Source organism: Cenococcum geophilum, assembly GCF_001692895.1.
Source record: "Cenococcum geophilum 1.58 unplaced genomic scaffold K441scaffold_12, whole genome shotgun sequence".
Lineage (NCBI taxonomy): Eukaryota > Fungi > Ascomycota > Dothideomycetes > Gloniales > Gloniaceae > Cenococcum > Cenococcum geophilum.
The window spans coordinates 2,145,437-2,217,525 of NW_027137570.1; the positions used below are offsets into that span (position 1 = coordinate 2,145,437).

Sequence of the window (72,089 nt, forward strand, 5' to 3'; positions counted from 1 at the left end):
TTAAAGACGGGAATATGTCACGAAGTTCGTGTAGGGCTATTCATTAATGAAATGGGTTAATTAATTGATGATCTTAATATTGTCTTTGTCGTTTGATTGACCTAGGGTCCCTAGGCTTAGACGAAGATATTTACAATACACGTAACCCATATACGTGACCCATGTACGTCCTACACCACAGAGAATATAGATTATCTAATACACCCCCTTAGCTTTAACCTAGTCGAGGACGAAGCTAACTACCTTCTCATGTCCGTTAGTGCGTCAATTAAACTATAATCTCATCTAAATCCTTCCGTCTCGCTCTAATATTTTCCCTTAGGTCCTCTAATTGCTTCTCCTCATTTAGCCGCTCCTTAATATCCACCATTCCAATTATATTAACGAAGCTCTTAAACCTCTGCTTAGGCAGGGCCTTTATAAGTCTATTAGTAATCATCTCCTTTATCGCTTTTTATTAAAATAGCACTCGTCTTATTGTGTATTCTTAACGCAACCAGTATTAATAGATGTTAACATATTAGAGCTTCGTAATTAGCTTTGCCGTATCTTCTGTAATTAGTTAGAGTGTCTAGGTGTTACCACAGTTAATAATTAAGGGCTTATTTAGCCTTAATATTATTACTTTAAGCAGCCTACTAATAAAGATAGCTTCCTTTACTGTCTATAATAGGGCTAATAGCTTAGCTTCTATACTCAACGTTATAACTATACCTTACTTATTTACTCTCTAGGCGATCGGCCCCCCAAATAGCTTTATAATGTATCCTTATAAGCTCTTTCTGTTGACGGAGTTGTCTGTAAATAATGCGTCGCTAGCATAGATAAATGATTGCGCTTCACTTCTACCGTCTCCATCATCTTGTCCTTAGTCGCGTATTCCTTTATCTCTCCCTCTACTGTTTATTCCTTCCTTATCTTCTCTATAGTAGATTACTCTACTCCTTATACTATATAGATACTAAATAACTCTATCTGCCACTTAATAGTACTCTTAGCTTAGGTCCTAATTAAACCTTACCAGCTATAATACTACAAAGGCAATATCCGGACGCGTTGTAGTAGCTATATAGAGTACTAAACCTAGTTTTCTCTAATATAGCATTATAGGAGCTGGTAGGGATATAGGACGGACTAATAGGTCTATATTAGGGGATAGACGCGTTAAACGGATCATATAGTAATCAGTAGGGAGGAGTTCCGATTCTGCCATAGGAGTGTCTAGAAGACGCCCTCTAAGATCTATCTTATACTAGTTAGCTATCTTCTTAATATAGGCTTCCTAAGATAGCTATAGGAGCCTCTAGCTATAATTATATAATACGTAGATTCCTAGAAACTATTTTAGCTCGCCAAGGGTACTTATCTAGTATTCCTTACTTAGCTCCTTAATTACTTCTTAAGCTTTCTTCTTATCTATCTTTTAGTAGCAGAAGACAATATTATTAACGTAGAAGAAGACGACTATTCTACCTTTTAGTATAACACATAGCTCCTAGGGTACTTCTTTAAAACCCAATTCATTTAATAAGCTCATAAGATTCTTCTACTATAATAGTAATGATCGTCGTAGTCCGTATAGGGCTTTTCTTAAGCGCAGTACTTTGTCTATCTTTCCTTTATTAAACCCTAGCGGTAGCTTTATATAGACAACCTCGTCGAGATCGCAATAGATAAACGCATTAACTATATCTATCTATATCGTCTCTAGGTTAAATTTTATAGTAATCGCTATAAGGGTTTGGAAGGTCGTACTAGCTAATATAGTAGCTCTTATAGGTAGGTCTCCTAGGACCTATTAATTTCCGCAAATTACTAAGCGTGCCTTATATTTCTAGAGAAATCTATACTTATCCGTCTTATAGATAAATACCTATATTAAGCTAAAGATCTACTATCCCTTTACGTACTTCTTATCTATTTCTTAAAACAACCTTATTTAATAATAAGATTAGAGATAGGCTTATTAAGCCTCTTAAAACTAATCTTAAAGAGGATGCGTATTAAGGTCCTAAATTAACTAGGGTAGCAGAGGTAGGTTCTTTCTATGTAATCTAACATTGCGTATTCTGCCTAATTTCAGCTTACTATTATTAAGTCAACTATTAAGGTTAAACTTCCTTCCTGCTAAAAAGGCGCCGTAATAGGCTAATATAATCCTTTTAGTAACAAAGTCTTTAAACCTATTATCGCTAGCTTCCTTAAATAAGTCTTTAACTAAGTCATTAGACACCCCCTAAGTATTAAACGCATCTCCTACTTAATAAGCGACGTTTTAATTAGTACCTTATATATCTAACTTCATAGGATACTTAACGTAAAAGGCATATAGAGATTCTTTATCTTCTTCTATTAGAGGTAATATATAGTACGCATCTTTAAGAGCTCTTATAAGCTTAAGATCTACTAACTTATTAAAGGTTTACACTAGCTTATTAACGTTATCATCATCTTCCTCTTAAATTAACGGTTTAAATATTTCTTTATCGTCTTCCAGAAGGACCTTATTCTTAGTTAAGGTATTAAGGAGTTAAATTTTCTTAATTAGCGTATCTAACTTAGCGTATAGGTCCTTTAAGATATCCGATTACTTACCGTTAAAGAACATCTTCTTATTAAAGATAACGTCCCTAGTAGAAATAACTATACCTTTATATAGGATCCAGATCCTATAAATATTAGTAGAGTTATAGCTAACAAGGTAGCCGATATGGGCTCGCGGATCTAGCTTACTTAGCCTTTTCTTCTTTAGCTAGGCGTCTAACGTTATTGCATACGCCCTACAGCCGTAGGCTTTTAGGTGCGCCAGTTGCGGCTTTTTTAATCTCCTATTAGCTAGGAAGGTATAGAACCTCTTATATAGCAATATCTAACCGTTACTTTCCCGTGGCGTTTAATCTTAAAGGTAAACTATATAGTCGACTATCTCGTTCTATAGGTTATATGGTAAATTAGCTGCAATTCTTATTGCTCGTACTCTCTTAATAATTACACCCCCTAAGCGTTTAGCGGTACTGTTCTAAGCTTAGGTATATAGCGCCAAAGGCTTAAATATAATCCCTTAAGTTTATAGCTATTTAAAGGTTCTCCTTCTCCCTAGCTTATTATCTAATCTAATAGTGTTAACTTTAAGGTTATACCTTAGATAAATCTATTAGATAAAATCTTTAAGTACTTATAGTGTCTTCTTTTCTTTACTATACGTCGTTATAAAATACGGGAAGGTTTTTCTTAAAAAGGTGTTATAGATAAATATAACTTATATGAAACCAGTATATGCTTCCTTAAGGTTAGTTTAGTTAATATAGAGGTCAAAATAAGGTTTATTAATGTTCTATTTTAAAAACCTTCTTAAAACCTAACGCTTAATTTTAGCGAGACTGCAATATTAATATTCCGTTATCTTTAGGCCTTAAAGCTTAACTCTTAAGGCGTTAAGACCTAAATAATAAAGGCTTATAGGTCCTGGATAATCTAGACGCAGATACTATAGACGTGTATCTCCTTTTAAATCTAGACGAGCGTCTCTTAATAATACTCTACGCTTCCGTTGGCGTAGTAGTTAGCTTATATTAAACGCTAATAGACTTCCTAATTAGGCGTATTTAATAGTTTATTGTTTATAACATTCTTCCATTTAATATAGGATTATATCGTCCTTCTAAACTAGAAGATTGTTATCTCCTTTATTATCCTAGTAGTACCCTTATTTTTAAAGTAAACGGAATAATATAAGGTTTGTATTAAAGTCCGTATAAAAGGCAACATCCTTAAAACATAGGATTCCCTTACTCTTATCTAGTTTTATAACTTAGACAGTAATATCGCCATAGCCTAGTATAGGTACTTCTAAGCTGCCAGCGATAATATATTTGTGTTTTAGAGCTTTTCTAAAGTTATAAAAATAAGAGAGGTTATTAAAGATATAGAAAGTAGTTCCTAAGTTAAGAATAGTTAATAGCTTTAGTGGATGGAGTTAACCGGTATAATACAATTCTAGGAATATCGCATTAGCTTCTCCCTTAATCTTAACTATCTCCTAGCTCTCATCCTATTGTTATTAAGCCTCGTCTTCCTATTCTTTAAGTCTGATCTTCGTAACTTAGTTAGTAAGATTCTTATTCTTTTCTACCTTCTTTAGTGCCCTATTAATGCACGCATCTCCTATTATAACTCCTATAGGTCTCTTATCTTTAAATAAACACTAATAGTCCCGTAGGGAGTGTCCTTATATTCCACACACTAAGCACTTAGGCGTTAGCTTCTTATAGAACATCTCCTTATCTACTAGTATCCCGGCTCTCTTTAAGCGTCTATTATATACTAAGGCTCTTCCTCTTTATAAACCTTTAATAGTATTAAAGTAATCCTTAATGGCTTACTCTACGAAGTCTGCATTAAAGGTACTCCCTCTTATAGTAGTATTAGCTTTCTTTAAGGGTATTCTAAGTCCTTTTTATAGCTCCTTTACTACTCTATAGTATTTAAAAGATCTTAACTTCTACAGGTTATTTAACTCGGTAGTATACTTTATATAGTAGGCGTTACTAAAAGGTTAAATAACTTCTACTAAATCTTAAAGCCAGATTCTATCGGACATTTAAGGGATCTTATACTTCTCTCCTAGTACTATTATATATTCCCATTAATCTAACCACTAATTTAATTTTAACAAGTGTTTAAACCCCTTAAGGGCTTCTATATACTAATGCTATACCTTCTTCCTAACGAATAATAAGGTAGGTTCTGTATTCTCCTTTAATCGGGATAGCCATTCTTTAACTATTAAGGAAGGGTTAAGCAGTAGCTTCTTCTGAATTAATACTGTGGTTGTGATCTAGGTGCGTATCTATTACAGATACTCTTCCTATTTTAGGAAGTACTTTATATCCTAGTCATAGTATCGTCTACTGTTCTTGTACGCTTTCTATTAATTTGACGAGAGCTATACATATAAGGTTGCATTCTCATTGAAATCTATAACCTTTAGATGAGGTGGTTTTTCAAGTAGACCTTCTTAAGGTGCTTCTGTAGCTGGGTTAACGTAGGCCCAAATTTGCTGATCCACGAGGGCTCGGAGTTGCCATAGCCATTGCTCCCAGTCTTCTGGCTTATTGAGGATGATCGTGGTAGACGACCTCAACCTCGGTGGAGTCATTTGACTAATAGGCAGATGGGAATTGAGATGGAATTTGTCGTCAGGATCGTCCTCGTCGTCAGGATCGTCCTTATCATCAGGATCGTCCTGTGACGATTGAGGTGGAATCTCGTGGAATCTCGTGGTATCTCGTGGAATCTCGTGGTATCTCGTCCTGTGACAATTGAGGTAGGATTTCGATCAGGGTCGTCTTGTGACGATGAGGTGTCAGAGTCTGACGATGAGGTAGAATTTCTTTAAATGATTGAGTAATAGCTGAATAGCTTCTTGTGTCGGCGGACCGGGCTCATAACTGTCACGAAGTTCGTGTAGGGCTATTCATTGATGAAATGGGTTGATTGATTGATGATCTTGATGTTGTCTTTGTCGTTTGATTGACCTAGGGTCCCTGGGCTTAGACGAAGATATTTACAATGCACGTGACCCGTGCACGTCCTACGCCACAGAGAATATAGATTATCTGACAGAATGCCATACCTTTAGTAAATGACTTAGAGATAAGAGATATCTTTAAGAATAAAGATAAAGAGGAGGGGGATAGTATTACGGACCTTATATTAATAGTAGTGCGACTATTAAGAATAGATATAAATAGGTTAGTTAAAATAGTATAGAAGGCGCTAGAACTAATTAAGCTATAGGATAAGGGGTAGCCGAGTTATATAGCTAGTTATGTTATAAGTTCGGAATATAAGAATATAGGAATATAGGAACGTAATATACCGATATACTAATGTACTAACGTACTAAACCCTTTACTATAGGGAGGAGTTATATATTTAAGGACACACGGTCTCTATAAATAGATTCTCTTTTTTATAGTAAATCTTAGAATATAATTAGAGTTAATCTATTAGGCAACTACTCCACCAGTTATTATTATATTGTTAACTTCTTATTTATCTATATACCTAGCCTATTAATAAGTTTACCGTAGTTCCTACTATAAGGCTTCATTATAGCCTTATTAAGACCTATTATAAAGATATTAGTTTTACTTACCGCCCTAACTAAGCTAATAGCGATTTTCTATTCTGGGGATAGAAAATCCTAATTAGCCTATTTAATAATAGAATTAGTAAAACCCTATACCGCTACCTAATGTAAAAAATAATACGCGATAAGTTATAAGTCTTAACTAAAATTAAATTATTTAAACCTTTAGCTAAAAGGGGGGGTACTATAACGGGACTAGCCTAGTTATAATAGGAATATCCTAGTAAAATACTTAATAGATAAATTCCGACGCTTTAACCAAATTCTACTAGATTAATTAAATTTTACTAAAGTTTATTAAAGACTGCGTGTATATATACGCACGTATTAACCACTAAGCCCCTAACTATTTAATTATATAATTCTCTTATTGTATAATTATAGCACCTATTATACTAACCGCGTGCTTACGCGTTCGGTACACTAGGTACGCGTTTACGCGTTTAGTGTACCAACCACTTACTTACGCGTTTAGTGCACTTATAAAGCACTAACTAATTAGGGGGGAGGTGCATCAGTATATAGACCACGTAGTCTACTTTATACAATCAATAGTCACCATTATCTAAAAGAGTATACGATACTATACGTATTTCGTGCCCCTGGATCTGACTTACTTATACTATTAAGTTAGTACAAACACTAATTAGTAAGCGCGCACAGATTAGCAATTACTTAACACCTCCCCCAAGCGATACATGATAGCAACTACCCGTTTAGACTCCTAGTACGACCTACTAGAAGGTTAGAAGTTAAGGATTACGGACTTATCTCTAACTCTATATACTTGTTTAAGTCTTAGTATAGTTTACTAAAAGTTTATAAACGCGAATATAGAACTTTATAGAACCCCCTACCCTCCTACAAACCGTTACGGACCTATTAACCGCCTTTACGGACTACTATAAGACCTTTCCCACCCGCTATATACTACACTATATAGCATAGCAGACACAAGTAAGCAGATTAAGGAAGGTTAAGAGAAATGGAGCTAAGGAGTTAACCTTACGTCTATAACTAATGTTAACAACTATATTAAATATAAAATCCTTAAATACGGATATTTTAAGCTTATAAATGACGACCTATAGGAGTAATATAAGGAAGACTTTGCGGACTTTACGGAAACTATTTTTAAGGCTTATAACCCTACCGCTATCTGTAACCTATAAACCCTTTTACGTTACTAAGGTGTATGGGTTAAAAAGGACAAATAAGTTACTATTATACGGTCTCTATATAATATACTACGTAAGGAGGATTAAACAGAATGGACTAAAGAGTAGATCTTAGATTATATTAAAACCAGCAACCTCTTTACCTCCTTTAAACTTAATAGACTTTCTGGCCTTATAACTAACCTATTTAACTAAATTTGTTCCATAAACCTAAGTGGTATTAGAATTAATCTTACTGGCTAAAGTATACCCAATACTTAAGTTACGGACTGTAATACCCCTATAAACTAAAATATAGACCTTATAAACTAAAATATAGACCCCATAAACTAAAATACGGACCCCGCAAATTAAAATACGGACTAAAACCACCCTATCGCTTAAGTTATAAATCCGCAGACTACCTAAGTAAAGACCTACGGCAAGGAGCTAGCTAACCTAGCTAAGCTCTATACTAACGAATCTAAGTACAGCGGTGAAAATAATAACTTTAACTTTAAACTAACCATCTTTACGGACCTCTGCTAGAAGGCTAATATTCCTAAATAGGAGCTTAGCCAAGCCTACTCTACTATGCTACGCGGCCTAGCACTTAACTACTACTACACTAACCTTAAGAGTAACCCCCTTAGTATTCCCTTTAATAAGCTATATAAAGCCATACGTAACTACTTTAAAGGACCGGAATATAGGCGTAATATCCTTACCTAATAGAATGCGACTAAGTTATGGACCGTAATGGATAAGAACACTAAAAAATCGACTATAGAGTGCCTGCAAATCCTTATTAAAGACCTCCGCTACCTATAGCACGGTCTTAATATTAAGCTTTAAACGGACGACTTCCTGCATAATAAACTTATTACGGCTTACTAGGAAATGGAACCCTATAAATACGCCTATTATAAGCCCGTAGACACTATAGCTGGCCTTATTAACGATTTATAGTCCTCTATTACAATGTATAAAGCCTTAAACCCGCTAGGCAGTACTTAAACCTTTACTACAGACCTATAAAATCCGCAAACTAACTTAGATGCCTACTTTACGGACCGCCGCTACTACTAGCAGCACCCACATCGACCAAGTCCTACTCGTAACCCCTATAGCAACTCCCGTATAAAAGTATACCCCTACAGACAAACTAATTAGAGGTGCTTTATATATAGTAAGAAAGGATGTTAGTCTATAAGGCATATCTAGGAAGAATACAACAAGTCTAAGAAGAGATTTAACAGACGGATTAACTAGTTTATCTTAGACTATAAAGGAAAGGAAGCAGAAGAGTCTCTTAACGAGTTAATAGAAGCCCTTATAATTAACTTTAACTTAAACGCTTAGGAATAAGAGACCTTAAAGATATTCCTAACTACTTTTAGACCTTTTATAGACAGCTAAGCCTTTAATATTACAACCGTATTAGCTGACCGTTCCTTTATACACTTAGTTGCACCTAAAAACCATTTTATAAGCACCTCTGTTATAAACGTTATAGATTATAAGCAGGACCTATTTGCATATATTACTATAGAACGCTATACCCCTAAGAAATTCTACGGTATTATAATCGATATAGGTACCTCTAAGAAGTCTACTATAGGCTACGGACAATACCTTATATATAGGACTACCATAAATAACAATACGGATATTAATATTACGCAAACTAGGGCCGTAAACGTCTAATTCGGCATTAGCTTAACCGCATTAATTAAATTAGTTAAAGTTAAGACTCTAATTAGCCTAGTTAACTTCTATATAGTAAAAGCGGACACCCCTTTCCTACTTTGCCTTATAGACATAGATAGGCTATAGGTCTACTATAACAATGTTATAGACACCCTAATCAGCCCTATAACTGCCCTAGGAAGTAAGTATATTACCCTACTAATTACACAACGATTTAGACACCCGTTCCTTATATAGGGAGAGACTTTACAAACCTATATTTAGGAATCTTTTAACTATAACCCGTGCTACCTTACTAGTACGGAAATCTACCACCTATACCGCTGTTTCGGCTACCTATTAGCCAAAAAGCTATATAGAGTCTTTAAACGCTCTGGACATAACAACGTTAATAGGAAGGCAGTTAACTACCTAACTAAATACTACTCCTTCTACTAGAAATATAAACGTTTCCTAGGCCAATTTAAGTTTACTCTTTATAAAGACCTTAATTTTAACTACTTAGTATATATAGACATTATGTATATTAACGGCAGCCTAGTATTATATATAATTAACAAGGCAACCCGCTATTAAGCCACCCGTTAGTTGTAAAATATATCTATAAAATATACTTAGAATATTTTACGGACCTACTAGATTAACATATACGTTAGACCCCCTAAGTATATCACCTATAACGCCAGTAGGAACTTTATTAGTAAGGAATTCTAGTAGTATACTATAGCTATAGCTATATTAACAAAAGCTGTCCTAGTTAAGGCGTATTAGTCCGTTAGGCTTATTAAGCGAGCTTACCTAGCCTTAACGTGTTCGGCGGGCAAGCTGCCTATACGGGCATCCTGCTCACCTTAAAACTCACCAAAAATTAATAAATTCATACTTTAATATCTTAACAACCACTTAATAATAAATTCTAATAATTTAGATTTAGACTTTTATATACGCCTTATAGCTTCTATTAAAGTTGCATAGTAATTAGTTTAGTAGTTTTTAAAATATAGTATTTTAGCTTTATTTTAGCCCCCAAATTATAGTATCTTAGAAACCCCTAAATTAATTACTATATAACTTTAATAGAAGCTATAAAGTGTATATAAAAGTCTAAATCTAAATTATTAGAATTTATTATTAAGTGGTTGTTAAGATATTAAAGTATGAATTTATTAATTTTTGGTGGTGGGCAGGATGCCCGCATGGGCAGCTTGCCCGCCGAACACGTTATAGAGAGCTTACTAGATTATTATGGACAAATATAAGGATATTTAAAAGGAACTAGCTCTATAGATAGCTGTAAAAGCTATTAATAATACCGCTAGCCCTAACGGACTAGTACCTACCCTCTTAGTTTATAGAGTCTACCTAAGAATAAGCAACTTAGGCCCTCCTACCCCGTTTATTACGGAACGAGCAGCTATAATATAGAAGGCAATAGCCGAAATAGTTAAATTACGGGCCAAATAAGCCGTTAATAGCGCCCTATATTACTGTAACGGACCTAATACAACCTTAGTTTATAACCTCCTGCTTAATTCTAAAGTCCTTATATAGCGTAAGAGCGGCAACTAAACTGGACCTTATTATTTACTGGCTGTAGAAGATGAAACGTGCTATATATAACTTCCTAGCGGACCAACTAACTTTAGAAGCACGTCCATAAAACCCTACTTTTGGTCCAAAAATACCTGTACCGTCAAACTAGACGAACTAGAAGCACCTACTAAACTAGATAAACTGGAAGTACCCCTACCTACTTTAAAAGTCCCCTAGAAACCTATTAAACCAGCTATAAAGCGCAGTTAAGGACACCCCCGAAAGCACCCCGTAACTAAGAACCCCATAATAAAGAATTACCTAACTTCTATAGGAATATCCGTAAGGCAATCTCCGCCTATAGATATATTAGTTCTAGTATAGGAAACCCCTTTTATAGACTTACGACGTAAAGAGATTAACGGACTACTTAAAAAGGGCGTCTTTACGGTTATAACGGAGAGAGACGTTCCGCAAGGCGTCCGTATATTTAACTTACGCTTTACTAACGAAATTAAGCACCTTAGTACTAATAAAGCTTTTAAAAAATTAAGGCTTGTTATATAAGCCTATAACAACTAAGGAAAGGACTTAGTCCTTATATAATCGCCTATAATTTAATGAGTTAGCTAACGGATTATACTTATACTTACGCCGGGGCTATAATAAACTAAACCCGTAGCCCTTTACTTACGGGACATCTTATAAGCCTATATACAGTCTAATACCTACCTAAGTAGGGACATCTTTATATAACTACCCTACGAGCTTAACCTATAACTAGGAACAATTTTATAGGTTATAAAACCTCTTTACAGAGTACCAGAAGCCGGAAACTATTGGTTTAAGATATACTACTAGCACTACGTTAGTAAACTTAAAATGAAATAGTTAACTTATAACCCCTACCTCCTATACAGCCTATTAAACGGCCTTAATATTATTAGACTTTAAATAGACGATACCCTATTCCTAGCAGACCAGACCTTTATAAATGCTAAAGAAACTAAACTATAAAAGGCCAAGTTCTTAGTAAAGCCGCAAGAGCAGTTAACTAAGCAAAATCTAATTAAGTTTAATAGAGGCCTAATTATATAAAAGGGCAACCTAATTAAGCTAACTTAGAAACGCCAGGCTTAAAACCTAAAGCCTGTTATAGTAAAGCCTACGGACCTTACTAGCTCCTACAAAGAGACCTATAAGACTATAAATATAAAGGACTAATACGTTATATAGCGTGCAAGAGGCGCCTATATTGCTATAGTCTACCAACCCAAATCTGCCTACGATTTATCCTTTGCGGCCCAGGCAGTAGATCCGCAAAAAGAAAATATTAAGCAGCCTAATAAGCGTATTTAATGGCAAATTAACAATGTAGTAAGGGGACTTACTTTTGTGCCACTAGACCTAAGTTCCCTTAGCTTACTGGTATTTATAAACGCCTCCTTTACTAATAATAAAGACCTATTATTATAAATCGGCTTTATAATTGTACTTACGGACTATAATTAGGACGTAAATATACTATACTAGTCTTTAATTAAGTATAAATAAGTAACCTACAGTATACTAGCTTCTAAACTATATATACTAGCTTATAGCTTTAATATAGCAGCCGCAATTAAATTAACAGTCTAGAAGATTCTACAACTAGAGTAGTTACCCCTAGTTTTATACACCGATTTAAAGTCCCTCTATAACTGCCTAGTTAAACTAGGTACAATATAAGAGAAGAGGCTTATAGTCGACCCAATGTGCTTATATTAGGCCTATAAATAACGTAAAATTGCGGGGTTAAATAGATTAGCGGCAGAAATAACCTAGTAGACGCCATAACTAAGGCAAAGCCGTGTTAAGCCCTTAAAACCCTAATTAACACAAATAGGCTTAACCTAAAAGTTATAGAATAGGTAGAATAGAACTAATGGAGTACCTATGGTACGCCTATAGCCCGTTAAAAGGCCGTACGGCTTATTATATGGCCTATTCTACGGACCGTAAGCTATTAGGTAGAAAACAATAGAAAGCTATAATGGAACTTAGTGGACTTATGTAACCTGCCAAATTCTAATATATTCTGCTAGGGTAGTTAAATTAACCAATTATAATTTTCTATCCCCAAGATAGAAAATCGCTATTAGCTCGCTTAGCACTAGCGCCTTAGCGGCCCTTAAGATCTAACTTATAGCTCGTCTACGGCCCGTTAAGGGGCCGTATAGTTTATTTTACGGACCGTAAGCAGGACTTATGGCCAGCTTAAAGCACCGTTTAGAAGGCAGCCTAGACGGCACCTTAGGGGAGATTTCCTATGTATTTTCCTTTGTGTTTTATAGTTTTATTAAAGCAATTACGGAGGCTGCATATAGGTAGTTTCATTTTTCAAGTACCGCTAGTGTATAATTACAGCACCTATTGTACCAACCGCGTGCTTACGCGTTTGGTACACCAGGTACGCGTTTACGCGTTCAGTGCACCAACCACTTGCTTACGCGTTTGGTGCACTTATAAAGCACTAACTAATTAGGGGGGAGGTGCATCAGTATATAGACTACGTAGTCTGCTTTATACAATCAATAGTTACTATTATCCAAAAGAGCATACAATACTATACGTATTTCGTGCCCCTAGATCTGACTCACTTATACCATTAAGTTGGTACAAACACTTATTATTCCTTTCTCTTCTTTATATAACGTCTTATTTTTAGCAAGAGCTATATACCCTTAGATTTAGATAGAATTTATATTATTCCTTTAAATCTTCCCTAAAGTCTCTCTACGCCCTTATAGGTATGGGAGTATTAAAAGAAAACGGGTTAGGTAATATTAAAAAGGAGCTAAAGATAAAAGAATTAGTTAAAGGTAATAAACGAGCCGGATTATTTAAGGGATCTACTACTAGCGTATAAGCTGTTTCCGCCTCTTCTTAATTAGAATCCCTTTTAGCCTCCTAAGCCTTAAGTTTAAATAAACCTTACTCCACTAAGTAAAGCTCTTTTAAGCGTACCTTTTTATAAATCTTTACTAGATAGCTTAGATAAGTATAAATATTTAATTAAGCTTTTAGAGCCTAAGACGCCTTATTAAAACAACGCTATACCTTAGTAAGGGTCTTAGCCAGCTTACTCTTTAATCTTTTAGCCGCTACTAATACGCGTAACCCTAAAGAAGATTAAATAAGGAACTAGACGGTTATAAATAATAATAAAACGCGTATACTTAGCGCTAGAGATAGATTAAACATTATAGAATAATCGTATATTCGCTCGCGTATACTTAGTATAAAAAGAAGGTTAGCAACTAGATAGAGACGCAATTATAATATATACTAACTTCTTCTCTATATAATAAGAATAGCATAGTATAACTTCACTAAGTAATAGAATAAACGTTACCAGCCGGTTACGATAATTAGACGTAGAAGATTTAATAGGAGGCATTAAGAATAATAAAGGTTATTAAATTAAAGATAGAAATGCTATGCCTTTAATAAATAACTTAAAGATAGGAGATATCTTTAAGGACAAAGATAAAGAGGAAAGAGATAGTGTTATAGACCTTATATCGGCAGTAGTATAACTACTAAATATAAATATAAATGGGTTAGTTAAGATAGTATAGGAGGCGCTGGAACTAATTAAGCTATGGGATAAAAGGTAGCTAAGTTATATAGCTAGTTATATTATAAGTTTAAAACGTAGGAATGTAGGAATATAGAAACGTAACGTACTAATATACTAACGTACTAATATACTAAACCCTTTACTATAGGGAGGAGTTATATATTTAAGGACACACAGTCTCTATAAATAGTCTCTCTTCTTTATAGTAAATCTTAGAATATAATTAGAGTTAATATATTAGGTAACTACTCCACTAGTTATTATTATATTATTAACTTCTTATTTACCTATATACCTAGCCTATTAATACATTTACTATAGTTTCTGCTATAAGGCTTCGTTACAACTTTATTAACTTAATTAATAATATATAATAGAAAATATAATTTAAATAATTTAAACTCCTTATTAAGTAGAAAGGATATAAAATATAAACTTAGAAAACTTATAACTAGATTAAAACCTATTGGGAATAAGGCAAGTGGTCATCACGTGTTATCACGTGTCGCCGCGGCACTAGCGTAGTAAGGAACCTTAAGTTCCTCGCCCTTCCCCTTTTCTTAACAACAAGCTTTATTAACCAACATTCACTATATCTACTCGAGTAGCATTAATAAGTTACCCTATAACACCAACACTAATTAGTAGTTAAATACACAGTCAACTACAAAGCAGCTAGGTTATTAATAGAAGAGACAGTCTCGTATAGGGGTGCCATATACGCTTATATGGAATAGATCCCAGCGATACTATACTACCTTAAACTTACGGAAAACTAATAACAAAAGTGTTACTAAGTACTAGGAGATACCAAGTTGCGTCTATTACATAGAACAATTACATTTACGAAGATTTAGTTAAGTACTTTAGGTTAGAAGTGTCACTAAACCTAAGGTCCTAAGTCAACGTCCGAAACGCGTCGAACAACATCTTAAATTGCCTACCCTTGGACAGCAAACCTACGAGATCCTACAAAACCGAAAATCCTACCTACCTTTGACGTATAACACCTCGTTAATTCTACCTATTATAGCGTTAACCTATCTAAAGAAGTATAAGAAAGATATTAACCCGGAGATATAGAATAGAGCCATAACTAACTTTATAACCGCTAAGCAACAGAACCTAAATAGATTCTTAGTATACTATATAAAACACTATAAAGACAGCAAATATAATAATACCGCGCTATAGTATTATATAAAGGAGGACTTTATTAGATAGATAAAGGAAATATAGGTTCCTATAAATAAAGATATTATATAGGACTTCCGTAACTTCCTTTGGGAGTATAAAGTATTTGTCCCTATAGATAGGGGTAGTATTAGGGACAATATTTAGGAACACGTTATTAATATAAAGGAAAAGCATAAATAGACTCTATAAGAGATTAAGCACTAACTACGCACTATAAAGAAGCTTAAATTATAATGGAACCTAAGTAATACACCACTAGAGACGCGTTCTAACTCTATTACTCTAGGCATAAGTTCTAACGTTCTATATCTACTGCCTCCACCTCTGTCTTTAACTCCCCTATATTAACCAGCTTAACCTATAGCCTTAATTAACAACCCCTAATAAGCGTAAGATCCCCTTACTTCGCGGTCTAACAACCTTTAAACTCCGCTAACTAGATCTATATTACCATTATAGCCTATAATATAATACAGCCAAATACCAATTAAAGGCATCTTAAAAATGCTTATAGAGCTTATAAAGCTCTATTTAGAATAGGAGAAGAAGTTTAGCGGAGAACTATATAATATCCTTAATTTAAAGTTATGTATCTTCTATAACTATTACTAGAAGGTTAAACTAGAACCTAATTAATACTATATTACTTATTTAGTTATACTTAAGGGCCAAGCTAGTACCTTCTATTATAATTGTTTGGTAGGAAAAGGGTATAATTTTAACCAAATAATATATAAAATAAGATGCTACTTTAAAATAGAGAAGAATAAGCAGCAGTATATATTGGAGTAGAGAGAGACTACCTTCCTAAGAATTATTACTATAAGCCCAGGTACCTCTTAACTCGATTATCTTTAAAAGCTCTTTAATTAACTCTAAATAATTTAGCGTGGTTTATCTAAATTATATTAAGAGGACTTTAGCCTACGCGATTAAGTTATTAGCGTATACTAAGGTGTTAAAGAATATAACCTTACTCTCTTTAACCCTGTAAGTACTTATAAAGGAGTGTATACTTAATTAAAATCCTCTATTAGTACCGCCCTACGCTCTTAAGAAGTATAGTAATTTAATGCCTAACTCTAACCTACTTTAATTAACCTGGTTAACTAATACGATTATAACTAGACTAATTAAATATATGGTGGTTGTGGTAGGGGATATGGTAGAGGGTATAATTAATATTAACCATAAAGTAATCGTGGAGGTCCTCGTGGAGGTTTATTTCGCAATAATTAGTAAAAGAAATGCTACGTTTATAAGAAGCCAAATTACTAGTTAACTAGACACCCCCTTAATAGATAAAAGGATGTATATAATAAGTTTCGCCAGAGCGCACAAAACGTCAGAAACTAAGAAGTTACTATAGCCTACTTCTAAAGCTTCCTAGTTTAATATAAAGGCGAAGAAGATCTTAAGGGTAAGATTAACGAGGCTAAATAGCTCCTTATAGATATAGAAATTAAGGACTACTCTCCTAACCAATACTTTACTAAGTATAGTAAGGTAAATAGCATACAAACCGTTGCTATTCTTAATAATTAATCTACGCTCTATTCTATTATAAGGTTAGATATCTTTAATAAGCTAAAGGAAAGTTCTGTATTCTCCTTTAACGACAGATACTTAGTAAACGTCTTTTATAGTATTATACCAGATACTAGAGCTATAGGAGTATCTATAGTAGGAGAACCTTAAGTCCGAGCTCTTTAGCAGCTTAATAGTTCTGTTTAGATTAACTAATTAACAGTAGGCTAATATACAATTCGCTTTAGTAAGGGTACTATAATCTCTCTTAGCATAATTAAGGTCCAAACCCCGTTAGAATATATCATTTTCCATATTATTCCCGCGAATACCCCGTTTTTATTCTACATTTAAGATATAAATAAATTAGGTGTTAAGCTTAATAACCTTAAGAATATACTTATTTAGGGAGATAATTAGGTACCCGTTATACGCAAGTGGGGTCACCCTTAGTTACTCCTTTAACAGCTAGAAAGGAGTGTTGCTTAAAGTTACTTAACTAAGTTAGAGCTACGTTAACTATATCGTCGTTTTAGCTACCTATCCGTTTACTAACTACTTAGGGTTCTTTAACGAGTAGGTTATAAAGTTAAAGTTAAGGCAATTAAACATCTTATAAAGTACTGCTATTACTGCTAAATAAACTAAAAGTCCCCCGGCCGATTTAAGTTTACCCTTAAAAATAACTATAACTTTAACTTCTATATTATTATAAATGTTATATATTTTAGCAGCAAGCCAGTACTCTAAGTTATTAACTTCTTAACCTCCTTCCAAGCCGCACGCTTTTTAAAAGATATATTAGCTAGGAACGTATAGGATACTCTTTAATTATACTAGATTAATATCTACCTAGAACCCCCTAATTAAATCGTTTATAACGTAGGAAAAAACTTCTTATCTGCGGAGTTTTAATAATAGGTAAAGGTAATAACAATTAAGGTTAAGGAAGTCCCCGTTAAGGCATATAATAGTATTAAAAAGGTAGAACAATACTATACGCTATTACGCCGCGTATATAAAATTATTTCTTTAGAACTAGAGGGTGCTAGCGAAGAGCTTATTCTACAGATAGCTATTAAGGCTGTTAACGATACCGCTGGCCCAGATGGGCTCGTACCTACGTTACTAGTCTTTAGCACCTACCCTTAAATAACTAATAATTCTCTACCATCTCCCTCTATTATATAACGAGCTGAGGCGATTTATAAGGCAACGAAGGAGGTGCGACGTCTCTACGCTACGTGCTAGGTTAATGACGCATTAGAAATAAGAAATAGCCTAAACACCTTAACTACGCTTAATTTGCCTCTCCAATCTAAAGTATGGGTATGGCGTAAAAAGGGAGGATAGTTAGGTCTATATAAACTCATTGTAAGCGATAGTTAAACTTGCACTCTTTAAATGCCCTATAGACCCACTTAATTCCGTTCAACTGTTATTAAGCCCTATTATAGGAATAGCAGTTACAAGCCTTTATAGGATACCCTAGAGGATGCCCTAGAGGATACCCTAGAAGATACCCTAGAGGAGAACTATAATTAACGTGCTCTAGAAGGAGACCATAGTTCTAATATAATTGCAGCAGATATGCCGTAACTATGACGCGGTAGAGGTCACCCGAAAGGATTATGAAATCGCCAACACCTTATTAATTTTAAAGAGCAATTTATTACCGCTATCAAGAGTAAAGGCAAGTTATTAATGGCCTTTATAACAGCCAAAGAGAAGGCTGACTTTGAGCTCGTAAAATAGCTCCGAAAGGAAGGCCGTATTACAACCCTAGGAGCTCCTTTTTAAGCATCTAATAAACAAGAGATTGACGGTCTCATTTCAAGAGGAGTCTTTAAATTCGAGAAGTACGACCCTACTAAGTTTAATAGAGTTCGCATCTTTAAGTCAAAAATAGTTAATAAGATTAAGGGTAAAGCTACTAACGCCCTATTTAAGAAATTAAGGCTTATTATCTAAGGTTACAATAATAATAGCAAGGAGGTAATCCTTACGCAATCCCCTACGATTTAACGAGCTAGTTAGAGAGTTATTATTACACTAGCTCCCTCCTTAATAAAGAACGGAATAGTAGTTTATTTATAAGATATCACTTAAGCCTATACCTAATTAGAGACGCACCTTTAGCGCTTAATATTAGCATATCTTCTAGAACAAATTCGCTACTAATATCCCAAAGATATAATTATGGTTATCCTTAAGCCATTATACAGAATCGCAGAGGCAGGAACTTATTAGTAGGCTACCTACAGCAAGCACTATAAGGAGAAGCTTTTAATAACTACTTCTATATTTAACCCCTACTTCCTTATTATAACTACAGGAACCCTATTCGGAATTATCGGTATATAAACTAATAACACAATTATCTTAGGAGACGACTAATTCTTAGCTACTAAAGAAGATAAGCTAGTAAAGGCAAATCTTATAGCAAAGCTAAAGGAAAGACTTAATTTAATAACACCATTACTCTTTAATAAATGCATCCTCTCCCTAAATAAGGATTCTATTGCTTTGCGCCAGAAGGGTTAAGGCAAGAAGATTAATGTTATTAACGTTAATTCTCTAAAGTAAGGATATGTAGAGCAACGCGCCTATAAAGCTTATATTGCTTCTATCTGTTAACCTAAGGCTTCCTTTAATCTCTCTGTTACCGCTTAATACTAGGAACCAACTAAGGAGGACGCTCTTGCCCTAAATAAGCGCCTTTCCTGGCAAATAAACCATTTTAATTAAGGACTGCTCTACGTGCCTATTAACCTTCCTACTACTAAGCTCTTTATATTTATTAATAGATCGTTCGCAAATAATAAAGATTTTAGCTCCTAGCTAGGATATAAGATTATTATTATAAATAAATCTACTAGAGAGAATAACTTTATAATCTACGGTAATTTTATTTATTAGAGCTTAACTAAGAGTAAGCGTATTACTTAAAGCGTCCTAGTATTAGAGATATATAGAATGGTTAGCGGAGTTAATATAGCAATTGCAATCGGAACTACCTTAAAGATAATTATAGATCGACTTAAACTTCCTATTATCCCTATAATCGTATACACCGACTTATATTCCCTCTACAAGTATTTAGTTAAGCTTAGTACTATAAAGAAGAAGCGCCTTATAATTAATATTATGGTACTATAGCAATCTTATAAGTGTTAAGAACTCTTTAAGATTTAATAGATTAATGGCTAAAATAACCTAGCAGATATAATAATGAAGGCAAACCCAAACAAGGCACTAGAGACATTTATTAACATAAATACTCTATATATATAAGTTAAAGGTTGGGTTAAAAGGGAGTAGGAAGATATAATAAGGGCCGCTAAGGCGCTAATATAGCTGGCAGAATTTGGCAGAATATAGCTAGTAGAACTTAGCAGAATGTGGCTAGTAGAACTTAGCAGAACAAAGCTGGTAGAATTTAGCAGAATATAGCTGGCAGAATTTAGCAGAATATTATTAGCAGAACTTGGCAGAATATAGCTAACAGGATTTGGTAGAATATTATAGCTAGCAGAATACGGCAGAATACGGCAACGTACGATAACGTATGGCAATAAACGGCAATATACGACAATGTACGGCAATATATAGCAATATATAGCAATATAGTAGGCCTTAGCACCATCATAAGTTTCCTAGATAGTCTACCCAGGATTTCCTAGCAAGAAAGTATTACGTATTAGGAGGCAGACTTTAGAATAGCAAGACTTATATTATAGTAGCAATAGTAAATAAAAAGGATTAATATTTCTTATACTTAATTGCGTTATTTATATATAGATAGCAACCATAAAAGAAGAGTTGCCAGTGTTGGGAATAAGGCAAGTAGTCGTCACGTGTTATTACGTATTGCCGCAGCACTAGCATGGTAAGGAACCTTAAGTTCCTCACCCTTCCCCTTTTCTTAACAACAAGCTTTATTAACCAACATTCACTATGTCTACTCGAGTAGCATTGGTAAGTTACCCTATAACACCAACAAAACCAATACGCCTTCCCTAGTAAAAAAATTCTATAAAAACTATCCTTTATGGCCTACTTTAGCTAAATAGATATAATATAAAGGTAAATAACTACTACTTAATATAAATATATAAAATATAATAGCAGAAAGCTTGAAATTAAAAAGAACTTAAAATATATTATAATGTTTATAATATAATTACATAATACGCAAGATATTAAGAAACTTTAAACGCTAGTTAAAGTTATCTAATTAGTTAAATTTGCCTTACTAAGACCTACTATAAAGATATTAGTTCTGCTTACCGCCTTAATTAAGCCAATAGCGATTTTCTATCCTAGGGATAGAAAGTCCTAATTGGCCTATTTAACGATTAGATTTGTAAAACTTTATACTACTACTTAACGCAACTATTCCTTAGCACGTCAATTAGGGTCTAATTGTTATCGATAAGATCTAGCCAATCAATTGAACTGCATTTAACGCCCGTACTTAGGAATACGAAGCTTTTAATAGAGGCCAAACTCCATAGTATTTTAATATATAAGCTTATTCTTTAAAGTTAAGTCGCTCAATATAAGGTTACTAGCACTTATCCTTTCTATAGAAATTCTAGCACGAGTAGAAGGCATTGCGGTAGGTATTTATGCGTTTTTAAAAACGGTGTTCCCGCACGGACCACTTACTCGTTAAACCCTGACGTGCTAAGGGATATAAACGCGATAAGTAATAAGTCTTAACTAAATTAAATTATTTTAAACCTTTAGCTAAAAGGGGGGGTATTATAACAGAACTAGCCTAGTTATAGTAGGAACGTCTTAGTAAAACACTTAATAGATAAATTTTAATACTTTATCTAAATTCTGCTGAATTTTGCTAGCTTAATTAACTTCTACTAAATTCTGCTAGATCTAACGTAGGTAACGGGGTTTTGACCAATCCCTGGGTTTTAACCGATTTGAAAATCAAAATTCGCTAAAATGCTAATTTGGTGGTAAATAACTAGTAAAAGCCATTATAAGTTATCGCATTGTTAGTAAGAAGTCTTAAAGCTATAAATATATAATAGAGTCTATATAAAGTCGATTTTTAGTATTTTAGGGTTTAATTGGCTACTAAGTTAACCCCTAAATATTATTAACTAACTTAGACTCCTTATCTAAGGACTCTTCGTCGCTTAAATTACTTATATTATCGTCCTCCTGCCCTTCCTATAGGTCCTTTAATAGAGTAGCTTCTTTTACTAGCTTCTTGGCGGCCTCCCAAAGTTATTTAATAAGAGCTATAGCCGTAACGGCGGCAGTAGAGAACTCTTCTGCCCGCTTTTGGAGCTTATCTGCAGTTAATTGTTTTAGTGTTATATAATTAGCTGCTATAGTAGCTGCTAATTAAGCTTCTTTAGTATGCTTTCTGTGAGCTATACTAGCGGTAGTAAGGGAGTCCTTTTGCGCCTTCTTTGCTACCTTTCCTGCCTCCTCTACCTCCCTATAGTGAACCTTAGTTAGCTCCTTTATATTAGCAACCCTTTTTTAGGCTACCTTTCTGGCCTTAACCTACTCCTTAGCAAGCTCTACTACCGCCTAATAATCTTTTTTAAGCTGTTTCCTAGTAAGCTTAGCTTACTCTTTAGCCTTCTAAGCGGCCTTTCTGGTAGTAGTAAGCTCCTTTATTGCTTCTAGAGTAAGAACTAATTTGGTAAAGAGTATATTCCGTTTACACTTCTTTTTAGCCTTTCTCTCCTTTGTATATTGCCGAAGATTATTATTTTTAACTTATATAAGCTTAAGGCCCTCTTCTAGAGATTATAAGTGTTGTATTTATTTTAAGACAACTGCCTTTATTACCTCTAGCGTAGTTTCTAGATAAAGGATTGTATATATATACTAAGCTTAAGCGTACTTACTGTTAGGTAAAGGAGGATTATCGCCTCTGTATGGCTAGGTGGAGGCGTTAATAGCTTAATAGATATAGGCTGCTTGGAGTAGCGCGTAAGGGCTTAATTTGGGTTAAAAGGAAGGAGGCCTGTAGCCTTAAAAGCGCTTATAATTAACTATCTGGTATATACCTGCGGCCAAATCTTACCTAGTATCCGTATAAAATAGTCTTTATTAATACTAGTAATACCACACGCTATATATTTATTAACTTTAGATAAATAGAGCCGCTTAAAAACTGAAAAAATAACCAGATCTAAGGGCTGGAGGAGGTATATTAAATGCGGTAGTAGGCAAATTGGTATAATCTTTTTTAACTAGTAGAACTTAATAAACTTAATATTAATATAGCTACTATAGCTGTCCATAACTAGGAGTTGATAGCCGTTATATTTACCATTATTTCTATCTTTTACTGCCCTTTGCTATACCTTAGTTTATTAGGTATAACGTTTAAAATACTCTAGCTACCGTACTCTAAGCTCTTAATTTAACTATTTATTTTTACTTATCGCAATCATATACTTGCCTATAGCTTCCTCCACTTCCTACTATAGATTCTCTATATATTAGCGTCCTTTAAAAATGATAAATGGTGGAATTATCTGCCTATATATACCAATTATATTAATCTATAAGACCTACTCCCTAGAGCCGTCGATTGTCTTAAAATTAATAATATTACCTCTTAATATAACTACTTTGGCACTATAAGCAAAGCCCATAGCATAGCTAGTTTTATCTATATTCTATATATTAGCGTTATTAATATTATACTAAGTTTTAGCCCTAGAGTAATTAGTAAAAAACCCCTTAACTAGAGTAGGATTATTGCTAGTAATAGCGCGTTCTAAGCCAATTAATTATATATAGTAAGTCCGAAGCTCTTCCTAGCGTTTTAGGAAAGATTATATCTAATTTTTACCTAGTAGCGCAATTTCGTAATAGCAAGGGACGCTGGAGTTTTCTCGCCGAAGGATAAGGGTGGCAATCGTCCGAATTATATAGAATTGATATAGAAACCTAGCTTTGGCAAGATATATACAGTATTAAACAATTGCTGCCTCGCTAGTAGGGGTTATACGGTATTGGTTGGTGTAGGTGACTTGGTGAGATTGGTGTTTACCGTGGAGTCGTTTTTGAAAGGTAGTGGGAGAAACTCTATAGGTATTCGCGTAGGCTTTAGGGCTGCGATACAAGCCGCCTACTCGCTAGGTAGTTAGAGCAGCTTATATACAATCTTCCGCATTTAGTGCTCGAGGCCAGTAAGGCATAGGTGTAGATTGGTGGTGTATTTCGTGGAGTTGAGGCGCGGAAAGTAGCTGAGAAAGTTAATGTTGGCCCCTAGAGCGGCAGTATACTTTTTTAGGTAATAAGCTAGCTAGAAAGAGCAAGCGGTCTGCTAGTTCGGTCAAAACCCAGGGACCGGTTAAAACCCCGTTACCTACGTTATTAAATTCTACTAAAGTCTGTTAAAGACCGCGTGCATATATACACACGTATTGACTACTAAGTGTAACGGAACCTTGTAGCAAGTACTACGGTGGGTTCGTTATTGGGCTAGGTATGTAGGTAAAGTAAATTAAGTTAACAACGTAATAATAACTAGTGGAGTGGTTGCCTAATAGATTAACTTTAATTGTATTCTAAGAATTACTACGAGGAAGGAACTATCTAGGTAGGGACTAAAGGTCCTTAAATACACAACCGTACTCCTAAGAAAGTTATTACTTTGTCTGCTCTGTCTACTCTGTTTGCTCTATTATAGATCTTATAGATTATACAGATTACACAGATTACATTACGTGACCTTGCTTACTATTCCTTGTTACATAGTTCCACGGGTTTTATTCTAGACTATACCTATATTAACTAACTAGCTTCTTCTAACCCTTCTCTAAGTAGTTATAATATTGTACTTAAAGCGTCCGTAATACTATTTCCCTCCTCTCTATCTTTATCCTTAAAGATTCCAAATATCTCTAAGTTATTTATTAGAGGTGTAATATCCATCTAATTAATTTGGTTAATATTGTTACTTATTATGCCTAAAGCATCTTCTTTTTCTTTAACTCTTTATTATGCGCGTACAGTTTCGTCTATACTATTACTTAGTAAGATAATGCCGTCTCTATATTCTTATTATGCGAAAAAGGGGTTAGTCTGTATTACGTTGGTAAGTCCTTTATCCTAGCAACCGTCCTCTTATTCGGAGTGCACTAAAGTAAACGTTTAATCGCTCTGCGACGTTCGTTCTATTTCTAACGCTAAGTATACGCGTCCTATTACTCTTAATAGCCGTTAAGTTCCCTAAATAATTTGTCATAGGGTTTTATATTTAATTTACTGCTGTAAAGCTTAATAATAAACTATCTATTGCTCTAGCGGAACATTGTTATTCTTATAACGCTAAGAAGGAGGCTACTAATGCTTAACAACGTGCCCTTAATTCTCGTCTTACTGCGTCCGCTTGGTTAATCTGTCTTAAGAAGGTCCGTAAGAAGGTTTATTCTAAGAAGTAGAAACTTATAGAGTAAGGTTTATAGGAACTGGGTAATAAAAAAACGGATTCTCTTCTAACAGAGAAGGGAATAACTTTAAGTAGTTCGGCAATCGTTCCTCCTGGGTCCCCCTTAGATAACTTATTTTTTAGCAATTCTTCTTTATTAATGCTTCCTAACCTATTCTCTTCTAATACTCCTATACCTTTCTTATAGCGTTCTTTAGGTTCTCTAGTAGCTCCTAGGTAGTCTTATTATAGCCTATCCACTTTACTTTATACTATATTTTATCGTCGACGTCCTCGTAACTAACGATCTTTAAAACTTACTATTTATCTTCTTTCTATCCTCTATACGTGTCTGCTTTGTAGACTAGTGGTTTAATATTCCCGTGTGCTGGCTTTAGTATTATGATATACTATATAGGGTAGATCTTTATTTTGGCTGGTAGGTTTAACTTAAATATAACCGATAAAATTTTCTGTATAATTTCGAAAGGTTCTAGTCTAACATAGTCTAATTTTTTGCTTAGTCATTGACTCTTAAAATTTTTGCATAGTAGCTACACTTTATCTCCCTCTTTAAGATCTAGTCCCTTAGATCTCTTAGCGTCGTAGTACCTTTTCATTCTTTGTTATACCACCTTAGCTGTTTCTATAAGGTTTGCATAAAGGTTTATTAAACTCTCCATTCTTTACTTAGCTGTGCTACTTATCTTTTTAGCTTAACGTAGCAATAATAAAGTCCTTGGTTTATATCCGTAATTCGCCTTAAATAGTAATATACCCATTCCTTCTTGCGGTGTTATATTGTATATAAACTATATAACTAGTAATAGTAATACCCAATTGTTCTATGCGTGATTAATATAGTGCCTTAAATACCGCTCTAGTGTCTAGTTTAATCTTTCCGTTTAACCGTCTGTCTGTAGATAATATGCGGTAGAAGTTACTGCTTAAACTCCTTACTCCGCTAAGAACACTTCCTAGAATACTACTACGAATTTTAGATCTCTATCTAATATAATCTTACTTAGTACTCTATATCTTATAAACACTTCCTTAATATAGATTCTAGCGATATCTTCCGCTGAGATTTCTTCTATATATGCTATAAAGTATCCCCACTTCGTAAGCTTATCTACTATTACTAAGATTGCGTTGTAACCTTATCTAGTAATAGGGTCTCTTAATTTTGGCAACTTAATAATAAAGTCCTATAATATAACCTCCTATGGCCTCTCTGGTATTTTAATAGGTTGTAGCCCTCTATATAGCTTATGCCTTGTTAGTTTATTTCTTTAGCAATCTAGATACTCCTTAGTGACCTTCCTAGCTATCCTCTAGATTCCGTCAATAATGTACTCTTCCTGGAGTCTTAACACTAAGCCTATAGCTCTGTTGTGTCCTTAAGTTAGTCCTTTATAGAAATCTTCTATAAATTATTCTGCTATGCTTCTTGGGATATACTTAGCTTCTTAGTTTTCGTATATATCCGACTATAGATCTTCTAGTTATGCTTCTAGAATTCTTTATACCTAAAAGCTTTCTAGTATCTTATAGACTTTTTCTAACTTATCCTCTTAAGTTGCTGCGATCTTTGGATAATTATACCTAATTAATCTATCTATATCTTTTCGTAGTAAAGCCCCTAATGGCTTTTCGTTATTCTGTAATTTAGTCTTTCTACTTAGAGCATCTACTCGTGTATTCTCTGTTCCCTTAGTATACTAAATTTTAAAATAGTATTCTGTAAGCATCTCTACCTATCTAACCTGTCTTTAATTAAGTTCTTTTATTGTTAGGAACCCTATTAGGTTTTTATAATCCGTTTTAACTATAAAGGGTTTTTTTATGCCTTGTAAGAATGCTCTCTATTTCTTTAGTGCTGTAACTATACCTAATAACTCCTTGTTATAGATGTCATAGTTTAATTCTAGTGGTGTTATTTTCTAACTATAGTATGCTACTAGGTGCCATCCGTTTAAATACTTTTATATAAAGTAAGCCCCTAGTGTAAAGTCTAATACATTTATTTCTATAACCGTTTCTAGTCCTAGTTAATAGATCTTAAGAACTGGCTTCTAGGTAAATAACCTTTTGACTTCTTAGAATAGTTCTTATTATTCCTTTCCCTATACCTATAGTTCTTCTTTCTTTATTAACCGCGTAAATAGTTTAATATTTTTTAACTATTGCGCTATAAACCTTCTATAGTAATTATAAAACCCTAAGAACGATTTTAACTACGTAACGTTCTCTAGTTCTTACTAATTCACTATAGCCTTAATCTTCTTTAGATCTATACTAAGTTGGCCTAGTTTAATGATAAATCCGACGAAATTAGTCTTCCTAGTAAAGAACTCGTATTTCTTAATTACTACTAGCATCTGTTCTTCTTATAGTCTCCTTAAGACCTATTTAACGTGTTCTTTATATTCTTTCTCGTCTATTAAGTAGATAATAATATTATTAAGGTATACTATAATAAATTTATCTAAGTGTTCTCTTAATATATTATTAATATGCTTTTAGAACGTTACTAGTGCGTTTATAAGCCTAAATTATATAACTAATGGTTTATATAGTTCTTCCTTTAACCTAAAAGCTGCCTTCTATTCGTTGCCTTCTTTAATTTTAATCTAATGGTATGCCTATCTTAGATCTATCTTTATAAAGATTTACGCATTACTAATCCTGTCTTAGATTTCGCTAATTAAGGGTAAAGGATACCTATCCTTCCTAGTGATGCTATTTAACTGTTTATAGTTAATATATAATCTAAGTTTTCTATTCTTCTTTAGTACGAACAATACTGGATAACCCGCTAATAACTGCGATGGTCTAATATATCCCTTTTATAAGTTCTTCTAGATAAACTCTTTAAGCGCTCTACCTTCTTCTTTAGTAAGCTTATAGATTAGAAAAAACCTTAGACTTATTTCTAGTTCTAATTCTATCTTATAGTCCTATACTATATACTCTAACAGCTTTTTACTTTCTAGTAACTATAGTTTCTTGCTATACTTATAGTATTTCTTTAGTATATAACTTAATCCTTAGTTAGTCTCTTTATATATCGCTCTAACTTAGTACTATACTATCTTAGTTTATTATCACGTCTTATGTTATTAAGTATCTCTAATATTAACCTAACCCGTAATCCAATTAATCTTTAGATTGTATTCCTATAACTAAGGTATTTCTAATACTGCCTTATTATTCCCTAATAGTAATATATTAAAAGACATCTTAACTAGTTTTCCTTTAATGGTTAGCTAAATAGGTCCTATTTTAAGATTAATAATGCCTCCTCTATAGGCTATTAGATCTCCTAAAATTGTTATTAATAGGTAAGGGTATTCCTTTTATCTATATAGTAACCCTATTTTTTTAACTACTATTAGTAAGATATGGTTCCTTATTGCTCCACTATCTATTAATGCCTTAAACTGCTAATCTTACCACTTAATTTGTAAATTTAAGTGTTGTCCTTAAATTCCTTTAAGGGTCTAAGGCTCTACCACTAGTTCCCTCTGGTCCCGTAGGCCTCTACTTTTCCTAACTATTGGCTGCTTAATCCTGTTTATACTTAGTCTAACTTAGGCTAATACTTAGTTCGCTTTTTATCTTTAATATACTATAGATAGGTGTTCTCTAGATATTCCCACTATTATTGTTTATCTAGGCATTCTTCCGTAAGGAATCTTCCTAGTTAAAGTATTAAGTCCCCTTATTCTTAGACTTCTACTAGGTGCCAACCATATATATACTTAGCGTTTTGGTATTTCGCCTCGTCTGTTATCTAATACATTCTTATTAAATACTTTTGGTTTTTGTTCTTAGGTGCTTTATGCATATTATATATATTATCCACGTATACTATCTATAATAGTGTATAATAAGCTTAATATTTTAGGTTAACTCTCGGCTTATCTTTATCCTTAAGTTTAAACCTTTCTTATGTTAATCTAAGCGTCGTAACTTTGTTTGCAGGTACTAAGATTTATTTCTCGCTTCTCTAGTCCTCTAATTACTCCTTTAGATCCTTTAATGTTATAATTAAGGCTCCCTTAATATAAGTTATAGCCTTCTCTATAATCGGGTGGTCTTAGATAACTTTTTCGTCTAACTATATATAGAAATCTTCCTATTCGTTATTGTGCCTTTACCTATACCACTTTTAGTACAGCTGCTTAAGTATATACGGTTTGTCCGTAAGGAAGTATCTCCTTATTACTATGTTGTAACAACCTTTAATATGTTATTCTTTAAACCTAGTTAAAATTCCTAGATCCTCTTCTTATTCTAGTTTAGTAAGCTACTTAGCTCTTAGTATACCTACTCTTAGCCTATTAGTAATTCTTTATACTAGCGCTTTATTCTTTATACGTCCTAATATACTAGATCTCTTATCTAGTTTCTATTCTTGCTATAAAGTAATTCTCACTCTAAATCCCTTTATAGTTTCTTTTCTTTTACGTCTTATAAGTGGATCCTTAAAGTTTTCTTACTTCTTAATTACGGTATTAAACTTTTAATCTTTAGGCTGAACACTGCGTTCTCCTGGTAAGTCCTCTAGGTCTATATATTAGTCTCCTAGTCTAACTGCTGTTTGTATTACAGATTCTCTAATCTATAAAGAAGCTTCTTACCTCTTACCTATAGGTGTCCTTATTTATACTCCAAAATCTTAGTCCCTTAGATTTTTTAATCCTAAGCTCGCTTCTAACTTAAGCTTAGCTCCCACCTTAGTCTAACTAGGTGTTTATAGTGTTCTTATCTTATTTTAAGAGTCTTAAATCTTACTTATCTCGTCTTAAGAGTCTTATGCTTATAGGAAACTTTGTCCTAAGCTTATTTGTATATTCTTAAACTAAGCTACTGCCCTGCTCTATCGGGTTTTGTCTATTATAGGTCCTTAGGTATATTTTATCTCGTCTTAAGAATCTTAGTTATCTTTTATCTCGTCTTAAGAATCTTAAGTCTTTAGCCTTTTACCTTTATTAAGTGGTAAGCTAGCACTAGCAGTCGTCTGCTTACTTAATTATCTTTAAATATTACTCCTTCCGTCTTATAAAGCGATGGATGCCGTATCTAATGGTGTTATAATACCTGTTACTAAACCTTACTCTATAGCGGTCTTAGTCTCTACTTTTATTGCGTTATTAAGGTTTAAATACCCCTAGTTAGTTCCTTTACTATCCTTATTACTGTTAATTAATAAGTACTCTAACTCCATTATTATTATTACTAATTATTATCTATATGTTATTGTGATATTTTAATCTAGCTTATAGAGTCGATCTTATTCTTTATCTAACTCTTAAGTCTCTTTAAGTTCTTTTAACTCTGGTTCTTGTAGCTAATAGCTTACGCCATACTTAGCGTCTTTATAAATTTGGTATGCGTTATTGTAATAAAACGCGAAACTTTTAATTAAATATTTTTTTGTTTCTTGCAGTATACTATTATCCCTCTATACGTATATATTACCTACTATTAGTCTAGTTCCCTTTATTGCGTAGTAACTCTAACTATCTTTATAATCCCTTATAAAATAACCTTGTTTCCCGTAATTTATATAAGCTCCATCTTTAAACTACTAACTCTGTTATGGAGTCCGCCTAAACGTCTTCTGCTAATAAGATCCCTAGTTTAGCCTATGCTCCTTAGTCCTATAATTACTAAATCCTTAACCTCTAGGTTTTTATAGTTTCTTACTCCATCTCTTATAGGCTTTTTTAGTACTACTTAGGTCTATTAGCTCTGCACTATACTATAGTTTCTAACTTGGCTTTTATTGTTGCGTATTTTGCGTCTTATATAACTATAGAACTTTATTCTAACCTTTCTTGGTTTGTTCCCTTTAGAAGATCCTATTATTAATCTTAATTGCTTAATCTATTAATTCCCTTAGGGTATTCGCATTTTCTATTAGAATAATTGCGTTCTGGACTTTAGCCTTAAGTCCCTGTTTATACTATGCTATAAGCGCCTTATTATTCCACTTAACTTATATTGTTAACGTTTAGAACTATATTATGTATTTAATGGCTAAGGTTCGTTATATAATGTCTTAGAGTTTCCTTTCCACTATAGTCGTTGCCTTTAGATCTCCGAATATTTATATAAGTCGCTTTACGAATCTATTCTAGCTTAAGAACATAAACCATACTTCCTGGTTCGTTATTATCATTCCATTTACTTATATCTCTATAAGGTAAAACTTAAACTATTTAAGTGCTCTTCCTAATAAGAATAATCCTGCATATGCTATTTAATCTATAGGTATTACTAGCTTTATTCCTTTTTATATAACCTTAAAGTATATTTATGTAAGGAATCCTTTAAGCTTTGATTTCTCTCCTAAGAATCTTTTAATTAATGGTAACTTAACCTTTGCTGCTCTTATCCCGTTAATCCGTTGTTTAAGTGCCGTATTATTTTCCGTTAGTTAATTAACTATCTTTTATAGTTGTCCGACCGTTACAGGTTGCTATAAGTTAGTATCTGCTATACTAGTATTACCTCCTAACCTTAAAGTAGTTGCTGCCGTTAATAGCGTTATAGTAGCTGCTTTTGGTGGCATGTTGTTTAACTTCTATATTTATTACTATAACTAGGTAGTAATTATATAACGGAACCTTATAGTAAGTACTACGGTGGGTTCGTTATTAGGCTAGGTATATAGGTAAAGTAAATTAAGTTAACAACGTAATAATAACTAGTAGAGTGGTTGCCTAATAGATTAACTCTAATTGTATTCTAAGAATTACTATAAGGAAGGAACTATCTAGGTAGGGATTGAGGGTCCTTAAATACATAACCGTACTCCTAAGAAAGTCGTTGCTCTGTCTGCTCTGTCTGCTCTATTCGCTCTATTATAGATCTTGCAGATTACACAGATTATATAGATCACATTACGTGACCTTGCTTACTATTCCTCGTTACATGGTTCCACGGGTTCCATCCTGGACCGTGCCTGTATTAACCAACTAGCTTCTTCCGACCCTTCTCCAAGTAGTCATAACATTGTACTTAAAGCGTCCGTAACACTAAGCCCCTAACTATTTAATTATATAATTCTCTTATTATTCCTTTCTCTTCTTTATATAACGTCTTGTACTCTATAAGAGCTATATACCCTTAGATTTAGATAGAATTTATATTATTCCTTTAAATCTTCCTTAAAGCCTCTTAGCGCCCTTATAGTATGTTGTTTAAACTCCTAATAGGTATACTTTAGATTCTCCCTTACAATAGATAGTATATATCATTTGTCACGTATAGTATACTTTTTTAGTGCGCCAGATTGAGGAGCCGACTCATAGTTATTGCGTTGTAGAGCTTGCTTAAGAGTTACTCGAATTGTTAATTCTAGTACATTATAATGCCTTGCGATTTCGGGTATAGATCTACCCCAATTGTATACTATATAGATTTCTGCGCGTTGTATGGGAGTAAGCTCCTTTCTGTAAGCTATATTACTAGAGACTGGGGTAAGAGGAGCACGTAGTAGCATAGTAGTGGTGGTAGTTCTTAAACGTGTCTAAGTGTAAGGGTACTTTTGGTCCCTTACTCAGCTACATCCCGGAAGCTCTTAGGGGCTGCCAAGGCTAGCCTTCGGCTAGGCCTTGGCCACCCCTTATAAGCTCCTCGGGCTTACAGCCTCCTTCCTCCCCTATCGGTTCGTCTCTTTCCGTACGAGGCTATTGCCTACTCTTTACCATATCGTCCTCTTCCATCGACTCCCTATGTGACTCATGCTCGGCTTGCCTGCTCCCTACCGTACACCCTAGCAATACTGCCTTACACTAAGACGCGCATACGAATTTTAGTGAGGATCTCGCTTAGGCGCAAAGACTTTTGTCCACTAACTATAGTGCGCGCCATGCAACGCCACAAATTCCTCAGAGAAGCGGCTGGAGTCTGGAGCTCGGCCTGTGTTGCCGAAAGCTCCGGGAGTACTGGCCAAGGCCCTAAAACCTCGGCTAGTGTAGATATTTTGGCTCCGGCCCAACTTCACTAAGTACACAATCTAACTTTTACTACGCTATATTAAGACGCTATAATTTAATTGTTTTTTAATTTTAACGTTTTTAAAGGTGGTTTTAATAATTTATTATGTTTCTATGTCGGTTTCACAGGGGGGTGACCTATTAAGAGTATACTCTTGTTCTGATGGTTTGCAAATAGGTTTCGAAAGCAGAGGATCGTAAGGATCGCAGTGCTTAAGTAGGGGGCTGATGAGTCACCATAAGGGTGACTAATCAGATACACGCGACCGCGCAATATACATTCCAACACTGGCAGTTCTTTCTTTGTGCGTAGAACAGCCATCCTAAGACATACAACCACGTAACCCTTGTACATACACTCCAACATAACCTCTGTCCATACATTCCGACACTAGCAGTTCTTTCTTTATGCAAAGGCATGTCCAGGCAAAGCTGCGACATCCATTTATATGCAAAATCCTTATGCAACCTATGCTCCCCTATATTTTGGGCACTGCTAAGCATCATCTCCTCCTATCGTGACATTTGGCTCATTCGTAGTCGTCATCGCCATAATCATCGCTATAGTCATCGTCATCCCAATCCTCGCCTTCTGATTGGCCATCGTCCTCGTCGTTAACTTCGTAGCTAAAATCAGGCTGTTCGCAGCTCTTAGAAGTCTCTTGTTGCTCTTGTTTGTTTAAGGGCCAAGACCAGTTATCGTCGTCGTCGTATTGAACTGATTGTTGAGAGGCTTGAGGCTGAACTCGAGGCTGAACTTGAGGCTAAATTTGAGGCTGAACTTGAGGCTGAACTTGAGGCTGAATAAAGGGAGGTTGAATCGAGTATTGAGATTGCGGGGAAACTCGATATTGCGGTTGAAGTTGTAAGTATTAAGGTTGTTGCAAAGGTCGGCCGTATACGTCTGTATTCGGAGGTCGCAGAGAAGGTGGGACAGGCAGACCCATACGCATCCAATCTTCTAGCGTTCCTAGAGGATTTGGGGGTTGAGGCCGTGGCTGAACGTATTGAGATTGTAGGGAAGCTTGATAAGAATTTAGAAGTGCTTGATTTGGAGGCTGAGGCTTTGGAGGTAAGGTAAGTTCCTCTGGCAGTTTCTTCTCTAGGCAAGCTTGTAAAGCATCTGCGCAAGAGAGACCTCTCCTTGGTGTATCGACAGGTACTCTATAGCTAACCAGAAGGTTGCGGAGATCTCGTAGAGTGACTCGGTGAGCTAACTTGAACGTATCAACAGTATATCCCTTAAATCCTTCTTGAAATCTCTTCCAAATATTATCTCGTAAAGCACCCTTAAGCGCTTGTATCTGCCGCTTGATATAATTGTCGACTTCGGAGGCTTGTATCTTGTGTAAGGTTCGTAGGTCGCGGGTAAGGGGGGGGGGACGCTGGCGTTTGGGGCGCGCTATTGACGTAGTTTTCGATAGGTTTAGTAAAGAAGTCGAAGTTTGACGTTACGCAAGAGTAAGGAGGTAGTTGCGCAGGAAGTAAGGGGTAGTCGAGGAACGCGTGGTCTTCTTCGTGTTCGTGTAAGGAAGTAAAGGTGGCAAGCTTGCGGTGGGCGTAATGGACGTAGAATTAAGGGCGGGTGAGGCTGTTAATTCCTTAAATATCTTTTATATTCTTTGCTCGTATAAGGAGGAAAGAAAATATCTGATATTCCTTAGCATAAGGTAGTTCCGTAAGTTCGTGTAAGGAAGTCGCAGAGGCCTTATCTCTTCTGAAAAGACCTTATCAATCTATGGTATAACCTGTGAGGTTAACCATTGATCAATGTCGGTTTTCACAGGGGGGTAACCTATTAAGAGTATACTCTTGTTCTGATGGTTTGCAAATAGGTTCGAAAGCAGAGGATCGTAAGGATCGCAGTGCTTAGTAGGGGGCTGATGAGTCACCATAAGGGTGACTAATTAGATACACGCGACCGCGCAATATACATTCCAACATTCTATAATAGAAGAATAGCTTATAGATAAGTAAGTTGTAGTAGGTTATATTTAGGTTATATTAAGGTATATTAAGGTTATATTAAGGATCTAATATAGTATAATTCTAGAGAAGTAGAGGCAAATTAGAGTAGAAAAGGTATTTATTAATATTCTATCTATATTATTATTTAAATTAATTAGACTATATTAGTTCCTACTAAATCCCTTTTAGCCTCTATAGAATAATAACGATAGTATAAGGTAATAGGCTCTATATTACCTAGACTACTATAAAAGGTAAGTAAGTAACTAGCTTAATGCTAAGTATAGGCTATATAGAACAATATAATAAAGTAAGGCGACTTCGTTACCTAACGGATAGCTCTATTATAAAGCAGCGTAAGTATATATTTAGGTATATTTATAATTTAATATAGAAATAGATACCGCCTAATAGTAAATCTTTTTATAAGGATAGTATAAGTATAAGATATAAATTATATTTTAGATAAAACTATATTATATCTATAATCTAACCTTAATATATTATTAATAAGGTTNTTTATAGCCCTATNTAAGGTCTAAATATTAGTATAATAGCTATACGTAGTACTTTAGAGTAACTTTTAGGTTATATCTTAAAGAACTTATTTCCTAGGATAATCTAAGCTCTTTAAACTTAGATAATAGTAGGAGTGAGGGTTNTAGTACTCCTAATACTACTTTATAGCTAAATACTATAATAAGGCGTATTTCTAGCGCCCTAGCTCTATATACTAAGGTATAGTATATTAGACTTAGTAAGCGCCTAATATAGGTACTATTCTTCTATATTAAGGTAATATNTAGTATATATCTGGCTTATATCTAGGATCTAACTTTAATATAGTACTATAGTAAACATCCCTTTATCTATATTCTGCTAGAGGATATTTTCTCTAAATAGGATTATATTATTAGGAAGATTATAGTTATAAGTGCTATATATCTCTATTTTATCCTAAATCTAACTATAATAAGATCTAAATACTAAGTATAATATTTATACTTAGGGAATAAAATTTACTAATTATCGGGAATGAGGCAAGTTGCCGTCGCATGAAGCATATTGCCGTCACGTGTCGACGTGGCCCTAGCGTGGTGAGGAACCTTAAGTTCCTCACCCCTTTCCTCATTCCTATNAANAAGAATNAACCAACATCACTGTAACCCTACTCGAGTAGTCGTTATTAGTGAGTCACCCTATATTTCCAACACTAATTAGTAATTGAATACACAGTTAACCACAGAGCAGCTAGGTTTTTAAATAGAAGAGATAGTCTCGTATAGGGGTGCTATATGCGCTTATATAGAATGGATCCCAGCGATACTGTACTACCTTAGACTTGTGGAAAACTAGTAATAGAAGTGTTACTAAGTACTAGGAGATACTAAGTTACGTTTATTACGTAGAACAACCACGTTTATAAAGATTTAGTCAAGTACTTTAGGTTAGAAGTGTCACTAAACCTATAGTCCTAAAATTAACGTCTAAAACGCGTTAAATAACTACACATATAAAGATTTGGTTAAGTACTTTAGGTCAGAAGTATTACTGAACCTATGGTCCTAAAGTTAATGTCCAAAACGCATTAACAACATCTTAATTGCCTACCTTTTAATAGCAAACCTATAAGATTCTACAAAGCCAAAAACCCTACCTACCTTCGACGTACGACACCCCGTCAATTCTATACCTACTATGGCGTTAACCTACCTAAAGAAGTACGAGAAAAGCATTAACCTAAAGACGTAGGACATAGATATTAACCCTGTAAACGCTAAGAAATAGGACCTAAATGGATTCTTAGTATACCGTATAGTATACTATATAGACAGCAAATACAACGATACTAAGCTATAGTGTTATATAAAGGAGGACTTTATTAGATGGATAAAGGAAATATAGGCTCTTATAAAGAAGGACGTTGTATAAGACTTCTATAACTTCCTTCGGGAGAATAGAGTATTTGTCCCTATGGATGGGGGTGCCATTAGAGACAATATCTAGGAGCAAGTTATTAATGTAAAAGAAGAGCATAAATGGACTCTATAAGAGGTTAAGCACTAACTACACACTAAGAGGAAGCTTAACTTATAATGGAATCCAAACGATACGCCAATAGAGACGCGCTCTAATTCCATTGCTCTAGGTATAAGTTCTTACATTCCGTATCTATCGCTTCTACCTCTATCTCTAGCTCCCTAGGATCTATTAATTCAACTAGTAATATTAACCACTACCCCTTAAGAGCAAGCGCAAGATCCCCTTACTTTGCGATTTAATAACCTTTAAACTCTACTATAGAAAGATTAGGTACTACGCCGTGTTCCACTAAGCCCTATATCTCCACTACAGCCTATAAAGCAATCCCCACCTTAATCTTTAATGCAATTTTAACGTGGTTTAATACTACTTAGAGGTATTTTAAAAATGCTTATAGAGCTTATAAAGCTCTATACGGACTAGGAGAAGAAGTTTAGCAGGGAACTATATAATATCCTTAATTCGAAGCTGTGTATCTTCTATAACTATTACTAGAAGGTTAGACTAGAACCTAACTAATATTATAACGCCTATTCCGTTATACTTAAAGGCCGCGCTAGTACCTTCTATTATAATCGTTTGGTAGAAAAAGGATATAATTTTAACCAAATAATATATAAGATAAGATGCCACTTTAAAATAGAAGAGAATAAGTAGCAATATATATCGGAGTAGAGAGAGACTATCTTTTTAAGAATTATTGCTACAAACCTAGGTATCTCTCGGCTTAATTATCTTTAAAAGCTCTTTAATTAACTTCAGATAATTTAGTATGGTTTATCCAAATTATATTAAAAGGACCTTAGCCTACGCAATTAAGTCATTAGCGTATACTAAGGTATTAAAGAATACAATCTTACTCTCTTTAACCCTGTAAGTACTTATAAAGGAGTATATACTTAATTAAGATCCTCTATTAGCACCGCTCTACACTCTTAAGAAGTATAGCAATTTAACGCCTAACTCTAACCTACCTTAATTAACCCGGCCGACTAATATAATTATAACTAGACTGATTAAATATATAGTGGACGTAGTAGGGGATATAGTAAAGGGTATAATTAATATCAACTATAAGGCAATTATAGAGGTCCTTATAGAGGTTCACTTTAGAGCAATTATTAAAAGAAGTGCTACATTTGTAAGAAGCCAAATTGCTAGTTAACTAGATACCCTCTTAATAGACAAAAGGAGGTATATAATAGGTTTCGCCAGAGCGCACAAAATATTAGAAACTAAGAGGTTACTATAGCCTACTTCTAAAACTTCCTAGTTTAATATAAAGGCGAAGAAGATCTTAAGGGTAAGGTTAATAAGGCCAAATAGCTCCTTATAGATATAGAAATTAAGGACTACTCTTTTAACCAATACTTTACTAAGTATGGTGAGGTAAATGGCATATAAACCGTCGCTATCCTTAATAACTAATCTACGCTCTATTCTATTATAAAGTTAAATATCTTTAACGAGCTAAAGGAAAGTTCCGCGTTCTCCTTTAACGATAGATACTTAGTAAATGTCTTCTATGGTATTATACTAGATACTAAAGCCGTAGGAGTATTTACAGTAGGAGAGCCTTAAGTTTAAGCTCTTTAGTAGCTTAATAGCTCTGTTTAGATTAACCAATTAATAGCAGGCTAATATACAATTTGCTTTAGTAAGGGTACTATAATTTCTCTTAGCATAATTAAGGTCTAAACCCCGTTAGAATATATTACTTTCTATATTATCCCCACGAATACCCTATTCCTATTCTGCATCTAAGATATAGATAAATTAGGTATTAAGCTTGATAACCTTAAGAATATGCTTATCTAGGGAGATAATTAGGTACCCGTTATACGCAAGTGGGGTCACCCTTAGTTACTCCTTTAATAGCCAGAAAGGAGCGTTGCTTAGAGCCACCTAACTAAGTTAGAGTTACGTTAACTACACCATCGTTTTGGCCACCTATCTATTTACTAATTGCTTAGGGTCCTTTAGCGAGTAGGTTATAAAGTTAAGGTTAAGGTAATTAAACATCTTATAAAGTACTATTACCACTGCTAAATAAACCAGAAGTCCCTTAGCCGATTTAAGTTTACTTTTAAAGATAACTATAACTTCAACTTCTGTATTATTATGGATGTTATATATCTTAGCGGCAAGCCAGTACTCTAAGTTATTAACTTCTTAACCTCCTTCTAAGCTATATGCTTTTTAAAAGATATATTAGCTAGGAACGCATAGGATACTCTTTAATTATGCTAGATTAATGTCTACCTAGGACCCCCTAATTAAATCGTTTATAATGTAGGAAAGAACTTCTTATCTATGGAGTTTTAATAATAGGTAAAGGCAATAATAATTAAGGTTAAGGAAGTCCCCGTTAAGGCATATAATAGTATTAGAAAAGTAAAATAATATTATATGCCATTACGCCATATATATGAGATTATTTCTTTAGAACTAGAGGGTGCTAGCAAAGAGCTTATCCTATAGATGGCTATTAAGGCTATTAACGATACCGCTGGCCTAGATAGGCTCATACCTATATTGCTAGTCTTTAGNGCCTACCCTTAAATAACTAACAATTCTCTACTATCTCCCTCTATTACGTAACAAGCTGAGGCTATTCGCAAGGCAATAAAGGAGGTGCGACGTCTCTACGCTACGCGCCAGGTTAATAATGCACTAGGAATAAGAAATGGCCTAAATACCTTAATTATGCTTAATCTACTACTCTAATTAGAGGTACGCGTATAGCGTAAAAAGGGAGGATAGTTAGGCCTATATAAACTCATTATAATTAATAGTTAAACTTGCACTCTTTAGATACCCTATAGACCCACTTAATTCTGCTTAACTGTTGTTAAGCCTTACTATAGGGATGATAGCTCCGAGCCTTTATAGAATGCCCTAGAGGATACCCTAGAGGAGAACTATAATTAACGTACTTTAGAAGGCGAAGGCGATTCTAATATAATTATAGTAGATATACTGTAACTATGACGCGGTAGAGGTCGCCCAAAGGGATTATAAAATTGCTAATATCTTATTAATTTCGAAGAGTAATTCGTTACTACTATTAAGAATGGAGATAAACTATTAATGGCCTTTATAACAGTTAAAGAGAAGGCTAACTTTAAACTCGCAAAACAGCTCTAAAAGGAAGGCCGTATTATAACTCTAGGAGCTCCTTTCTAAGCATCTAATAAGTAGGAGATTAACGGTCTCATTACAAGAGGAGTCTTTAAATTTAAGAAATATGACCCTACTAAGTTTGATAGAGTCCGTATATTTAAGTTAAGAATAGTTAATAAGATTAAAGGCAAAGCTACTGATACCCTATTTAAGAAGTTAAGGCTAGTTATTTAAGGTTATAATAATAATAGTAAGGAAGTAATTCTTACGCAATCCCTTATAATTTAACGAGCTAGTTAACAAGTTATTATTACGCTAGCTCCCTCCTTAATAAAGAATAGGATGGCGGTTTACCTGTAAGATATTACTTAGGCCTATACCTAATTAGAGACGCGCCTTTAGCGCTTAATATTAGTATACCTTCTAGAGCAAATTCGCCACTAATATCCTAAGGATACGATTATAGTTATACTTAAGCCATTATATAGAATCGCAGAGGTAGGAACTTATTAGTGGGCTACCTATAGCAAGTACTATAAGGAGAAGCTTTTAATAACTACTTCTATATTTAATCCCTGCTTCCTTATTATAACTACGGGAACTTTATTTAGAATTATCGGTATATAAACGGATAATATAATTATCTTAGGAAATAACCAATTCTTAGCTCTTAAAGAAGATAAGCTAGTAAAGGCAAATCTTATAGTAAAGCTAAAGGAAAGACTTAACTTAGTAATACTATTACTCTTTAACGGATATATCCTCTCCCTAAATAAGGGCTCCATTGCTCTACGCTAGAAGGGTTAAGGTAAGAAGATTAATATTATTAACGTTAATTCTCTAAAGTAAGGATATATAGAGTAACGCGCTTATAGAGCTTATATGGCTTCTATCTGTTAACCTAAGGCTTTCTTTAATCTCTTTATTGCCGCTTAACACCAGAAACTAACTAAGGATAACGTTCTTGCCCTAAATAAGTGTCTTTCTTAGCAAATAAACCATCTTAATAGGGGATTACTCTACGTGCCTATTAACCTTCCTACCGCTAAGCTCTTTATATTTGTTAATAGATCGTTTATAAATAATAAAGATTTTAGCTCCTAGCTAGGATATAAGATTATTATTACAAATAAATCTACTAGAGAGAATAACTTTATAATCTACGGCAACCTTATCTATTGGAGCTTAACTAAGAGTAAGCGCGTTACTTAAAGCGTTTTAGTATTAGAGATATATGGAATAGTTGGCGGAGTTAATATAGTAATTGTAATTAAAACTACCCTTAAGATAATTATAGACCGGCTTAAACTTCCCGCTATCCCTATAATTGTATATACCAACTTATATTCCCTCTATAAGTATTTAGTTAAGCTTAGTACTATAAAGGAGAAGCGTCTTATAATCGATATTATGGCACTTTAGTAGTCCTATAAGCGTTAAGAACTCTTTAAGATCCGATAAATTAATGGCTAAGATAACCCAGTAGATACGATGATAAAGGTAAACCTAAATAAGGCACTAGAGACGTTTATTAATATAAATACTCTATATATATAAGTTAAAGGTTAGGTTAAAAGGGAAATTTAGAGAAGTTAAGATCTTATAGAACTTTAACCGCCGGTTAAAGTTATCTAATTAGTTAAATCCTTGCTAAGAGCGCCGCGCCTAATTAATTTAGGTGGCGGTGTAGACTTCTGCTAACTAATTAGGATTTTCTATGCCCGGTATAGAAAATCGCCATTAGCTTGCTTACTACTAGCGTCTTAGCGGCCTACCCGTCTTCGCGTTATCTACCAAATTCTGCCAACTGCCGCATTGTCGTATATTGTCTGGTTTTGTTGTATATTGTCTGGTATTGTTATATACTGTCTATTTGTATATATATATATGGCAACCATAAAAAGAAGAGTTGCTAGTATTGGGAATGAGGTAAGTTGCTGTCGCATGAAGCATATTACTGTCACGTGTTAACGTGGCCCTAGTATGGTAAGGAACCTTAAGTTCCTTACCCCTTTCCTTATTCCTATTAAAAAGAATTAACCAACATCACTGTAACCCTACTTAAGTAGTCGTTATTGGTGAGTCACTTTGTGTTTTTAACACTAATAGTTATAGAGGATTAATTAAGTATATTAAATTATATTTCTAGGTAAAAACCTAAATATATCTATATTATAACTAGCTTTTAACCTAAAAAATAAAGAAAAATATAGGCTATATAATTTATAGTATAAAGCCTAGAGGTTAAAAAGAACTATAATTTAGTAATTTAGCTAGTATATTTATCTATATATCTATATTATATCCTAGATCTAACCTACTATAGTAGCTTAGTAGACCCTTTATAAAGCTATCTAGATAAAGGTAGAACTAAATATTATATACCCTATTAGTAAGGCAGTTAAAAAGGCTAGAATTTATAATAATATAAATTATTACTCTTCTATTTAGAATATATTAATAATATATTAATAGTCTAATTAGAAATAGAACTTAATTTTACTAAATATAANGCTATTAGATATTATAGATAACCTTAAGGGTAATAAGCCTTTTAATATAGTTAAGATCTATACTAAGTATTTAGGATAGGTTGGATTTTAAATATAGTATAGTTCTATCTTAGTTCTATCCTAGTTCTATCCTAGTTTTATTCTTTACTACTAAGTATTAAGTATAGAGTATAGAATATAGAGTATAGTAGGAGTATTTAAAATCGGCATTTTCTTAGATATTATAATATCTTTATATTTAGGTAATTACCTTAATATAACCTATACAATATAAACGTAAAAAGGAGCTCTTGCTGCACCTGGCCTAAAAAGACCAAAACTAACCAAAAGAACCCTGAAAAACACCCAGAGAATCCCCCTAAGATGCATGCATCGCAGGGGAGGCATATGTTAAATGACGGTGGCTCGCACTTGCGCGCGACCGCTAGAACTATGCCTAGCAATAGCCCTTTATAATAAAGACGGGTGAATACCATACTATAAAGCGGAAATACCTCTATTAAGAAGGCATCTGATAAAATATAAAGCCTATTAGACGCGTCTAGTATCTAAAATTGTGGGGGAGTAACCGTTAGCTATAACGAACTAATATAGCTAGTAGAATGGCTCCGCTAGTCTAGTGAACCTTAGGCGCCCCTCTAGTAAACCCTTAATTAAATCCTCTAATGGCTAAATAAAATTAAAAATAAGTATAACCCCCCCTTACCGGCGAACTGTACCTGGGCCGCCATAGCTACGCTTTTATAGCATAGGGAACCTACCCCCCTTAAGTTAATAACTGGGTATATAATTATAATATAACTAAATATAGAATAAGCAGAGGGGCTTAGGGGATAATTAGAAATAGAAGTCCTTATAGAGATACGCAAAGAGGTTTATAACGCTGTTATAGTCTAATACCTTAAGAGCGGAGATATTAGAGTTACCTTAAAGGACTAATAGGTAAAGGAATAAGCTGTAAGGGTAGGGGATAGGCTAGGAGAACGTATTGGCATAAAAGTACTCCGTGAGGATTACTTAGTTAAAGTCCTAGTGGTTCCTATAAGCCTTAGGGTAGAAAAGGGACGCTAGGCGGATAATATAGTAATTATATAGGAGATAGTAAGATAAATGGAATATCTTATACTAGGACTTGAAATCACCTAAATCTAATAGCTTTAATAGGAAAATGTAAATTAAGTATATAATGAGAATAATAAGAGGATATGAGGGTCGCTAAAGACTTGCTAGGGAGACGCTGGATGAACGCATAGCTCCCTTATTGTTAGTATATATATACTAGGAATGCAAAAACTCCTTATCTAAAAAGGAATAATTATAAATGGCTTTATATATAATATAAGGCTCTATAACTATAGACTACGCCTAGAATGATACTATTGCTATGTATAATGGGGATATACCTAATCTATATGCGTAGCACAGGTGTGCTGCGGCTACTGTGTAGGCCCCTATAATATAAGATATTGCTTAAATTAAGACTAAATAAAATGTGTGAACTGCTACTAAAGTATATATAAGGCGTGGGAGAGAGAAGACTGTATTGAATATAGGAGACGGAAGGCAAGGGCTTAATAGCTGTGGGAATAACTGTACGCTAGGTTATATGAATGGAAATAATAAGCAATAAGCTAAGGGGACGCAGGCGCCTTCCTAGCGTTTCCTACCTTTAATACTAGAGGGTTAGGCTAGCTATCCTAAGCCTTAATGGGCTAGAAGTGATGCCGTGTGATATTACCAGACTGATTAGGGATATAAGGGTTATAGGGGATATAAGGGAGAGGACGCCCTGTAGGAAGACCCCTATGGACAGTGATAGTAGGCTTAAGACTAGGATAATTAAGAATTAGACTTAATGCGGCAAATATAATATTTGTAGCCGACCTATAAAGGGTATATAGCCGACTAGTAAGAATAGGGGAAGAACTAGTAATAATAATAGATTTAGATATAAAAGCGCTAATAGGAATATAAGATATGGGAATGGAAAGCTCTATATAAAATAAGTAGTAACTAGGGTGTAGATATAAGAGACAGAAGCTTTAAATATCCTAGAGAAAGTAGAAATAGAAGAAGCGAGGAATAAAGGAGAGTTGAAGGACCCTCGCTGGGGGTCCGCTACCTATCTATTATATAGTATAACTGCGGTAATATAAACTACCGCCTTACAAGGCCCCTACTAGACAGTCTAGACCTAGAGAAATACTATATTCTTGCTATATAAGAACTGTATTATAATACCTTTATATAATTGATATACTACCCCTAAGGATTCTAGCTCCTATATGAACTAAAAGCAGCTACACGCGTGTGCTTTATAATTAGCAAGGCTATTAGCCTATTCTTATAGTTATAGTAGGCAGTTAACCTAGATATTGTAGTTATAATAATCCAAATATATAGGGGACCGGTATAAATTATTAATGTGTATAACTTTAGGGTTAAAGGGGTCCTATAAATAGAGAATATTATATTGGTAATAAGCTTACTAGAAACCGAAGGTATAGAGTTTATTCTACTAGGAGATATAAACCTCTACCACCCGCGGTGGGAGGGTATCTATATTGCTGTAGATTAATAGTTAGAGTGCCTATTAAGAGCTATAGATATCTGGGGCCTTAAGCTAGCTACCCCCCTAGGAGTAATTATATGGTAATGAGGCACTGCTAGAAGTATAATTGACCTTATATTTATGGATGAAGGCCTATACTAGAGACTTGAAAGGTATAACCCTGAAGAAGAATAGGCACTTACCTTAGACTATATCCCTATTTAGATATAGCTAGACCTAAATACTAAAGCGTAACTAAATAGAAAAAGATATGTAATAAGGAAGCTTAAGATAGATAGTTTCCTTAATGCAGTTAAATAACAACTCTAAAACCTAGAAGAAATCCACCTAATACCAAATAAGTGAAGCTTATTGGCCACCCTTAAGGAAATTAACTGAAGACTAGAAAGGATTTAGGCAGCGATTAAAAATGGGCTGAAAGAGCACTGCCTGATCTTAAAACTAGGCCCCTATGTGTGATACGCATGGTCTATATAATGTGTAGTTTTGGTTACTAGCTAATGATGAGCAAGAAGGAAATATATAAGTAGTTATAACCCTAAAGATAAGAGATGATATAAAGACATAAGAAACTAGCTAAAGAATACCCTAAAAAAAGAAGTAAGGAATAACTGGAGACGGTTTATAAATAAGTATACTTCTAACCCGAGCCTCCCCTATAATAAGGGCCTTTGGGCTATAGTAAAATGGGTAAAGAAAAAGGTAGGGCGCCTAGTAGAAGACCTATACCTACTACCCCTATGAAGAGTAGGAGAATTATAGGCTATAAACGATAATGATAAGAAGGTAAAGATCCTTATAGAAAGGTTCTTCCCCTAACTAGCTCTAGTAGACCTTAGTAATATTACAGGCGAAATACCGGTGACTTGCCTACGGGTTGATAGCGATATAATAATAGAGGAAATGGCTAGAACTATTAGCCGCCTTTTAAATAATATAGTACTAGGACTAGATGGGATTCTAAATAAGGCCCTAAAAACCTATGGGCTACTTATAGCACCTTAGCTTGTAGATGTAGCTAGAGTATACTTTACTATAGGCTACTACCCGTAACTTGGAAGATCTATAACGACGGTTATCCTATAAAAAGAAGGTAAAGCAGATTACTTAATTCTAGGAAGCTACCGCCCTATTGCCTTAGAAAACACCCTTAGTAAGATTTTAGAAAGGGTAATAGCGGAATGTATAGTAGATACGGTAGAGGAATACGCCCTACTACTATAAAGCTAAATAGGGGTAAGAAAGAACCGCTTAACACTATTAGCACTTACGCTACTTGCTGCCACTATTAAATCTGTATAGGCGATGTGAAAGGACTTTGTAGTATTAATGCTTAGCCTAGATATTAGTGGTGCCTATAATAATGTACCCTATGAGCGTCTCCTGTATATCCTTAGGGTAAAGGGCTTTCTAGAATGGATTATATAATTTGTTTAAGGGTTTACAGGCCAGAAAGAAATATTACTGGTCTTTAGTGGATACTAGAGCCCCCTTATTGTAGTTGTAATAGGAATACTATAAGAATTACCCCTCTCGCCTATACTCTTCCTTTTCTTTATAAGTAACCTACTTGACTTCTTTAAGGAAGGGGTGATCTAGGGGATAGGCTTCGTTAACAACACAAACCTAATTATATATGGGCTAACAGCCGCAGAGAATTGTAGAATACTAGAGAAAGCCTATAATACTTATATAGAATGGGTAAAATGTTATAGAGTCCAATTCTTACTAGAGAAATACTAGCTAATCTATTTTATAAGAAAACGCAACTAATCTGCAGATCTCTAGCATATAATTCGTATCTAAGGCTTTAGGGGTTAACCAGTTTAGGGCTTAAGGGTATTAGGAGTATTGGTAGATAGTAAGCTCTGGTGGAGCGCATATGCGGCGTAAGCGGCCTGTAAAGGCTAAGCATAGTTTATTGCTTTATCTAGGATTGTTAATTCTATATGGGGTCTATGCTTTTAGAGGTCACGCCTACTATATATAGTAGTCGTCCGGCCAACCATAACATATAGATCTAGTATTTGGGCTATTGAAGAAACTAAGAAGGGCCCCCCTAAATTACTCCTTAAACTACTTTAAAAGGTTTAGATAGCCTGCCTTTGGAGTATTATAGGCGGGTATAAGCGAACGGCCATAGTACTGCTTGAGAAGGAATCTAATATTCCCCCCCTACAGTTATATATTAAAGCCGCTGCAATGTAAAGGACGTAAAATAAATGTAACTCTAATGTTATAAAGTATATTAAGACACGCCTAAGTAAACTATAGAGGGACCCTAGGGTGCCCTATAGGAGAATAAACTAATAACCCTAAAGTAGGGAAGAGATATTAGAGAAACAGGTAAAGAAAGTAGAAGAAGAATGGTGCCGCTTTAGGGCCTAGGCCTATATAGAGGAGGAAGGGAGACGCGTAAGAGGTTAGTAAAGATAGTAAGACAGAGAAAGAAGCTAAAGTAGAATACGTAAGAACGCTAGGAAACTATCTACCGCAATGTAATACTGGTTGGACTAACGCTGGAGAGGTAAATGGGAGTTAAAGGTATAGAGGCTAACTTAGGTAAGACGAACCTAAGCTATAGTATGGTTAATGCTATGGGGGGTAAATACCTAAGGGCTCCGAGAAGGCCTAATAAAGGTAGAAAATATAATAGCAACACTCTTAAGAATAGGAATAATAGGACTAAAAGATTGGCTTTACTGGGTGGGTGTCCTAGTAGGTAGCCTAAGATGCGAATGTGGCTGGCCAAGACAGATATTAAAATACGTAATACTGCTATACCCCCTACGCACTAATCGAGAAATAATGCTCTTAGTAGCTGGTATAGAGAACTATAATATACTGCTCTTAATATAAAAAGGCCTTAAGGCGGTTACCTAGTGGCTTATTAGTTAAAATGTGCTAAATTAGTTCTGGGTTGTAAGGGAAATGGTAATAGAAGGTAAGGGGGCGAGCAGTAGGTGCCCCCTAGTAACTCTATAGTAGTAGAGTAATAGTTTATGATACTAGCGCGTCCGTAGGCTTGTTACGGCAGTAGTGGTTCCTAAAGAGGTTAAATAGTAAGGTAGTAGAGCACTATAGGCGACTTGTAGGCGCTAAGTAGGCGAGTCCTAAAAGGCGGGAGATGGATCACGGGGGTTTTCTTCATTTTTCTTAAATAGAGTTTTCTCCCTATATGTAAATAAGGAGTAGTCCCGCGTGGGCCTAATAGGGATCCAAATTAGACGTTAAGCAATGAATTATTATTATATTAACCTATACTCCTTTATACTTATAAGTATAAAAATTATATTAACTAAGTTTTATTATAATTTTCTAAGCTCTAACTCTATCTTTTAATAGTTATAGTTTAAATTACTTTACTTTAGCTTTTATATATAAGAGACCTAGGCTTTCTTATTTATAAATATTAATTAGATTATTTAATATTTACTATTATAAGAATTTAGCTTATTAAGTAATAGTTATATAAAGTAAAGACTATAAGCTACTCTTATAATACTAAATATAATTGCTTATAAGCTAGATATATTAAGGATATATCTAAGATAATCTTACCTAATAGTAAAATAGACCTAGAATTATAGTAAAACCTAAATTATTAATATTATAATAGAGGAGACTAAAATATATTAGCTTTATAGAATTTAGTAAGATCTAGAATATAATATACTAGAGTAAATAGAGGCTTATAGATTATAAGTAAAGATTTTAATTATACGCCTTATAAACTTTATAATTAAAACTTTATGTATCTAGATTAGTTCATTAGAAGTATAATATACCAATATATCTAATAATAATAGATATTAAATAATATAAATATTATAATTATATAATATTTATATAACTCCTTTTCTCGTCTTCCTCTAATAATTTCCTTATAGTTAAAATTTTATAGCTGAGAGTATAAATATTTATTATAAATTACGCCTATATAGAGTATCTATTTTCTAAAGCACTTTAGAGGCTCAAAGAGAGTATATATTATACTTATTTTATCCTTTAATATATATAAATATTATTATCTATTTAATATTAGAACTAAGTTATATATAAGATATATCTAGGATATATCTAGGATATAGTCTTTTATATTTTATATATATCTTAGTAATATTCTTATTATATATTTAGATTAGATAAATCTATAATAATATTTAATTCTATACTTGAGTAGGATATAGTATTCTAGTATCTTTTAACTAAATATAAGTCTTTTTATTACTAGAGATTTAGTTTATATAATTAATATTAAGCCTAGTATATATTATAGAATTCTAACTTATTACTTAAGCGTTAAAGAAAAGGCATTAGTAGATTATTATAGCTGGTATTAGGATTTATAATTTTTTTATAATACTCTTAATATATGCTAGATATTATCCTAGTTACTATCTTTTAATATATTATATATATATTCTCTTATACTTATTACCCTTTATAAAAGAAGTACTTCTTATAATTATTTAAAATCTTTAAATTAAGAATTAAGTTTGCTTTATTAGTAGTAGTATAAAAGAACTATCTAAGATAGGTAAGTGCGTGGGGGTGCCTGGATATATTCTAGATATATTAACTAATATATCCTATTCCTAGGTTATATCCTTAGATATATTCAATAGGTTATTTCTAATATATATTCTATTATATTTAGAATATATCCTAATACTAGATTTATTATCTAATAAATCCTTAATACTTCAATTTATATCCTAAATTATATTTAGATATATATAACCTAAGTTATATCCTAAGTTATATCCTAAGTTATATCCTAGATATATTCTTAATTATATCCTAGGTTATATCTTAGGTTATATCCTAGATATATCTTTACGCAATTTAAAGTAGTTATATATTGTTAGTTATTTCTAATCTAGAGATTATACAATCTTAAATATCCTATAGATAGGATATAGTTATAATATTATATAATTAAGTATATAAATGGCGATAATTTTAAATAATTTTGTATTGAAACCTCATTAAGTGTGCGCGCACGGTGTTAAAGTTCATCCAGTGTAAGATTTTGTAACGTGGCGTATTTCCACACTCCCGGAGCTTTCGGCAACACTGGCCGAGCTGTATGCTCAAGCGGCTGAGGCACCTGAGATAAGCGCTCAGCCGAGCATGGAACACCAAGGTTTGTCTAATCCATTTCTTGTTTCTCTCTTCATGCGCAAGGATGAACCCGTCGGGCTAACGTAGATCTTCTCGCGCAGTAGACGATAGCCACTGGAGCAGCCCAACCCCGCGCCGGATCGCCGCTGCACACCCTAGCTACTGTATAAGGCTGCCGCCATCACTGGGCGCACGATACCTTTGGTCGTTAGGAGTCGCCGTACGAATACCAACTCGCACGCCTGGTTGCTAAACAGCGTTCTCCAGAATGCTCGATAAAGCCATGGGAGGTCTTTTACAAGCGCATACTGTTTTGGGTGGATGTTTGTGTCTTTTTTCTAGGTAGATATGATGAGCGGGCATCAGGATGTCTGCACGTTACGAATAAAATTGGATTGAGGACTCTGTGGTAAACTTTATGGACCAGATCTACCTCCAACTACAAGCTTTTATTTTATTAAATCATGTTTATCAATTTCTGTCCAACGTTCCGTCCAGCGTTCTCTCCAGTGTTCTTACTTTGCATGTTAATTCTATTTCCTCATCAATTTGGCTTTTAAGTACAGAGAAACCGTAGTGTAGCAGGTTGATATCCAAACTATAGCCTGAAAGCCGCGAAACTATGAAGACGTTTTGCGTAAGCGAACTACAGAGTAACGTATTTAATATATATGATCCGGGCTTATGTATGTACATAGAGCTTCGAGCTATATACAGAGGCTCATTCCCCTGAAAAGCAAATATATAACACTTCAACCGCTTATAATTGGAAGTGATCTCGCCAGGACCTAATTTATTACATATTAGAGCGCATATTAATGAACCTATATTAATCACAATCCGGGTCCTTAACGACAACTCCGTCCTGTTGGACACTTGGGAACCATACGCCCTGGTTAAATCGTCCAAAGCTCCAATTAGACGGGTGCTTTTGTACCATGCGTTGAATTTTGTCGGCAGATGTGCACATTTGCTCAACATGGTCTTCACGTCGATCATCTGCAGGATCTGAGGCATAAGACCCAAGCTTTCCGGCGAGATCGCTTAGGACAGCGCTCACTAGTGATTACATGTAAGATTAGACGAAGTCAATGGGGGAGTATATGCAGGAGCCGTACCGTTACTACCGCTAACCGTTATATGGTTGACCAGGGCCTCACCTATAGTTCGACGAACATAGGAAGAATACTGTGCGGCATAAAAGCGCTCTGCGTGCTGATCTATGAGTGTACAGAGCACTATTATGCCCTGAGTGATGTCGTTGCCCTCGAGCGTGTGGTCCTCGTAGATTGTTGGCTGCCCCTGATAGCTTGACTTTGGTTGGGTGCGTTTTCCCTGGGCGGAGCCGGTTCGTTTGGAACTGGAAGGCCTCTGGCTGGAGGAAGGTCGTTTAGAGCCAGTGGAGGGCCTAGTTGAACTAGACGAAGGCCGCTTAGAAGATGAGGGTCGTTGAGAAGAGGGAGGTCGCTTAGAGGCAGGTCGATTTGAAGTGCGAGGTCGAGCTGTTGATGCCCTCACAGGCTCCATGGGTATAGGTTCATTGGCCGCTTCCTTTGAACTACCACAGCCCATAATCAGTACAGCCTCTCACCCCTTTTCATATGCACTGCACAACCACAATCTTTCTTTACCGTAAACCCGTTCGGTATGTAATCAGGGCGTTTTCGGTTGCAATCTGGAGCTTTTTCAATCTGACGTTGATCTGGTAGTCGTACTCAATCTGAAATAAAACCAACTGTTTTTTTGTTCGTTCTAAAAGGCCTCAGACGAGGCTTAAAATTAGTCACGTCTTCTGCCAGTAATGATTAATCCTCTGCCAAAACGTACCTACTACCAATCCTTTATTACCAGCTCCTTATTTAGTGTCCTACTATGTCGCCAACGACTGCCACCCCTGCTCCTGCTACTAATACGCATACACTGCGTTTTTCGAGTCCTCCGCAACTCTTGTATATAGCCCGCAGCTCGCCAAGTAACTCCAAAGAAGAAGTTATAGTTAAAGGCCCAGTAGAGGCCGTTTGGCAAGGGCTCCGCACAGATAACTCGTATAAGGAAGGCTGGTAGGTAGCTCTAGACACTGCGCAGGCAGAGACTTAATATCTAATTACTATACGGCAGCTTAAAAGTAAGCATAATAGCTATAAAAAGGACTAAAAAGCATAGAAGGAGCTCTGCAGCTAATCTAGCTAGGGGTAGGATAATAATAAAGGTGTACTACTTACCTCTAAAGACGTTATGGATAGATATTTTGAAGCCAATCCTGAAGTTTTGAGACGCTCTGCCAGCTTTCCTAGAGGAGCTTTATTAGCTAGTGATATTTCCTACATAATTGCTCTACTATACCTTCCAGTTAATAATTATCGTCCTCAGGAGCCACTTCCAAGCTAATTTCACGACCAACTTCACCCCTCCCCCTTTGGGCAGCTGCAGATTCGATGCACCTTCAATTCGCTTGATTGCCACCAACTGTAGATAGTAATTGTAGCAAACGCCTCTATTCGCGATCGGCCTTCCTCCACAGCGCCGTAATCTTTATCAAATGTCGTAAGGTTTCCACCCACACGATATTGCCAAATTTCATCGACCTCTCTGCAGAGACAGCGTTGTATTCGCGTTTTGGCGGCCACAGTGGAGGCGTAGTTAAGGGGGAGAAGGGGGAGCGCACGGCGTATGTCTTCGATTTGATTCTCCCAGCCAAAGGTGATTTTCCAGGGCCACCGACAGGTCCTTGCGTGTAGCGGCAGCCGTTCGCTACAATTACTCGTACAGTTGGTGGGATTAAGGAAATTGGATGGCGTAGCAAATTTGAATGTCGCCAGCAGGGGGAAGGTGAAGCTGGTCGTGCAATTGACTGTAGAAAAGGCCTCAGTAGAGCTCCTTAACGAGTTTAACGACATGGACCTTGACGATCAAGTGCTTATTCTAGAAGCCTTTAAGACGGAATAAACGCAAGGACCTTTTAATTTACATCGGAGGTGTTGCGGAAGAGGTTAATAGACGGGACTCTGGCAAAAATAAGCAAAAAGGAACATGGACGCGCCGAGACGATCAACTAGTGGCTAACTCGTCCGGCCGTCACCAACCTCAACGGTTAAAAGCGCGTGTTGATCAAGCCGCACGTAGATTGATCGCCGATATTAAATGGAAATATCCTAACAACCTTAACTCGTGATTGTAGAGCTGAAGAAAATGAGGTTAAAGGCTTCGCGATCGCATTAGGTGTCCACCTGGTAAGGTTATGATGAGGCTCTTCTTGATCTTGTATTTCTGAGTAATATTGACGATAGTTAATGCGTTCTCTTATATAGAAAGGCTTGTACGCCTCTTTGAGGGGTTGTATCTGTAATAGTAGAGAGGTGGTGATTGAGCGATTAAGGAAGGAGGTATGGCGACCTTGGGGTTGTATCCCATGTAACGGTAGTCCTACCATCAAATAACAATTGGGCATCCGTTCTCGATAACTGTAGGACGAATTGTACCGTTGCAAGGAATAGGCAAACCAGGTTACTCTCCATAGAATGAAAAGAGATGACGCAACGGTGAAGTAAGGGTGCCCAAGTTAAGTTTGCGTAACAATTGGACGAGCTACCCATCACATTCCCATCTCCTGGAGCAAGGTTAAAGTCTTTATCCCTAGGAAATCTTTGCACAACCGGGCTTCACGGATTCATGAGATCACACTAACCTGCCATTGTATCACTGCAATTTTCCTCAGGTGCATCCACCGCAATCTTCCTCAAGTGCATCTAGTGCATCCACTGTAATCTTCCTCAAGTGCACTGCAATCTTCCTCAGGCATCCACTGTAATCTTCCTCAAGTGCATCCACTGCAATCTTCCTCAAGTGCATTACTGTAATCTTCCTCAAGTGTATCACCGCAATCTTCCTCAAGTGCATTACTGCCTCAAGTGTATCACTGCAATCTTCCTCAAGTGCATCACTGCGATCTTCCTCAAGTGCATCATTGCAATCCTCCTCAAGTTATACAGATATAGTTACACGTATGAATAAAGCAACTGTAGACATAATTGAGTGAGGGCAACAATATGTATGGGTATTTGAGGCAATAATATGGTCTGAACGAATGGTACAATTTTTAATTTTTCAGGGCTACGCATCAATTTAAACCATGCCCCTCGGGGTGTACCTCCGATGTTACACGTAGGCAAGCCACGTGAGTGCTTCCTGACGTCGATATCGACATGGATATTTCAGCGATATTGCATGCATTTACGGAGGTCGGTAACATAGCCAATTGCACCTTCCCAATTAGGCAGTTAGGATACGTTTCCTCAGAAACTCTCTACAAAGCCTTAAAAATGCTAGAATTTTGTATATAATATATCTAGACGTCAATTAGGCACAAAGAACATGGAGAATTGAGGCTGTAGAAGTTTCTGCCTAAGCAGAAAAGGATGCAATCTGCGGTCGCATAATTATAGGGCGCCTCGGCCGCCCGACCGCTGGGACGCCTAGTACCCTGGTAGAAACCGTTAACTACTAACACAGAGGCTTCTGCAACCCTAATTTACCGATTTTTTTTTGCCGAATCAACGACTAAATAGATTTTAAATAAAATGTTGCTGTTTTTAATGCTCTTACAGGTAGTTATTGCGGGTGGTAAGCTTGGGGGTATCATAACTGCCGAAGGTGCAATTGGCTATGTTACCGACCTCCGTAGTAACCGGAAATATATACTTTGTCGATCTATTCGAGAACTGCGAGACTTGTTCGCAATATCGCTTTTCTCATCTGTATGAGACTCAATCGGAGTTTTATGCAGTGTCCTCACCCCGCTATATAGATTGTGGGGTGGCTGTTGGTGGCCTTGGGATGAAGTTGGTGATCGGGAAGTACACAGGGTGTACGACCCTAGTCCCCCCCCCCCGGTACGCGCGGGCTGCAAGAACCTTCGCAATCGGCCTCCTCCGCAGTATCGTGATCTTTGTCAGGAACACCGTCGATTTTGGTGTTGCTATGCACGGGCCACAACTCCGAACACACTATCGGTGCAAGGGATAAATATATAGCTGATTAGCATTACACTTGCCTTAGTTACAAAACTTATAGCTCCACTTTCCTTAAAGTATATAATAACAAGGCTAAATAATAAGTACATTGTATTAGGATGCTCATAAGGCCCTAAATTATAAAACGTAAGCCCTTTCAAGTATTACTCTTTTAAGAAATTTATGCTTTAATTTGCTTATGAAATAAACCACTGCCATAGCGATGCTTTTTTTTTGCGTGTTAGCCTATAGCCGGAATTTGAGGCTATATATTATCCTAATTGGCGCTGCCGATAGGACCGGTCCTTTTGGTGCCAATTGGCGTTTGACAGGTGCCAATTGACGTTTGATAGGTGCCAATTGGCGTTTGACGCAGCCTCCCGTCCTGGCTGGGTGCCCTATTTCTTCACCTATGTCGCTCAACATCCTCAACTCGAAGCATATCTTTTGCGTTTAATGTCATAATGTCTTAGTACGGCTCTATGCGCTCTACTCTATATTCCGGCTAGCTTTCCATACAACTTCCCAATAGCGCTCCCACCAAAACTTCTTCGCTATGGTTCTCGATCCTCTTTCCGCTCTCAGCCTTGCAAGCAATGTTGTCCAATTTATAGATTTTGGAAGCAGACTTATATCAGAGATCCAAGAAATCCGTCAATCTGCCTCCGGGTTAACAAAAGAGAACATAGACTTCCTTTTCACGGCTGAGGCCTTTAGGCGGAAATCGGATATCCTATTCGCTAATCCTACCGACGGAATAGGCAGCAACAGCCTTCCGCTAAGTTGCAGTGCTCTGCAAGAGTTTGCGGTCCCATGCCGACAGGTTTCAGATGAACTCATAGCTATACTGGAGGGCCTAAAGGTCATGGAGCCGCGGAAGAGGCAGCAAAGTTTCCGGCAAGCCTTGAGAAGCATCACTAAAAGGCGGAAGATTAAGGAATTAGTAGCTAAGATGGGAATACTACGAAAACTTGTAGATTCGCATCTTATCACTATTCTCAGGTCTTTGCTCCCCTTCCTCGACTTCTGGCGTTTTTCTAATCTAAAGATAGCGACCAGTCTTCCTCAGTACTGGACTCTTTGCGAACTATTCAAGAGGACAATAAGCGTCTGCAGATTAAGAGGAATAAGGACATCATCAAGATAAAAGATGACATCGTTAGCATGATTAATTCACATGAAGCGACGACGTCTGTGCCTCAATGTACATTGGCTCACGTGTCGGAAAAATTGAAGAGTTTAGTAATAGAGAGTGAGAAAGAAGCAGGAGAGCAACGTATACTCAACAGCCTTCAGTTCACATCTATGACACTTCGACGTTCCGCAATCCCTGAGGCACACAAAAATACCTTCTCTTGGATCTTCGACAGCGCTTCCTCTTCTCATGCTCCTAGCTCATTCCAGAGCTGGCTAGAGAATGGAACTGGGGTGTACTGGGTTGCCGGGAAGGCTGGCAGTGGAAAATCAACTTTCATGAAATATCTTTACTACCACAGGAAAACACGTAAACTTCTGCTTCCCTGGGCGGGACACACAAAGCTTGTCATGGCAGGCTTTTTCTTCTGGAATGCTGGGGCTCGTAAGCAGCATTCGCAGGAAGGGCTCTTTCGGTCCTTGCTGTTCGAGGTTTTACGCCAATGCCCAGGGCTTATTCAGACCGTTTGCTCTAGCAGATGGACCAGGCAGAAGGCTCCCCTGAACGAGCCTTGGACACCCCAAGAGCTGGTCGAAACTTTTGAAAGGCTGATCCGCCACAGCGTTGATGATACGAAGTTCTGTATCTTTATTGACGGCCTTGATGACTACAGCGGTGATCATCAAGAATTGGTGAATCTTCTCAAGAGTGTATTTGGCTCCTCTATCATAAAGCTTTGCATATCCAGTCGACCACGGAACATATTTCAGGAGAATTTCGGCGGAGATAAGTTCACCCATCTTCTTCTTGAGGACCTCACTCGCAATGATATCAAACTCTTCATCCGAGAAAAACTTGAAGATAACGTGTCTTTTCAAAACCTCGAGCAGAAAGACCCACGCTGCAGGGATTTAGCTGAAGAAATCGTGAACAAGGCTCAAGGAGTATTTCTGTGGGTTACCCTTGTGGTGCGCTCGCTCCTTAAAGGCTTAACAAACGCTGATAGGATCGCCGATCTGCAAAGGCGGCTAAGAGAGTTTCCTCAAGAACTGGAGCCATACTTCAAACACATGCTCGATCAGATAGAGGACATTTATCAGGAAGAGTCTGCTCAACTGTTCTACATTGCTCTCTCCGCCGATGAGCCTCATACACTTGCTACCTACATGTTTATTATTGATGACGAGCATCACCAGGATGCCATGATCCAAGATGATGCGCCGATTCATTTCCTCAGTGTAGATGAGATCAAGGTCAGATTTGAGGTCACAAAGAAGCGTCTCAATGCTAGATGCTTAGATCTATTGGAAATACAGGAGGTAACGGACTCCAAGGTGCCAGAGGATATGTACAGTTGTTATATTGTCGACTTTCTTCACAAGAGTGCTCGGGATTTCTTTCTTAAAAGCAATATACGAAGTTTGCTTGCGAGCCGCGTTAAACCAGATTTTCAGGTCAGCAAGGCCCTTTGCAGTTCCTTCGTCCGTCAGACGAAGTTGAGACCTGAAAGAAACACTTCCCCTGTCGATAGAGGTACACTGGAGGAGCTTTGGGGCAAGATTGTTTACTACGAACTTGAACTAGAGACAAAAATTGGGGAAACGACATTCGAAGCGCTCGAAAAGCTAGATGCAATTTCTAACATGATCTACAGTAAACAGACGTTGGGCGACGGTGTGGTGTTTGTCGACCCATCCACATATCTTGCACAGCGGCCTTTTCTAGAGAATGCCATTCGGAAAAAGCTGTACGTATACGCAGCAGCCAAGCTTCACGAAGATCCCGGATCCATGGAAAAGTGCCGAAAACAAGTCTTACTGGACCTAGTATTACTCAGGTGCCCCCCTTCAAGCCCTCATCCATCTCAAATTCCAGCAATTGTTGGCTTACTCTTGGACAATGGAGCTAAACTTTTCAAGGAGACCGGCCACCAGGCGGAAGGTGAAAACTCTCTCAAACCACCTCATCCTTTAGCGAATACCCCCTGGAACCGTTTTGCCTTTTTCATGGAGGAACATCGCCATGAAGTTAAGCAAGAAACTCTTGTGACTTGGTTTAAGGTAGTGAAGATGATAATTCTCCGTGATTCAATTCACTCAGAGATAGCCAATATCCCAACTGCTCCTTCATATTTGGCTCTTTCTGAAGCGTTCCACAAGATATTCTCACCTGATGACGCCTCTCACCTAGATAAAATCCTCGAAAGATATACCAGTACACGGCTTAGAACGGATACGAAAAAGTGGAACTTCCTTAGATGGCTCCTGTGGAGATAATTACCAATGGACATGATTGATAAGCCACAATGGTGAAATAGTAGAAGTATGAGATGGGGTGTTAACTCTCGTCTTCGTCCAGTGATCTTTTTGGATTGAGGCTCGTGGGTCAGGGGCAGTGGGGCTCTTAGGGCTCCAATCTATACCCAATTCGGGGGGTGTATCTCGTGGTCGGTGCGTGGGGTTGAATACGTAACGGAGGCAATTACAAGTCGTGGTCTTTATCTCAGTAAGCGACTCAGACGGCAAAGGCAGAACTTAAGGCGCACTCACTAATACTAAAGTGTTACTAGTCCCTGCTTAAGAAAACGCCAGAGGGCCTTTGGTGCGGAACTCTATGGTGCTCAACTTCAATTTTCGCAATTTTGTATGAGACACTTTCTCCTGTATATTTAACCCCTTAACAATACCTATTTAACCTAATAAGCTAACAAGTTAAATTAGACCAGTCTCCTCCACAATCAATCACTTTTTTATAATGGGAACACCACTTCCTCACGAGTTACGCGCTTTTAGTATTTAGGTAGACGCCGACGCGTCCTTATCCTCCCTCTACAAAACTCTGCACGAAGCTCTAAATAAGCCTAAATATACGCTCTACGCAAAGCTCTGCATAACGCTTTGCTTAAGGCTCTACTCAAGGCTCTACTAAAAGCTCTGCTTAAAGCTCTATTGAAGCTCTACTCGAAGCTCTACTCGAAGCTCTATCGAAGCTCTGCTCGAAGCTCTATCGAACCGTCTGGTGTTTAACATTCTGGGGTTCAGGATCATCCAACGTGGCTCCGGAGCTGTGTGGTGGCTAGGATTGGTATATGTTTTATTCGGGCAGTATATAACTAGGTCTTAGGGGGGGGGGTTATAGTGCTTCAAGGCATCGGGGGGGATTCGCGGAGTCGACCCAACAAGACACATTACGAAATTTCGACCCCTAATTTTAGAACTTTATGTTAGTTAAAATGCATAAATAAGTATATAAATAAATAAAGCAGCCTTTAAAATATAATCGGTTACCTTTTGAAATGGTTAACTAGTCAACTAGTGGAAATATATTGCCCTTTAGTAGTATCGCGTTCTATTAATAAGTCAACCCTCTTATGCTTTCGCACCAAGGGCCCTTAGACGGCAACTAAGACAGTAATCCTGAATACAGGGTGTCACGGAAGTGGGCACGAGCTGGAATACAATGTACTAAACGGGGTAGTAATTGAAGAAGGCTACGTACGCGTAACTATGCGTGGTTGATACAAAGACATTTGGATGCAGAAACAGAACAGGTCAGGTACGGGTATAAATAGGGGTTGTAGGGGAACGTGCGTAGGTGTCTCGGGACGAACGTGAGCACGGGTCAAGAACGTCAAAACGCGCAGAGACGTGAGAACGTGTGAGTCCCGTGACACAGGGGTTATATAACGCTAGCAGGGGTTTTATAAAGCTAGTAGGGTTTTTTATAAAGCTATACTATTTAGGTATTAGAGGATTTGCTGTCTTGGTTGCTAAAATAACGTAGTCTATTAATTGGTCTAGGAATGAGACAACTTTTTACTTATCTCGTTCCCAGACCTTTTTGCCAAGGCTTGCCTTGCCAAGCCGCTAGCCGCTTTTAGTAAGACCTTTATAAGAAGGTCTGGTATACTGTTTGGATTTTTATTAGTCCTATATAGGGTAATTAGGCCTATATACACCTACTTTAAGCCAAATTATCTCAACTTTTATAGTTCCCTAAGCTATTTCTAATAGCTAGAATTACCAAATTATACCTAATAAAGAAGACTACGTTGCCCGATTTGCCCAATTCTAATTTATTGTCTTGTTATTGCGCCTAATGCCCCTAAGTTATAGCAGCTATACCCCTCCTACGACTACTACCGCTCCCCCCCCCTCCCTTACTATAGCTAAAGTACTTAAATTAATAAGCTAGCCTTAAATAATAACTAAGGACTACTAATAGGTATAGATTTGCTTTATAAAAGGGGTAAGCTTTAGGTAGAGCCTTATATAGAGCCTTATATAAAGCTTTATATAAATATATAGGCATATAGGTATATATATTTATACTTGTAATTAATTATAGAGTTTATAAAGGCAATTATATAGGAAATTATATAAATATTTATTTATTATAAGGTAAAAGGCTTAGTATTACCTAACTATATAAACCTATAAAAGGTAAATAAGTGACTGGCTTAATGCTAGTTATAACTATATAGAATAATATATATAAATAAGGTGACTTTATTACCTAGTATTTATATAGGCATTTATATAAATAACTAATTAATTAATTATATAGGCGTTTATATAGGTAATTGTATAAATATTTATAGAATATTTATTAAGAGATTTTGCGCTCTGGAGCTCTTGCTGCACCCAGCCCAAAAAAGACCAAAACCAACCAAAAGAACCCTGAAAAAACACCCAGAGAATCCCCCTGAGATGCACGTATCGCAGGGGAGGCACATGTTGAACGACGGTGGTTCGCACTCACGCGCGTCCACTAGAACCATGCCTAGCAATGGCCCTCTATAATAAAAACGGGCGAATACCACACTATAAAGCGGAAAGACCTCTATTAAGAAGGCATCTAATAAAATATAAAGCCTATTAGACGCGTCTAGTATCTATAGTTATAAGGAAGTAACCGTTAGCTATAATAAACTAATATAGCTAGTAGAATGGCTCCGCTAGTCTAGCGAACCTTAAGCGCCCCTTTAGTAAACCCTTAATTAAATCCTCTAATAGCTAAGCAAAATTAAAAATAAATAAAACCCTTCCTTACCGGCGAACCGCACTTAGGCCGCTATAGCTATGCTTCTATAATATAGGGAACCCACCCCCCTAAAGATAATATCTGGGTATATAATTATAATATAACTAAATATAGAAAAAGTAGAGGGGCTTAGGGGATAATTAGAAATAGAAGTTCTTATAGAGATTTGCAAAGAGGTCTAATACCTTAAAAGTGGAGATATTAGAGTTACCTTAAGGGACTAATAGGCAAAGGAATGAGCCGTAAGGGTAGGGGATAGGCTAGGAAAACGTATTGGCATAAAAGTGCTCCGTAAAGATTACCCAGTTAAAGTCTTAGCGGTTCCCCTAAGCCTTAGGGTAGAAAAGGGACGCTAGGCGGATAATATAGTAACTATATATAAGATAGTAAAATAAACAGAATACCTTATACTAGGATTTAAAATTACCTAAATCTAATAGCTATAATAGGAAAATGTAAACTAAGCATATAATAAGAATAATAAAAGAACATAAGGGTCGCTAGAGACTTGCTAGGGAGGCGCTAGTTAAACGTATAGCTCCCTTATTATTAGCATATATATACCAGAAATACAAAAACTCCTTATCTAAAAAGGTATTATTATAAATGGCCTTATATACGACATAAGGCTCTACAACTATAGACTCCGCCTAAAATAATACTATTGCTGCGTATAATAGGGACACACCTAATCCACATGCGCAGTATAGGTGTGCTGCGGCTACTGTGCAGGCCCCTATAATATAAGATATTGCTTAAATTAAGACTAAATAAAATGTGTAAACTGCTACTAAAGTATATATAAGGCGTAGGAGAGAGAAGACTGCATTAAATACAGGAGACGGAAGGTAAGGGCTTAACAGCTGCGGGAATAACTGCACGCTAGGTTATATAAATAGAAACAATAGGCAATAAGCTAGGGGGGCGTAGGTGCCTTTTCAGCGTTTCCTACCTTTAATACTAGGGGGCTAGGCTAGCTATCCCAAGCCTTAACGGGCTAGAAGCGACGCCGCGCGATATTACCAGACTATATAGGGACATAAGGGTCATAGGGAACATAAGGGAGAGGACGCCCTATAGGAAGACCCTTATAGACAGCTATAGTAAGCTTAAAACTAGGATAATTAAGAATTAGACTTAACGCGGCAAATATAATATTCGCAGCCGACTCTTAAAGGGTATATAGCTAACTAGTAAGAATAGGGGAAGAACTAGAGATAATAATAGATTTAGATATAGAAGCGCTAGTAGGAACATAAGATATGGGAATGGAAAGCTCTATATAAAATAAGTAGTAACTAGGGTATAGATATAAGAGATAGAAGTTCTAAATGTCCTAGAGAAAGTAAAAATAGAAGAAGTAAGGAATAAAGGAGAGGCGAANGACCCTTACTAGGGGTCCGCTACCTATCCATTATATAGTATAACTGCGGCAATACAAACCACCGTCTCGTAAGGCCCTTACTAGATAGCCTAGACCTAAAGAAATACCATATCCTTGCTATATAAGAGCCGTATTATAATACCTACATATAATTAACATACTGCCCCTAAGGATTCTAGCTCCTATACAAACCAAAAGCAGCCACACGCGTATGCTTTATAATTAGCAAGGCTATTAGCCTATCCTTATAGTTATAGCAGGCAGTTAACTTAGATATTATAGTAATAATAATCTAGATATATAGGGGACCGGTATAGATTATTAATGTATATAACCTTAGGGTTAAAGGGGTCCTATAAATAGAGAATATTATATTAGTAATAAGCTTACTAAAAACTAAAGGCATAGAGTCTATCCTATTAGGAGATATAAACCTCTACTACCTGCGGTAGGGGGGTATCTATATTGCTGCTAAATAATAGGTAGAGTGCCTACTAAGAGCTATAGACACTAGGGGCCTTAAGCTGGCTACCCCCCTAGGAGCAATTATATAGCAATAAGGCACCGCTAAAAGTATAATTGACCTTATATTTATAGACGAAGGCCTATACTAGAGACTTAAAAGGTGCAAACCTAAAGAAGAATGGGTACTCGCCTTAGACTATATCCCTATCTAGATACAGCTAGATCTGAATATTAAGGCGCAACTAAATAGTAAAAGATATATAATAAGAAAGCTTAAGATAGATAGCTTCCTTAATATAGTTAAATAATAACTTTAAGACCTAGAAGAAATCCACCCGATACTAAATAAGTAAGGCTTATTAGCTACCCCTAAGGAAATTAACCAAAGACTAGAAAGAATCTAGGCAGTAATTAAAAATGGGCTAAAAGAGCACTGCCCGGCCTTAAAACTAGGCCCTATACACAACACGTATGGTCCGCATAATACGCAATTCTTATTACCAGCTAATAATAAGTAAGAAGAAAATATATAAGTAGCTATAATTCTGAAGATAAGAGATAATATAAAGATATAAGAAACTAGCTAAAGAATACCCTAAAAAAAGAAGTAAGGAATAGCTGGAGACGGTTTATAAATAAGCATACTACTAACCTAAGCCTCCCCTATAATAAAGGTCTTTAGAGGATAGCAAAATAGGTAAAGAAAAAGGTAGGACGTTTAGTAGAAGACCTACACCTTCCGCCCCTGCGAAGACTAGGTAAATTACTAGCTATAAGCAATAATAATAAGAAGGCAAAGATCCTTATAGAAAGATTTTCCCCTTAACTAGCTTTAGTAGACCTTAGTAATATTACAGGTAAAGCACTAGTGACTTACCTAAGGGTTAACAGTAATATAACAACCGAAGAAATGGCTAGAACTATTAGCCGCCTTTTAAATAATATAGTACTAGGACTAGATAGGATCCTAAATAAAGCCCTAAAGACCTACGGACCACTAATAGCACCTTAGCTTGCGGATATAGCTAAAGCATGCTTTATAATAGGCTACTACCCAAGACTTAGAAGAGCTATAATAATATTTATCCTACGTAAAGAAGGTAAAGTAGACTACTTACTCCCAGGAAGCTACTGCCCTATTGCCTTAGAGAATACCCTTAGCAAGATCTTAGAAAGGGTAATAGCGGACCGTATAGTAGATATAGCTAAGGAACACGCCCTACTACTATAAAGCTAAATAGGGGCAAGAAAGAACCGCTTAACACTATTAGCACTTACGCTACTCGCTGCCACTATTAAATCTGCATGGGCGATGTAAAGGGACTTTATAGTATTAATGCTTAGCCTAAATATTAGTGGCGCCTATAATAATATACCCCACGAGCGTCTCCAATATATCCTTAGGGTAAAAGGCTTCCTAGAATGGATTATATAATTTGTTTAAGGGTTTATAGATTAAAAAGAAATATTACTAATCTTTAGCGGATACTAAAGCCCCCCTATTGCAGTTGCAATAGGAATACTATAAGGATTACCCCTCTTGCCTATACTCTTCCTTTTCTTTATAAGCAACCTGCTTAACTCCTTTAAGGAAGGGGCAACCTAGGGGATAGGCTTTGTTAATAATATAAACCTAATTATATATAGGCCAACAGCCGCAGAGAATTATAGAACACTAGAGAAAGTATATAATACCTATATAGAATAGGTAAGTGTCGGTATACATGCTTTAATCAACGTGCACAAATATCACTGTATTGCGATACGTATGCGGTGTTGGTTGTTGGATGATTGCTTGTTTTCTAATGCAGTGTTGATAGTACATATACGCGTCTCGTGTAGATCACGTGCTCTATACACGTGATATAAATATACATACCAACAGTAAGACAATATAGAGTCTAATTCTTACCAGAGAAATACCAGCTAATCTATTTTATAAGAAAACGTAACTAATCTACAGATTTTTAGCATATAATTTATATCTAAGGCTTTAGGGGTTAACTAGTTTAGGGCCTAAGAGTATTAGAAGTATGGGTAGACAGTAAGCTCTAGTAGAGCGCATATACGGCGTAAGCGGCCTATAAGGGCCAAGTATAGTATATCGCATTATCTAGGATCGTTAATCCACATAGGGTCTATACTTTTAGAGGTTACGCCTACTATATATAGCAGTTATCCGGCTAACCATAATATATAGGTCTAGTATCTAGGCCATTAGAGAATATAAGAAAGGCCCCCCTAAATCACTCCTTAAACCACTCTAAAAGGTCTAAATAGCCTACCTTTAAAGTATAATAGGTAGATATAAGCAAACGGCCACAGCTCTACTTGAGAAGGAAGCTAATATTCCCCCCCTATAACTATATATTAAAGCCGCTGTAATATAAAGGTCGTAAAAGGAACATAACTCTAATATTATAAAGTATATTAAGATACGCCTAAATAAACTATAGAGGGACCTTAGGGCGCCTTATAGGAGAATAAACTAATAACCCTAAAGTAGGGAAGATATATTAAAGAAACAGGTAAAGAAAGCAGAAGAAGAATGGTGCTGCTTTAGGGCCTAGGCCTATATAGAGGAGGAAGGGAGATACGTAAGAGGCTAGCAAGGATAACAGCAAGAAAGAGAAAGGAGCTAAAGTAGAGCATAAAAGAACGCTAGAAAACTATCTACCGTAATGTAATACTGGCTGAACTAACGCTAAAGAGGTATATAGGAGTTAAAGGTATAAAGGCTAACTAAGGTAAGAGGAACCTAAGCCGTAGCATGGTTAATGCTATGGGGGGTAAACACCCTAGGGCTCTAAGAAGGCCTAACAAAGGTAGAAAATATAATAGCAACGCTCTTAAGAATAGGAATAATAGGACTAAAAGACTGGCTCTACTAGGTGGGTATCCTAGTAGGTAGCCTAAGATGCGAATATAGCTGGCTAAAATAGACACCAAAACATGTAATACTATTATACCCCTTACGTACTAACTAAGAAGTAATGCTCTTAATAGCTAGTATAGAGAACTATAAGACACTACTCTTAATATAAAAAGGCCTTAAGGCGGTTACCTAGTGGCTTATTAGCTAAAATGTACTAAACCAGTTCTAGGTTATAAAGGAAATAATAATAGAGAGTGGGGGGGTAAGCAACGGGTGCCCCCTAATAACTCTATAGTAGCAAAGTAAAGTATACAATACTAGCGCGTCCGTAGGCTAGTTACGGCAGTAGTGGTTCCTAAGGAGGTTAAAAAGTAAGGTAGTAGGAGCACTACAGGTAACTTGTAGGCGCCTCGCAGGCGCCTTATAGGCAAGTCCTAAGAGGCAAGGAGATAGATCACGGGGTTTTCTCAAGTTAAGTCTTTCTTAAGTTGAGTTTTCTCCCCATATATAAATAAGGAGTAGTCCGCGTGGGCCTAATAGGGATCTAAATCGGACGTTAAGTAATGAATTATTATTATTATAAATATTTATAGAGCTATTTATAAAGCCATTTTAATATATTAGTATTATATATTAGTAAAGCTTTAAGCTTAAATATATAATTATTTATTTAAGTTAAAATTAAAGATCTAAACTAAATTAAAAATTATTTATATTTATATTAGTAAGCTTAAAACTAATAAAGATATAAGTATATAGACTAGACTTTATATTTTAATATTTATTACGGACCTTATAAATGTAATAGTATAACTACTTAGAATAGGGTTAGACGAGTTAGTCATTATAATAAAAAAGATACTAATATATTGAGAATATTTTATAGGAGTCAAGTTATATATTTAAGGGCCTACTATCCCTACCTAGATAGTTTCTTTCTATATAATAGATCTTAGGATATAATTAGAGTTAATCTATTGGGTATTTACTCTATTAGTTAGTTATAATAAACTACTTATCTATTTATATACTTAGCCTACTAGGAGGAAATCTAATCTACCACCTCGCTACGCGAGGTAGCGTCTCGCTGTCTTAACTTAGGTGGCCTTTCGCTATTTTGCCTTTATATAATAATCGCGTAATATATATTAACAATAACTATTTATATTATTATCGTTGTTATCTTCTTCTTTAAGTAACAGTACTAACGTAGTCTGTGGGCAAGTGGCTATTGCGGGCAAGTGGCCAGCATTAAAACTCACCAAAACTACAAAGTAGTATCTTAACAACGGCTTAATAATAAATTCTAATACAGTCAAAACTCTTTAGTACGATATTTGCTTATAACGATATACTCTATATTATAATCTGCACCCCTTAATTAAATTTTTTTTGGTGTAATATTACGATATACTAACTATTAATAATATTATTAAGTTTTCTCTACTAAAATCGGTATAGCTAGTATTTTATAGAGCTAATCTAGTGGTTCCTTACCGCCAGTTTAGCCATTAATACTTATTATATAACGATTAAATTCTATTAAAATAACCTTTAAATCTTACTCTCTATATTTAATTCTGTCTCTTTAATATGGCAAGAAGCTAAAATCCTAAAAGGCGTTATCGCTACGGTATTTCTAACTACGAGCGCTAGAAGATTTGTAGCCATTAATATAAGTACCCTTACCTTATATAAAAACACCTTACGATATAGGCCACCAACACCTTTCGCTATAAGTTTAATTAATCTATAATATCTAAAATACTTAGCAATAAGTTTAGCCACCTAGATTTAATTAAAATTTATTATAGGTAAGGTGTACGTAAGCGTAAAAGAGACGCTAAGTAGCCTCTCTTAAAGGAAGCTCTCTTTAAGTGGCACTAACGCCTATAGAACTCTCGCATTCCTATTATAGGTAACCTTATTTATGCTACTGCGACTTAATTATAGAATTGTATATCTATATTAGCAGAGTTACTAGAGCCTAAGTAGTTAATTAGCTGGTTAGAAGGCTTTAAATCTTATAATAGAACTTATAAGAGAAAGTAACACGGTAAAGCTGCGTCGGTTAATATAGAAGGCGCTAAAGATCGCATAATAGAGCTTTATATAATTATCGCGCCTTATTCTTTAAAGGACGTTTATAATATAGACGAGACTAGGCTATTTTAGAAGGCTATACTAGATACTATATTAGCTACTAAGTTATAATTAAGGACTAAGAAGTAGAAGGCAAGAATCTCTCTCGCTAATTACTTTAATGCGGATAGCTCTAATAAGATCCCTCTTTAGATTATTAGTGTATTAAACCGGCTATGTTGCTTTACTTAAGCTTAAATTAATATTAACTCATTAAATATATATTAGAGGTATAATAAAAAGGCCTAAATAACAATAGTAATTATACTTAAGTGGCTTACTTAGTTTAATAAAAGGATATAGAATAGAAAGGTTCTTTTATTAATTAATGGCTTTAGCGCCTACTAAGTAGCTATTTAAACAGCTCTTAAGAACAGATCTTTAAAAAATATAAGAGTTAAGTTCCTTCCTCCTAATTACACCTCCGTTTACTAGCTACTTAATTAGGGTATAATTATAAACTTTAAAGCTCTCTACCGACGATATTGGCTGCAGTTTATAGTAGAACACTCGCTAGAGAATTAAGATCCAATTAAGCAGATACACGTCCTTTAGGCGATTTAATGGACAATTACTGCTTAGAAGGAGGTAACACCATAAGTAATTAAAAGCTGCTTTATTAAATCTACCTTATTTAGTATAAGGGAGGGCCTATTAAATTACCCTTATAATTATATAGATCCTCCCATTCTAAATAAGATCTAGTAAATAGCAGAATAGTTATATACGGTAAGAAGATTTTATAACGTTACAAATATTCGCAATTTTATTAAGCTTCTAGGTAAGAAAGTAGAGGATTTAGCTAAGGATCTTATTAAGCACGTAGTAGAGCTCTACGCGGGGCCTAATCGCGATATAGAAACGGATAAGGACGACTTTATATAACCTTAAATTAAGGTTAATAAGGCCTTATAAGCCTTACAAAAGCTTCGTCTCTATAAGGAATAATAGGAAGATAGTGATATAGACTTGGTTACGGCTCTTATAAGGCACAATCGCCGAATTTAAGGACGACGAATTCGCAACACCAAGCAAAATTCGATTACGGCTTATTTTAGTATAGCCAATTGCTCAATTTTACCGTCGTCTATATAGATATATAATATCATTATATAATTTTGACCTTTAGTGCATTTAACGTATAAATATTAAATATAACGATACCTTTATTATAACGATACGCCTAACCGTACGACCCGCATCGTTATAAAGAGTTTCAACTATAAATTAGATTTAGACTTACATATATACTTTATAGCTTCTATTAAAGTTGCATAGTAAATAGTTTAGTAGTTTTTAAGATATTAAAATTTAGGGCCCAAAATAAGGCCAAATTACTATATCTTAAAAACCACTAAACTATTTACTATGCAACTTTAATAGAAGCTGTAAAATATATATAAAAGTCTAAATCTAAATTATTAGAATTTATTATTAGGTGGTTGTTAAGATATTAAGGTATAAGTTTTCTAAGTTTTGGTAAGTTTTGACATTGGCCACTTGCCCGCAATGGCCACTTGCCCGCAGACTACGTTAGTACTACTATTACTACCATTACCACTACCACCGCTACTGCTACCGCTCCTACTTCTGCTCCTACTTCTACTCCCACTACTACTACTACTACTACTACTACTACTACTACTACTACTACCACTACTATATTATAAAAGCAAAACTTCTAGATATATAATATTGTCCGTTTCTATTTAATTTTAGGTAAGTAGTACTAAAATACTATTTACGGTAGTAACCTGAGACTGTAATATAGAGCTAACCATATATAAAAACCGGCATCTGTAAATTAACGCCTATAAAGTTAAAAGACTAACTCTATAACTTGTTTACGGTTATTATAAAAGATAAACGGATAGGAAACTGCCGTTAATTAATAATAAATGGCAGCTCGCCTTCTATAGAAGATATAGCTAGTTAGCGAAGGTGCTGCTAAGAATATAGGCTTTAAGACAGCGGCGGCCTATCCGGGTAAGAACTATACAGGTACCGTTATAGAGGCCCTCTTTAGGATATAGGTTCCGTAAAAGAATTATTAAAGCGCTAACCTTAAGGTAGAGCTATGTAGAAGGAAGACCTATAGGGTTAAAGCTCTATAAAAGCTCTGGGGGGGGTTTTTTAATATTTAGATTGTCCCATTCTACGGTATCCGTAAAGTAGAAAACGGACTTAGGGCTATTAAGTAAGTAGAGAATAGTATTATTAATAGCAGCAATGGTATTGCTATAGATAGTTAAGATAGCACGGCCGTAAAACATATAGAGGTTAGTATATATCTACTATAAAAGAGCGGGAGGGTAAATAAAGTTAATAAAAGGCTATAAACTAGTAAACTAGGCGATACTAGTAGGTAACTAGATACGGCTAGTAAGAGTAGGGTTATAAGAAAGACTATAGACCTAGGTAGTAAAGTACTAATTTAGCTTGCTGTCTAAAACGCGTATATTTTGGCGTAGCGATAGAATATAAAGGGAAGGCTATAAAAAGGACTACTGTAAGTAGGCCGCAATAATATTAGTATCCCTTTTGACGCTAGCGTCCTACGCTATCGATAAGGATTGTAGCCCGTACGCGAATACTAAAGAACATTAACAAGTTAAACTTATATAATTGGCTAATCCCTTATTAATAACGTAGGACGCAGCTGGCGTCAAAAGGGATAGGTCCCCCGTTTTATAATAGGGAGGATTTAAGTAAAATTACTATCTAAAATAACGGGAACGCCGCTAAAAAGAGCCTAGATATTAAAACGGACGTCTATAAGTATATAGTGTATAGCTTTAAAGTAGTTACAGTACTATATTAGCACTTCGTCCTAAATTATAAGGGTAGTAGAGCACAGTAACTGTGCTAGCTAGGAGTCTTTAGGCACGTTATATACGGATTCCTTATATAGATTAATAGGAATGCGAAAACGGGAGTAGGCAGTTTAGCCGCTAGGCAGTAAAAGGGTAGCTATACTAGAAGAGGTAATATAAAGAATAATATAGCTGTAGAAGCGGTAGTAGTGGTAGATATAATAGTAATAAAACGTTTTACTAGTGCTTACGGGGCCCTATAGAAAAATTGGGCAGTCTATAGGTCCATATCTATAGTAGTAGTAACTATTATAAAGCAGGCGGCCTAGTTAAAATTTAGCTAAAAACGCAGCTCCGTAAAAAGGCGGCCTTTCTTAATAGTGTTATAATTAAGCTCTATGGTAATAAGCGGGTTATTATCTATAAGGTCCTAGTAGTACTATAGTAGAGGCAGAAAGTAATCCGTAAGAGCTTTACTATAGTCTATAAGCACCTACTATATAAGATATAGGCCGTAATCCAGATATACATTATTAA

The 72,089-nt window shown here is 35.6% G+C and overlaps 5 protein-coding genes across 5 annotated transcripts; 2 read left to right on the forward strand and 3 right to left on the reverse strand.

Annotated features, from left to right (window-relative positions):
* Nucleotides 1–33,434: 33,434 nt before the first annotated feature.
* Nucleotides 33,435–33,695, reverse strand: K441DRAFT_656771 (uncharacterized protein; the record flags this gene model as incomplete). The annotated part of the gene is made up of 1 exon (XM_067648060.1): nt 33,435–33,695. The coding sequence occupies one exon, from the start codon at nt 33,693–33,695 to the stop codon at nt 33,453–33,455; it is 243 nt and encodes an 80-aa protein (XP_067506268.1). The 3' UTR covers nt 33,435–33,452.
* Nucleotides 33,696–51,515: 17,820 nt separating this feature from the next.
* Nucleotides 51,516–52,258, reverse strand: K441DRAFT_675691 (uncharacterized protein; the record flags this gene model as incomplete). Its single annotated transcript, XM_067650877.1, has 2 exons — nt 51,516–51,745; nt 51,805–52,258. The coding sequence occupies 2 exons, from the start codon at nt 52,256–52,258 to the stop codon at nt 51,516–51,518; spliced, it is 684 nt and encodes a 227-aa protein (XP_067506269.1).
* Nucleotides 52,259–53,049: 791 nt separating this feature from the next.
* On the reverse strand, nt 53,050–54,226 carry K441DRAFT_40180 (uncharacterized protein). Its single transcript, XM_067641496.1, has 2 exons — nt 53,847–54,226; nt 53,050–53,537 (listed from the first exon to the last, which is right to left on the reverse strand). Exons 1-2 carry the CDS (start codon nt 54,132–54,134, stop codon nt 53,181–53,183), a joined length of 645 nt encoding a protein of 214 aa, XP_067506270.1. The 5' UTR covers nt 54,135–54,226; the 3' UTR covers nt 53,050–53,180.
* A 2,025-nt stretch (nt 54,227–56,251) lies between these two features.
* Nucleotides 56,252–58,326, forward strand: K441DRAFT_551188 (uncharacterized protein; the record flags this gene model as incomplete). Its single annotated transcript, XM_067643085.1, has 2 exons — nt 56,252–56,697; nt 56,748–58,326. Coding segments are annotated over 2 exons (2,025 nt in total), but the record flags the coding sequence as incomplete, so codon positions are not given.
* A 427-nt stretch (nt 58,327–58,753) lies between these two features.
* On the forward strand, nt 58,754–59,220 carry K441DRAFT_656773 (uncharacterized protein). Its single transcript, XM_067648061.1, has one exon. The coding sequence runs from the start codon at nt 58,837–58,839 to the stop codon at nt 59,104–59,106; it is 270 nt and encodes an 89-aa protein (XP_067506272.1). The 5' UTR covers nt 58,754–58,836; the 3' UTR covers nt 59,107–59,220.
* The last annotated feature ends 12,869 nt before the right edge of the window (nt 59,221–72,089 follow it).

Coding starts and splice junctions, on each gene's coding strand:
- K441DRAFT_40180 (XM_067641496.1), bottom strand. CDS start 54,134: ATGCCCAATTGTTATTTGATGGTAGGACTACCGTTACATGGGATACAA. Junction 53,538..53,846: donor CTCTACAATCACGAGTTAAG/GTTGTTAGGATA, acceptor CCTTTTCTACAG/TCAATTGCACGACCAGCTTC.
- K441DRAFT_656773 (XM_067648061.1), top strand. CDS start 58,837: ATGGAGGAACATCGCCATGAAGTTAAGCAAGAAACTCTTGTGACTTGG.